Source organism: Neovison vison, chromosome 11 (assembly GCF_020171115.1).
Source record: "Neovison vison isolate M4711 chromosome 11, ASM_NN_V1, whole genome shotgun sequence".
Lineage (NCBI taxonomy): Eukaryota > Metazoa > Chordata > Mammalia > Carnivora > Mustelidae > Neogale > Neogale vison.
This window is the reverse complement of record NC_058101.1, coordinates 148,943,318-149,010,101: the sequence shown is the minus strand read 5'-3', so window position 1 is coordinate 149,010,101 and position 66,784 is coordinate 148,943,318. Positions and strand designations below refer to the sequence as shown.

The 66,784-nt window shown below is 36.1% G+C and overlaps 1 protein-coding gene across 2 annotated transcripts; it reads left to right on the top strand.

Annotated features, from left to right (window-relative positions):
• The first annotated feature begins 21,694 nt into the window (after positions 1-21,694).
• Positions 21,695-62,349, top strand: SMARCA5 (SWI/SNF related, matrix associated, actin dependent regulator of chromatin, subfamily a, member 5). 2 transcript variants are annotated; one of them, XM_044224953.1, is made up of 25 exons: positions 21,744-21,761; positions 21,896-22,161; positions 25,668-25,742; positions 30,534-30,700; positions 35,670-35,770; positions 37,482-37,582; positions 38,287-38,466; positions 39,573-39,728; positions 39,823-39,954; positions 41,561-41,629; positions 45,210-45,319; positions 47,565-47,791; positions 49,400-49,521; positions 49,604-49,756; positions 51,202-51,334; positions 53,965-54,113; positions 54,303-54,422; positions 55,122-55,232; positions 55,726-55,839; positions 56,026-56,148; positions 56,539-56,671; positions 57,481-57,599; positions 58,102-58,314; positions 60,245-60,352; positions 61,092-62,349. In XM_044224953.1, the coding sequence occupies exons 2-25, from the start codon at positions 21,985-21,987 to the stop codon at positions 61,155-61,157; spliced, it is 3,159 nt and encodes a 1,052-aa protein (XP_044080888.1). In that variant the 5' UTR covers positions 21,744-21,761; positions 21,896-21,984; the 3' UTR covers positions 61,158-62,349. The 2 variants fall into 2 exon arrangements, with proteins under 2 accessions (XP_044080887.1, XP_044080888.1); XM_044224952.1 differs by having other exon boundaries at positions 21,695-22,161.
• The last annotated feature ends 4,435 nt before the right edge of the window (positions 62,350-66,784 follow it).

Below are 66,784 nucleotides of genomic sequence, written 5' to 3'. Positions count from 1 at the left end.
GCCCCCATGCCCCGACCTATACTGCTCACTTGGGATTTCCCCACGGGAGCCCCAGGAAAAACTGGCGGTGGGTTACAGAATGACTTAGGGGGCGCGGTGCAGCATTTTCAGTACCGAAGCGAACCTGAGGTTGTTTGTTCAATTAAAACAGACATGTTTCTAAAAAAATAAAATAGACATGTCTTTGGACTTACCCTCATTAAATGTAGAACTTTTATACTACCAACGTTTATTCAAGCCAAAGAAGCTTGTGTTATCTCCATTGTAATTTGTCAAGAAAAAATGACTTAAAAGGATGGTTGATTTTTGTCTGTCTCAGTAAGTTTTCATGAGTAATTGTTAAGAGCCAATAGGTTAAATAAATAAAAAGCTTTACTGATAAACTTTAAAATAGCTTTCAAAATCTTTAGTAACCACAAATTTTGAAGTTTTGCTAAATTAAATGATAAATTGGGTTGAATTCATTGAATATCTAAGTCTTTTTGAAATAAGATTAAACACTGAAACATTAATTACTAAACCCTAAGATTTTTCTATCTTGCATCAGAAAAACTAAAGATATTTGGGTCTGTTAGTAAACATATTTTATGCTTTCTTAAAAATTGCACTATTAAAAAAACAGGCTTCTAAAAAATGATGGAATATATTCATAAATTTGCCAATGTAAGGAATTCTGGTCCAAAATGGTACTTTTGGTTACTATCACTTTTCACTGGAGACAGGTTTGTAAGAGTTAAAATTCCGCTAAATGTAATTAAGACTGCTGGAAAATGATAAGGAAAACAACTCTGTATGTAGGAAAGTAGACATGTAAGAAAGGTGTAAAGAATGGGAATACATTTTTTGTTAAGAGAGAAGAAAGTAATTTTGTCCTGAAATAAGACTGTTTATTTAGGAAGTGAAAACTTAGAACAAAGTCAGTACTTTAAAAAAAAAAAAAAAGGTTGTAGAAAGTTTGTGAAGGGGAAACTTTGGAAAAGAATTTTATGCACAGTCAGGACTAAGATTGGAATAAAAGAGTTTTAAAAGTACGCTGACATCGGGGCACCTGGCTGGCTCAGATTGGTGGAGCATACGACTGGATCTCAGGATTGAGTTTGAGCCCCACTGGTAAAGATTACTTAAAAATAAAATCTTTAAAAAAATAAAAGTACACAGGTTTGAGATTTGGCTTTTTTACCCGTTAGAAAGATAATATTTTTTTGGATTGTTCATCTGCTCTTGAAAAGAAATTATTGGGGCACCTGGGTGGCTCAGTGGATTAAAGCCTCTGCCTTCAGCTCAGGTCATGATCCCAGGGTCCTGGGATTGAGCCCCACATCCGGCTCTCTGCTCAGCGGTGAGCCTGCTTCCCCCCTCTCACTCTGCCTGCCTCTCTGCCTACTTGTGATCTCTTTCTGTCAAATAAATAAATAAAATCTTAAAAAAAAAAAAAAAAAGAAATTACAAACAAAGTTTTTTTCCCCATCTGCCCAGAAAAACAAAATTTCTATATTTGTTTCTATCAGGTCTCTAATTACATAAGAAAGCTAAAACTCCTAATATTAAAGGAGCGAAGTTTTGTTAACAACTGTATATCCTTTTATAGAATCTCTTATGGCTACCTTGGTTAAACAGATAATTAATTCTTAAGTTTTATAATGATCTGTGGTCCTATTTAGGCATGTGCCATGAAATATATATTGAGGAAGAGAGAGGGAATGAGAGAGGGAGAGAGGGGAGAGGGGCCGAGGGAGAGAGAGAATGTTAAGTAGGCTCCACAGCCAGCGCAGAACCCAACACAGGGCTCCATCTCACGATCTTGAGATCATAACCTGAGCCCAAATCAAGAGTTGGAGGCTTAACCAACTTGGCCACGGGCCCCTATATATAAGGGTGCTTATATATTTATGTTTATATTTATAATTTGATTTAATTTTTATTTTTATATTTTAATAGACTTCCCAGAAATTCAGATTCTAAATACAGTCTTCTTTTTAACTAATTTGGCATATAGGCACATTACAGATAAGATTTACAAAAAATGTTCTTCACTCAAAACTTGCTTATCTGAGGAGATAAAGTAGTAGCCAGAGAGGTCATCATTCCGATTCTTCAAGACTGAAAAATGACCATAACTCGGGGGGTCGGGGGAAGGGTTGAAACGGTGCCCTATAGGGTTAATGAGATTAAATTAGCAGAAAGTCTAGAGCTTGTTTTTCAGAGAACTGTCTCTCCCAATCAGCTATTGTGTCTTTTCAGACTCCACTAACAAACTCATTAGCTGTCTCTGCAGAAGCCTAGACTCCAGGTTCCAACCTAGCAACAAGCAAGGCCCTCAATTCCTTTCCAGAGACAAGCCTAAGACCCCATCCTGGTCATATTAGCTTTTGGAGTATGACCATAGCCCCTTCTCCTTGTCCTAAGGTAACCTCCTGACGTCAGGACTGAATTTTCTCCTGCTCTGGTGTAAAGTCTCAACCCCAAGGTAAACATGGGGATATATTTTACATATGTGTTTGCTCGGTGCATATGTTCCATCTTTCCTCATAAATAATCATAAATTTTCCTACCACTTTATCAAGATGTATATAAAGGATTCTTTAGATTTTTTTTTCTCCTGTCTGTTCAAGTCTATTCCAATGTTGCATTGGTTCCTTCAAATTGTACTTATTTGAATTCTTTTGCTATCCATGTGTTTTGTTAAAAATGCTTTGCCAGGGGAGCCTGCCTTCTGCTCAGGTCATGATCTCAGGGTCCTGGGATCGAGCCCTGCATGGGGCTCTCTGCTCGGCAGAACATATATCACCTTTAAGCTTCCCACCATTTATGTTATGATAAGAGAACCCTTAGATAAAATATACATATATATGCATATCTAGCAAAGAGAGCTTGATGGACCCAGGGCAGACAAGCAGGTCACCTTGGCATGAAGCATAAAGTTGACCATTCATGCTTTCTGAGGAAAGATTATTGATCAAAAGGGGAAAATGCCAAAGGAAATTTTCAACTTTTAATATATGTGGGCCCTGCTCCTGGGCTCCCAGGGAAGCTATGCTTTAACATTTACCGAAGTCAAAATGACTCAGCAAAACCTCAAAACGTCGGCTCTATTTCTGCCCCAAGCACACATTGTTTATCTGCCTTGTTAAAAAAATAAATATATAATAACCAAAAAAGAGCATTCTGAATATAAAGATCTGTTTCCCATGGTTCCCACCAGATTAAAGTCATACTGCCTTGTATAATTAAAAACATAAGAGAAAGTCTGTAACTTTCTGGAATGTCCTTCATCATGATAATTTGTAACTCTTTATATGGAAAAACATATAAGCCTGAACCAAATGTCCCTTCCTTGAAGTGCTCTCTCCTTTGTGATGATTGCGTAACCCGGACAGCTATCCTGACTTGGGCTTGAATAAAACTTTCCCTTTTTCTTTAAAATTTTTCAAAAGGTTTGTTCATTTTTGTCGACAATCCTGACTTATGAAAATTGTGAGACAAAAAATACATGCTGTTTTAAGCCCATAAATTTGTGGTAATTTTTTTATGCAGCGATAGAAAACAAGTATATATTTACTCTCTACCCTCATTCTCTTTTATGTCTCCAAATGCTTTTGTCCCTCTCTCTTCCTCTACTTCAATACAGTGCCAGGTGTCCCTGGCTTTTCTGGCTATCTAGGGCTATTCGGCCCTTCCTGGAAAGAACTCTAGGCTGTTCCTGTCCTAAGAATTCTATGCCTATCCAAACCCTGGTCTAGAGGCTGGGATTTAGACGACATAGAGAAACAGAAGAAATGCCCCCAAATATGCATCTGAGGCAGCCAGAGAATTCCAGGATACAATTCTCAGGCAAACTATGGAAAGAGCCCAGATGTCCATTGACAGATGAATGGATAAAGAAGATATAGTATAAATATACAGTAGAATATTACTCGGCCATCAAAAAAGAATGAAATCTTGCCATTTGCAATGACATGGATGGAGCTAGAGTGTACTAGGCTAAGTGAAATAAATCAGTCAGAGAAAGATAAATACCATATGATTTCACTCATATGTGGAATTTAAGAAACAGCATAGATGACCGTAGGGGAAGGGAAGGAAAAGTAAAATAGGGTGAAAATAGAGAGAGAAGCAAACCACAGAGGCTCTTAACTATAGGAAACAAACTGAAGGTCACTGGAGTGGAGGTGGGGAACGAGGATGTGATAATTAGGTGATGGGCATGAAGGAGAACACCTGACGTAATGGGCACTGGGTGTTATCTGCAACTGATGAATTACTAAATTTTACCCCAAAACTAATAATACAGGATATGTTAACTAAACTGAGTTTAAATAAAGAATTTTTTAAAAAAGAAAGCAGACAATCTCCAAGGGATTAGAACACATGACAGTCAATGTATCTCCTCAGCAGAACAGCAGAACACTCCATGTCATCATCGCTACTGCAAGACTTTCAAGTGAGCCTGGGTGTTTGGTTATTGTTATGGTTATAAGGGCTTTCAGATTATGAGACAATTATATCAAATAAAAACTGTGTTTTCTAAAATTTACCACTTTGAAAATGTATATGGAGTATTATTTTTTTTCTAAAGATTTTATTTATTTATTTGACAGAGAGTGAGAGAGATCACAAGTAGGCAGAGCAGCTGACAGAGAGAGAGGGGGAAGCAGGCTCCCAGCTGAGCAGAGAGCCTGATGTGGGACTTGATCCCAGGACCCTGAGACCATGACCTGAGTTGAAGACAGAGGCTTAACCCACTGAGCCACCCAGACGCCCTGTATATGGAGTATTATAAACCTACTGTCACCAAGGGGATTCCATTGCTGTTGTGCACCTCCACTTCTGACGTGATCTCAATTTAATCTAAATGACTTTTCAACACTGCTTTTCAGACTTACATGAAACAGAAGTTAAAAATGGTATCGTTAAATCACTGCTGTGTGATTCCTTCAAGTATGATACCTATTGATAATTGTCACTGCTCCTACAATGTCAAAATAATTAGGAGAGTTCTTAGCAATAAAGAGCAAATTACTACCAAACTGTAGTACTCAAAACAGTGTGGCATTGGTACAAATGTAGACACACAGATTAACAGGACAGAATAGAGAGCCCAAAAATTAACCTAGGCTTAAATGATCAATTAATGTATGACAAAGGAAGCAAGAATATACAATGGGGAAAAGATGGTCTCTTCAAAAACGACGCTGGGAAAAACAGGACCACTTTCTTACGCCATACACAAAAATAAACTCAAAAGGGATTAAAGACCTAAATGTGAGACATGAAACCATAAAAATCCTAGAAGAGAACATAAGGGCAGTAATTTCTTTGACATCAGTTGTAGAAACATTTTTCTAGATATGTCGCCTCAGGCAAGGGAAACAAAAGCAAAATTAAACTACTGGAACTATAACAAAATGAAAACCTTTTGCATAGCAAAGGAAACCATCAGTAAAATAGAAAGACAATTGACTGGATGGGAGCATGTATTTGCAAATGATATATCAGACAAAGGGTTAATACCCAAAATATATAGAGAACTTATACAACTCAAAACCAAAAAACCCCCTAATAATCTGATTAAAAATGGACAGAGGACTTGACCAGACTTTTTTTTTTTAAAGATTTTATTTATTTATTTGACACAGAGAGAGAGATCACAAATCAGCAGAGAGGCAGGCAGAGAGAGGGGGAAGCAGGTTCCCCGCTGAGCAGAGAGCCCAATGCGGGACTTGATCCTAGGACCCTGAGATCATGACCCAAGCTGAAGGTAGAGGCTTCAACCCACTGAGCCACCCAGGTGCCACTGACCAGACATTTTTTTAATACAGGTAGCCAATGGACTGATAGAAAGATGCTCAATGTCATTATCAGGGAAATGTAACTTGAAACCACATTGAGATATCACCTCACACCCATCAGAATGGTGAAGATCAAAAACCTAAGAAACAAGTGTTGGTGAGGATGTGGAGAGAAAAAAAAACCTCATGCACTTTTGGTGGGAATGTAAACTGGTACAGACACTGCAGAAAACACTATGGAGTTTCCTGAAGGACTTAAAGATAGAACTACCCTATGATCTAGTCATTCCATTACTGGATATTTACCCTAAGAAAACAAACAAACAAAAAGCAAATTATTGGTACATATAATAACCTGGATGAATCTCCAGAGAATAACACTGAGTGAAATAACTCAGCCCCAAATACTGTATGATTCCATTTAATACAACATTCTTAAAATAACAAAGTACAGAAATGAAGAGATTCATGGTTGCCAGAGCATCAGTAAGGTTGGGGGTGTGGGTAGGACAGAGTGGGTGTGGATATAAAAAGACACCAGATGACTCTGTGGTGATGGAAACCTTCTATACCCTGACTAAATCAATGTCAAGATCCTAGCTGTGATATTGTACTATCGTTACCCTTGTTCTATAGTTATGCAATGAGATTTTCCTTGTGATTCCCAAACCGCATAAAGTCAGACCTGATACTTAGTAGAACATGAATCATTTTGACTGTGCTAAATAACATCAAAAAATAAACACAACTCATGTTGGTGACACTATAGGAGAATTTTAGTGATTTGCCAATGATGTTTTAAAAAATCTATATTAATATATTTGAGGAGGGAAATAATAATGCACTTGAGAAGAGCACTAGACATGGAATCCAAAAGGTTGAAAGGATGAGTGGATCAGTAACTTCCCATATAACTTTAGAAAATGAATCTTAATTTGCTCAGGTGAAAAATGACTATGCTATATCAGGGAGCTTTTATAGCTTCAGTAGAACTCATGAAGTGCTAGGCATAAGGGCCCGTGGCTGGCTCAGCTGATAGAACATGGGACTCTTAATCTTGTGATTTTGAGTTTGAGCCCCACGTTGGGACTTAATTACTTAAAAATGAAATCTTAAAAAAAAAAAAAGAAGTGCTTACTGTAAAACAAAAGACTAAAGGATAAAATTGTTAACATGAGCCCATGTTTGCATGCTGATAGCAATGGTCCAGCAAACAAGGGGAAATATATCTATGATATTGGAAAAAGGAATTATAACTAGGAACAGAACAACCTCCTTGAAATGGCTATAGTTGGAATCCAGGGCCCAAGTAGACTTCAGTAGGAGTGGGGAGACTTCACATAGACATAAACTTATTCAACATTTCTACTTCTATTTCTCCTTTTGTTGGTTTTGGATTTCATATTTTTTCAAGAATTTGTCCATTTCAAATAAAATTTCAGATTTATTGTCAAATGTTCATAATATGCTTTAATCATTTTAATGCCATGTGGCTCTGTAGTGATGTTCTTTTTTCATTCCTGACATTCTATTGTGCTTCTTTTCTTTTCTAGACTGACCTTTTCAAGGATGCAACTATTTTTTTAAAAGATTTTACTTATTCATTTGTCAGAGAGAGAGAGAGCATAAGTGGAGAGGCAGGGGGAAAAGACGTCCCGCTGAGCAGGGAGTCTGATAAAGGCTTGAACCCAGGACTCCGGGATCATGACCTGAACTGAAGGCAGACTTAACTGACTGAGCCACCCAGGCATCCTGAGGATTGATCTATTTTATTAATCTTCAAAGAACCAACTTCTAGTAGTGCTGACATGTACTGAACAACTCTTTTCTCTTTCATTAATTCCTAATATTATCTTCATAATACCCTTCCTTTTAGTTGAGTTCGTTGTTCCTTTCATAACTTATAGAGGTGAATGCTTAGGTTTTTGATTTTAGCTTTAGCTATATCTCACAATTCTGAAATGTCATATTTTTATTATCATTTAGTTTGAAATATTTTCTAATTTCCATTTTGATTTCTTCACAGTTGTATTGATTAATTTCCAAACATGAGAAATATATAGTAACTTCTTAGCTACTGATTTCTAGCTCAATTTCCTATGATTAGAAAAAATGGCCTTGTTTCAATTAGTTGAAAAAAGAAAAAGATTTGTTAACATTTGCTTAATGACTCAGCATAGTTTTAAATTTGGTAAATGTTCATGGCTCTCGAAAAGAATGCGTATCTGCAGTTGGTAGATGCCATTTTCTTCATATATTAATTAGGTCAAGTTTGTTAATCATATTCACTTACATATCTGTACTGATTTTTTTTAAAGATTTTATTTATTTATTTGAGAGAGACAGAGAGTGAGAGAAAGAGAGAGCATGAGAAGGGGGAGGGCCAAAGGGAGATGCAGACTCCCTGCCAAGCATGGAGCCCGATACGGGACTTTCTCCCAGGACTCCAGGATCATGACCTGAGCCAGAAGGCAGTCACTCAACCAACTGAGCCACCCAGGTGCTCCATACTGATATTTTTCTAATTGCTTGTTCTATCAGTTTCTAAGAAAATAATGTGAAATATCCCACTTGATTGCATATTTTCCTAGTTCTCCTTATAATTCTGTAAATTTTTGGTCCTTATATTTTGAGGCTTTGTTATTAGATATGTATCAACTTAGAATTTTTATATTTTCCTGGTAAATTGACCCTCTTATCATTATGAAGTGTTCCTTTTTATTTCTAGTAATGCTTCTTGTTATTATAATGATACCAATTTTCTTTTGGTCAATATTTGCAAGAACTATCTTTTTCTCTTCATTTTCAACTTTTGAGTACCCTTATATTTAAGGTTTATCTCTTACAAGTAACATATAGCCTAGTTTTGTTGTTTTATCCAGACTGATGCTCTTTTTTTTTTTCTAACTGGAATATTTAGTCTCTTTCTTAATATCTTCCTTGGAGCAGAGTCAACATGTCCTTTGGCATATGCTTGGTTTTGAGAATTTCTCTTTTGAACCTATATTTTTCCCCTCCTTATTCTTGTGCTTGAATTTTTTCCTTATCACAGTACTAAGAACACAGATTCTCCTTCATCAGTTATTTTTTTTAAAGATTTATTTATTAATTTATTTCAGAGAGAGCACGAGCAGGAGGGGCAGAGGGAGAGGGAGAGAGAATCTCAAGCAAATTCTACACTGAGCAGAGCCTAATGCAGGACTTGATCTCATGACCCTGACTTCATGACCTGAGCTAAAACCAAGAACTGGATGTTTAACTGACCGAGCCACTCGGGCACTCCTCATCAGTTCTTTCTAAATCTGTGGAGCTAGGGCCGTGGACTATTCAGCCTTATTAGACCTCTGCTTCCCAGTGGGGCAGCATGTGCTTGCTCCAGAGGCCCATTCTTCTGTCAATAAGAGAGCTCCTAACAGCTTGTTGAGGAACTGAGAAAAGGTTTTTCATCTTCAGTAGTAGTCATTTAATATCCTTCTGGCTTTCACTGAAGAGGTTTCAGGGGACAGCCCCACATTCTAATCCATCAGTCTTCCCCATCCCTGCAACCACAGAAGCCACAGACTCAGGGCAAGCTCACAGGCTTTTTTTTTTCCCTTTTCTTTTATTTATTTTTAAAGATTTTATTTATTTACTTGACAGACAGATATCACAAGTAGGCAGAGAGGCAGGGAGGCAGGCAGAGAGAGAGAGAGGAGGAAGCAAACTCTGTATGGAGCAGAGAGCCTGACGTGGGGTTTGATCCCAGGACCCTGGGATCATGACCTGAGCTGAAGGCAGAGGCTTAACCCAGTGAGCCACCCAGGTGCCCCTTTTTCTTTTTCTTTTTTTAAAGCGATATTTAAAAATTTGGTGGTTGGAGGTTTCCAGCTGTGTGCTTAGCTCCTGTTTCTCTCTGCCTACGAAAGTAATCCTTACTTACACAAAATAATATCTGATATAGAAAGTAAATAATGTAATATTTTGATATAGCATCTTAATAAAATTTTATTTCAATATACTTAAGATCTCTGGCTCACCCTGGGAATGTGTGAAACTTATAATTCTGAAGTATTTTCACCATTTACCCTTTTCTCTGGACAGGTGACATGCACATATTTATATACAAATTTTTAAAAGAATTTTGGACACTTGAAAAGTACCTTTTGTTTTCCATTAAAGGGTACCAGCTCCATGGAGAAAACTCATTTTTTTAGTATTTATCTCTAAGTAACATTTTTCTGCTTGATCTCAATTAGTTTAAAAAAAAATCACAGTTTCAAAAAAACCCACAGTTTCAAGGCCAGAATTCTACACAAGAGAAAAATTAAACATTGTATTATTGAGTAGAGATTAGTGGAGTGTAACATGGTCTCAAAATAACAGTGGCTTACACAAGACAGAAGTTTACTTCTCTCTTATGTAAGAGAAGCATGAAAAACTGCACACATTGCTCACTTACATGGCCACCCCTGGCTGCAAGAGAGGATGGGAAATACTGTCTTCACTTAGCATGACTGTATAAGCAGCTAAAATGAGAGTACTGGAGAATGGTTTTTAGAGAAAATTCTGAGTCTATCTCAACTACTCATTTTGAAATGAACTTTCTCAGGTGAAAATAATATAGGAACTAGTAGAGGTACTAACCTTTTCATTTCTCTTAGAATTAAACTTCCCTTGTGAAAAAAAAATATATCTTTCATACGATTTATTTCACTTTTTACTACAAGAAACCTCATGCTGTACATATATGGAATGATAACCTAAATAACATTTTGTCAGCATTACCATTAAACAGAAGCACACTACTATTAGCAGAACTAAGATAAATTGGGTGACATCTTTTTCCTCTTAAGAGACTAAGTATGCAAACTGATAAAATACGACATTGGGATTCTGACCCATAAGCTCTATAACAACCAGCTGGAGAAGCTAAACCACAACTTCTACAGCAATCTGCCCAGAATGGTCAGGACTTGGTCCATGACTGATAACTTCCCTATTTTTTTTGCCTCAAACTCAGGACCAACCAGAGAAAGCCCAAATATTCTCTCCAAACCAATTTTATAAGATGTCCTGCTTCTAGTTAGTCCACCTCCAACTTTGCCACACCAACAGTTTCTGATCAAAACATACCACTGTAAAGCTTTCCCACTCCCCACTCTGCCAATTTTCCACCATGCCAAGAGCAAGTGATGGTACCTAACTCCCTTGGTAGAGTGAGCTCTGAATAGATAGCCTCCGGCTGTTCTCATCTGGGCAGCCTTCATTTATGTCCCCATTCATAATAAGCTACCAGCCCTGAGCAACAGGTTTCATCTTTTTCTCTTATAAAATTTGTTCCAATTAATGTACCATATCACACATTGTACCACTGGTGGTAATAATGCTCTGCAAGCCACTCTACCTTCTGTCTCTTTCTCTTTCCGCAATATGGTGACAAATATTACCCATTTCACAAGGATTAATGTGAGGGCCAAATAAGCCAGTGCATGTAAAACACCCAGAGCACTATGTTTGTTATCGTCATCATCCCGTCATCATCATCAAAGTCCAAGTCTTGTTTCATTTAATTTTTTCTTACTCTGAGTACGTTGGGTCTTTATGAATCCAAATACAGATTCAATGATAAGTTTATGTTTTACTTTTGGGCCCTGAAGGTTGTGTAGTGTGTGTGTAGTGTGTATGTAGTATGTGTGTGTACGAAATCAGTTGAAAGAGGTCCACTAAATTGGGAGACAAATTTACTAAAAGTACATACTGTTTCCTTTCCAAAACATGTCATATATATTTGTTGGTGACTGTAGGGAGGAAGAAGTTATTTCTATTCTTCTTTCTCCCACATTCTCTGGATGGAACGTTGCAAAAGAGAGATTGACAAGAGAAAACCAAATAATTTATCAACACGCATGGTGCACGTAGTTCAGGAGAAACCCCAATGAAGAGTAACTTGAAGGGGTAGCTAGAACTTGGGCTTATATAGCATCTTAACAAAAGAACAATGTGTTTGTAGAAAGTGACAAGACAAAGAAAAAGGTTTTTAGGCCCTTAAGGGTGATAAGTTGTGAGAAGGTTAATATACAGGGGAAATCAGTGGAGGAAGGTTTTGTGCAGATGCATCTGGACGCTGACTTTCAGTTTTATTTATATTCATAAAACTTTCCTGGGAGAGGAGATTTGGGGCACTCCTCATTTTTCAGAAGTTTCTGCTTTAGTCAGACAAAAGAAGCCCCAGAGTGGCTTTTTTCTGCATCTCTTGAGTCATATTTACCTTTAGCTCAAAATAATCCTCAGAGCAAAGTGGCATATTTCAGAGTGACAGATTCTGGCCCCCTAAACCACCATGAATCTGTGACCTCAGCTCTGCCAGCCTCTGCCCCTTGGGTCCATCTGCAACCCCTCCATCCTCTGCTCACCATCAGCTCCCCTCCATAAAAAAGAACATCACTCCTGTGTTCCCCTGTGTTCTTCTTAGGGCACACTTCTTCTGGGGTGTCCCAGCAGACAGTGGTACCAGAACAGGAACATTGCCATAGGACATGGGACTTATCTGGAGGAGACAATGGCTGGAGGTCTCCACATAGGTACATAGCTTTTTTAGAGCTCTGCTATAAATTGGGATTCCTCCTTCCCAGCCCTTCATCTTTTCTTTTTTTTTTAAATTTTATTTTTATTTACTTATTTTACAGAGAGAGAGAGAGAGCGAGCACAGGAGTAGGGGGAGGGGAAGAAGGGGAAGGAGAGGGAGAGAGAATCTGAAGCAGTCTCTATGCTGAGCACAGAGCCCAAGGTGGGGCTCAATCCCAAGACCCTGAGATCATGACCTGAGCCAATACCAAGAGTCGGAGGCATAACCAACTAAGTCCCACAGGACCCCCCAGCCCTCCGTCTTTACCCTCTTTATCCTCCTCTTCAGGAGGAGCTCTAATCTCCTCTTGAAGGAGCTCTCCGCCTGCTCCCAGTTCCTCCTGTTATCCTTAGCAGGCTTTTCCTCACCAAAATCTTTTGCTTTTTTGACCTGTCCTGGTATCTGCTTCTGTGAGGACATGGACACAATATGTAAACAAAATGCCAACCAGCTATAAGATACCATTGCTATCACACTTTCCACCTTAAGATTCTGATTTGGAATCTAAATGCCGCCTAGGATTTACTGGTTTAGAGTAGGAAATTACAGCATCATAAATAACTACTTTCTTGTGAGTTTAACTCAAATCCAAAATTAAACTTCAGTCTATTTCCAAATATACTGACTCATCAGTTCAGAGTACTGAATATGGGAGAAGAAAAGTCAATGGTAAAAGAACTTAGATTTTAAATGGTCATCAAAAGGAGTGACTAAAGTAACAAGCAGGAGCATCCTACAAAGATTACAGAGTTACAAAGTTCTTACTGCCAAGGTCCCTGTTCCATAATTCCCGACTCTCTTGCAAAACAGTCAGTGGAAGCCTCCTTTGACTTCCCTCCTTCTCTTTTATTTCTGAATGTGGGACTTACACAATCTGCACTTTCTTCCACTAGCTAGACTCTGAGGTGGCCCTATCTTCTTAGGGTAAAGTTGTGCTATTTTCTTAAGAGTGCAACTCAGTGGGTCTCCTGGCTGATAACAGAGACTTACAGAATATTTCCACTTACATGCGTTCTGGAACATTTACTGTAGACAGAAGATGAAGTTCAACACTTACGAAGAGCTACTATTTTTTTTTTTTTGGTAAAGATTTTATTTATTTATTTATTTATCAAAGAGAGAGATAAACTGGGGGAGCAGGAGGCAGAGGGGAAAAAAGGCTCCCTGCTGAGCAAGGAGCCTGAGATGTGGGACTTGATCCCAGGTCTCTGGGGTCATGACCAGAGCCAAAGGCAGATGCTTTAACTGATTGAGCCACCTAGGCATTCCGAAGACCTTTTATTTTGAGACGTGTCAAAAACCAGACAGATTTTTTTTAGAATTTACAATATACTCAGTTCTTATCTTCTTTCATAATGAGTTATTATAGAATAATAACTTTATACCTAAAAAGGTAAGAATCAAATTTTCAAATGAGTTAAATTATCCTCTCTAGCTCTCACAAAAATGTATTTCAAGTACAATTTAGCTGAATATATTTCAAGTATAATTGAGCTTAGAATTGATACCTTTGATGAAATTTAAACTGTGAATAAAAATTAAAAAGTGCTATGTAGTGTACACACACACACACACACACACAGAAATATTACTAAGCCATTAAAAAAAAAAATAAGATCTTGCCATTTGCAGCAACGTGGGTGGACCTAGAGGATATTATGCCAAGTGAAATAAGTCAGTCAGAGAAAGACAAATTACATATGATTTCACTCATATGTGGAATTTAAGAAACAAAACAAAAGAACAAACAGAAAAAAAAAGAAAAACAGGAAAACATTCTTAAATACAGAGAGCGAACTGGTGTTTGCTACAGGGAAGTTGAGTCGGTGGGGGGCAGGTGGGCGATGGAGATTAAGAGTACACTTATGGGGGCGCCTGGGTGGCTCAGTGGGTTAAAGTCTCTGCCTTCATCTCAGGTCATGATCCCTGGGTCCCGGGATTGAGCCCTGCATCTGGCTCTCTGCTCAGCCGGGAGCCTGCTTCCTCCTCTCTCTCTGCCAGCTTCTCTGCCTACTTGTGACCTCTGTCTGTCAAATAAATTAAAAAAAAAAAAAAAAAAAAGAGTACACTTATCATGATGAGCACTGAGAACTGTATAGAATTGTTGAAACGTTATATTGTACCCCTGAAACTGATACAACACTGTGTGTTAATTAAACTTCAACTAAAAACATGAAAAATAAATAAATAAGAGTTTATGTAAAAAAAAAGATTACAAGGCTGGGAACATTAATAGATATTTCTATAAAAAATAATTTACTTTCTGTGGCATTGACCATAAACATATGTTTAGTCAATGCTTTGTGTCCACCGGTCTTCTTTTTAAGAGAAACTGCTTCCCATCCTGGCTCCTGGTCAAGAGGTTTGTACCCAGTGGTCCTGCCCCATCTTAACGCCTGTGAATCTAAGATGGGCCCTTGTTCTGAACTCCACTAATCTGTATCCTAACACTAGGAATTTGAAATTCAAATAGGGATAGTAATTTATGAGGTGCTATAATGCATAACCATTTGGAATTGGGGTTGACCAAACACAATGCACTTTAACTGGGGACAGCGAAATCAAGAGAAAGTAGAGAAAGCTATTCTAGACAGTCATGAAGAATGAAAAAAAAACATACACTAGAGTGGTTACCAGCATGGATTTGGATTTCAGTTCTTCCATTTAGCGCAAAATAAAGAAGAATTAACCAGTAAGGAGGCTACTTAATAGTCCAAGTGAAAATTGTTTGTAATAATCTAGGGCAATGGTGTGTAGGGAAAATGTGCTTCAGTGCAAATTAGAAATTATCTAGAGCATAGAGCACACCACTCTGGAATACTGATTTGCAATTCTAAATTACAAATAACTGATACAAGTACAAAATAATTCTTGTCTATAGGAATGCAAATGTTGTCCTATTCAGTAGAGAGTAAACGGACTTCCCTTCCCTACTGTGGAAACTCCATTTGCACGTTCCTTTCAAGATTCTTTTACTCCATATAAATTAGTGCTTTCTTGACTTCTCCTTTGAACTGGTTCAAACACCTTACTAATTTGTTCACTGGTGAGTTAAACAAAGCATGCATCTAACATAAATTATTTTCCATGAGAGTTCATGATTTTATTTATTTTTAAATGTTTTTAACAGTTTCAGAAGTTTTTCACCCAGATGTCTAATGGAACAGAATAGAACCAGAGATGCATGTTGAAGCCCACATATCTTTTCTTGGCCCTTAGAGGTGAATCCAAAGCAGCAAATTTGTGATGTTGTTTTTTTCTATTTTAAATTTTTCTCTCTACTAATTTTGTGCTTTGTTTTTGGTTCTTCTATACCGATCGGTTATTTTCGTCTATAAAACAGTGTATTTTATCTGTAGTGTTCATTTATCTATTTTGAGCTCAAATCAATTAAGAATTTACTGTAGGAAAAGTAGCTCTTTGATATCTGGACCAGAGACTTACTTTTATGTTGTGTTTACTCTTGCTTTCCTTGTGGCTGAAATTTTAGAATTGAAACTGTAAGGGCTCTCTATTTACATTTGTAATTCAGAAAGATCTTTACTTTTCATTGTGTGAGTATGTAATGCTCTTTCCCATCTCAGGATGTTATTGTCAGATTAGATTATAAACGCTTAAGCGGTCCTGTTCTGACTGCCTGATAGGGTAAATAAGCACTAACCTGGATTGAATATTCCTAAAATTCCCAGAAAACAATGAACTAATACTTTCAATGTGCTAGAATCTAAAAGGAAAGAAAAATATTCTTAGCAAAACTAAAAGGTAACTTTTGAAGACAAATTCAGAACATTTAAGTGAATCTTTAGCAAACAAGACTAGTTCAATATTATTGGTTTAATACGACTAGCTACGTCTTCTCTGTTTTATCAGTGTTAAGTAGTAATGGAAGCTTATATCTTATTCTGGTTGGGAATGTTCTTCCTAAATTTACACTAGTTTATTAATCAAATAAATTAGCATTACCTCCAGTTAATGTTTAAAATTATTAAAAATATTAATTTGTCTTTACCCACATTGACTCAGTTTCATTTTCAATAGTAGTTACATTTTACAGTATGTTGGCTTGAAGATAATTTCTTTAGGTGACATTGAACTTACATTAAATTAATATCCAGATATTCGTTGGATGTTGAAATCTTTTCCAAGTATGATATGGTGCTGCATCACTGATTACTAAGTATAATTTTCAGATTGTAGGCTTTTATTTTGTATTTTAAATGCTACAAAGAGGCTATCACTGTGGGCCTATTAATAAACATGCTTATTTTCACTATTTTGAGAAATCATATAAAGGATGTGTTCGGCTATAAAACACTGTGTTTAGTGTATTGATGAGTTTTGCTAGTCTGCTAAAATGGCAGTGTATGACATGTAGTTTACAATTACTTGCCCTCTAGTTTTGTGTGACATAAAAGTTACTTTGGTTAAAAGTTACAATTAATACAAATGACTGAGACTATACTTGGGAGCAATAGTTTCAAGATATAAAATTGTGCACATGCTTTTGCTTTTTGAGGAAAAGTGTAGTCTTTTTTGAAAATAGCCATTCTCAGTGTTTTTTAATCTATAAATTCTGTAATACATTTCCACCAGTGATGTCTGATTCAGTGTCTCTCTATCCTCACCAGCATTTGGCGTTGTCATTATTTTTTATTTTAGCCATTCTGTTGGGTGTGAAGTGATACCTCACTGTGGTTTTAATTTACATTTTTCTAGTGCCCAATGATGTTGAATATCTTCTCATGTGCTGATTTGCCAACTGTATATCTTCAGTGAAGTGTCTCTTCATTTTTTTCCCTTGTGTTCTAAATAGACTCTTTGCATTTTTTACTTGTTGAATTTTGAGAGTTCTTTATATATTGTAGATACTCATCCTTTGTCTCATATGTGTTTTGCAAATACGTTCTTCTACTATGTGGCCTGTCTTCTCATCTTCTTCACAGTTTTTCACAAGAGCAGATTTTTTTTTAAGGATTTTATTTATTAATTTGACAGATGGAGAACACAAGTAGGCAGAGAGGCAGGCAGAGAGAGACGGAGAAGCAGGCTCCCCAGAGCAGATATTTTTAATTTTGTGATTCAGTTGGTCAGTTTTTCCTTTCACTGATCATGGTTTGGTTTCAAAGGTCAGGAACTCTATGCTTCATTCTATATCCTTAACATTCTATATCCTTTTCACCTATTTTTTCCCCTAAAAGTTTAATAGTTTTCTGTTTTACATTGGATTTATTATCCATTTTAGGCTGGTCTTTGTACAAATTTTAAAACCTCCTTCAAGGTTTTTTGTTTTTCTTGTTTGTTTTTGTTTTTTGCCTATACATGTTTCTCCAGAACCATTTGTTGAAAAGCCTATTTGCATTGAGTCCACAAATGCATTCCTAATTTATAGAAATACAGTTGATTTTTGAATGTTTATTTTGTATCTTAAACCTTGCATAATTCACTTATTAAGCATCAAGATGTTTTATGTAGATTTCTTGGGATTTTCTATGTAAATAATCACGTTACCTGTAAATAGGGACAGTTTTATTTTTCCTTTCCAGCTCCATATTGAATATCAGTGATGTGAGAATTCTTGCCTATTTCTGATCTTAGAGGGAAAACATTGTTTCGTTAAGTGTAATGTTAGCTGTAGTACTGTCAATGTTCTTTACCAAGTAAGTGGTTGTTCTTGGTAGATTGACATTTCTTGGTAAATTGACATGCTCTCTTTTTAATTTTCTTTACTCTGAAGTCTACTTCCCCTGATAATGACAAAGCCACCCCTGCTTTCTTTTGAATTATGTTCAAGGCATTTATTTTTCCATCTTCTTACTTTCAATCTCTTAAGCAAAGGAACCCCAAATTTCTTCACCATAGTTTTGGCCATAACTAAATCTTTTGAAAGTATTCCAGGAGTGGTGGTAGTTAAAATTTAAATTTGGATTATAATGTTTGGTTTCCTAGGAGTATTTTACCTAGAACCAATTCAATAAAGAAGAAAATGTTTTTCAGGACTGGGAAGGAAAGGCACAGAGAATTTGAATTTTTGACTTGTATATATTAAAGAAAAGGCAACTTTAAATGATTACATAAAAACCCGTATAAACACCCAATAGATACAAAGTCACGTGCTGATCTGAGTTGGTGACCAAATATAAGGGGGAATATTTTTAAGCCTCTTTTTTATTAAGAGTTTGGTTAATGATTTTGTTTACTTGCAATGCTCTTATATGGCAAATGACTCACGTCATTTGCTAGGAGAATTTTGAAAATGATGCATACAAGATGTGATCACTGGTATCTACTGTTGGAAATCTCCATTCACAGATACTCACGAACTCTATACTCTTGTATTATTGTCATGCAGTTACAGACTATTTTCCTAGGCTTTCACAAAATAAAATAAATATGTGATGAAGAGAGACTCCGTATTCCTCCTATGTTCTTGATAAACTTAATTAACTCCCTTCTCTGATCATTACAGGCCAAAATGCTATGAGTTCTTGCTCTTGGGCATCTTTTGTCCTCTGGCAACCTCTGGCAAAGTCTGTTCTGTCTACTCTCTAGCACAGCATATGCTGTTCTGGCACACTACACCTAACAGGAGATTTTAAGTGTAAACAATACGTATTTGCATATTTGAGATAGAATACTAATATGTTTTTACTTTGTAACGTTCTGTTTCTGGGAACATGGTTAATGCAGGAATTTTTTTCCAGCATTTTCTTGACATGATTCTCCTTACTTTCCTCCTTATTAAAACAACAACAACAACAACATTAGATTATCCTTCCTCCAACTGGACTGATTATCCTTCCTCCAACTGGTTTATGATTCTTTAGGATTAGAATACCTAATACTTGAACCCAGAGCTCACTCCATGTCAGACACTATACTAAACACACTACATGCATTATCTCCTTGATTTTTTTGATGTCATTGTAAGAATATTAGCCCAAAATAAAATTGAGATAATAAAAAGACAAGAAAATGGATTTCAAAGAAGTTCTTGAGCCTGCCCTGGAATCTATGTTTGCCTGAATCTCGTGTTACTTTCCTACCACTACACTAATCCTAATTATACTATCAATTCCAGAACTAGTTATTATTATAACCTATTAGTCTTTGAAGAAAAATAGGTCTTTGTGATCTGGCCACCACGTAAGTATTTATATGCCTAACTTAGCTACTATCCCTATAGTTCAGTTGCCAGGCACCCTGTGTTTTCTGTAGTTTCTCCTCTTTCTCTCTGTTTCTAGACCCTGCTCAAAATTTTTCTATCCTTAATGTCAATGAGAGGATTCAAACATTCTGTCTTCTTTTCCTAATTTCTTCTAATTATCTTCCCTCTACAATTTTTAAGATTCTCATACAGGTTTCATATGCTCATATGAGAAACTCACAGTATAAATGCACATGTTAAGACAATTGCTATTTTAAAGACAATTTTATTTCTTGCTTCTTTTGTTATTTATTGCTCTCCTTAAACAGTTCTCAGACTTAAGACCTTTCCATTTATATACTTATATATATATTTAGGGTTTCCAAACCAGGACCCATCACTATAAAGTGGTGAATTATTCTGAATATTAAATAAATGTTATATTTTATTTAGCAATGCCAATATTAAATAAATTTTTATCAAATAACTATTGGAGTGTCTATATGTCAGACACCACTCTAGACACTACCTTTTACCCTTCCACCCAAACATTTTTTAGGTAAAAGAATATTTTTTATTATTAAAAATAAGTTTTATCATATAATAATATACAAATTCATTTTAGAAAAATTAAAAATACAAACAAAAAGAATTAGGAAACAAACACTAGCAAGAGTTTCAATATTTTTATGAATCCTTCCAATTTTTTTCTTAAGATTTCTGAGATTTTATTTATTTATTTGACAGAGAGATAGAGAGCACAAGCACGCAGAGCGACAGGCAAAGAAAGAGGAATCCGGGACTTGATCCCAGGATTGAGAAGAAGGCAGTTGCTTAACCGACCGAGCTACCCAGACACCCCAATACCATTCCAAATTTTATGTATATTTTTGAACTGTTACATTTTTTTCAATTAACACTATGTAATAAACATTCTTCTACATTAATGGTTGTTAAAGGGTTAATAAGAGTTCATTTTGTGGCTGTATAATAATTTTAAAATCACAGTTCAATGTTGGCTTCAGCCCATTGGTAGCTTTTTGAGTTACATGTGAAGACTATGTTGAATGTCATTGCAGGTAATTAACCAGTTAGCTCAAACCTTAGCTCTTGAAAAGTGTGTCTCCTTTATTGAATAAACATTGATAGAATACCTGACATTGGATACAAAGATGAGTAAGAGCTTGTGCAGTGCAGATAACAATATTGTACTGTACAATACTGTAATATTCAGATTTGTTATCAAATAGAAAACAATATGCTTAAATTATACAGTTAAACGGATGCGCGTGACCCTTAGGCTGCGTTGAAGAAAGCCCAAGGCAATGTACAAGACAGTGATTGCTTGCCACATATCTTACGGAGAAAAGTACTTTTTATTTAATATTTGGTGGTTGAGGAAAGATACAGCCCACCGTGTCTCTTCCTTGATTACTCATGTTTCTCACTCCCATGGCCGGGGGCAGTTTGCTTACTTTTTAGTGTATAAATCTGAAAGAAATACAGTCTAGCTTTGTGTCGAAGTAGAAAAATTTAGAAACGACTAATACAGCTAACATGGGAAGACGAAAGAAAAAAAAATCACACTAACGGAAACTTGTCCTGAGACGACCAAAAAAAGACGTCACTTGGGCTAACCACAACGTCAAAGCTTAATGGCATCACCCCTGTAAGCGGAGGAGGTAAAGTGTTAAGGTCAGCATAGGCCTCCATATTTCAGTAGACGGCGCAAAACATGGGCGAGTTTCCAGGTGGTGCCACCGACACCCTCCGGGCCCAGAAGACAGGACCAACAACCACAGCCGTTAGGAACCGCGGTCGCGTCACGCGTAAGAGCGGACGCGCAAACCTACGTCCTCAAGCACTCCCCGCAGGCCCCGCCCACTCCTCGCCCCAGAGCTCGCTGGGGGCCCGGGGGGCGTGGCCAAGGGCGAGGCGAGGAGAACGCGCAAGCGCACCAGAACCCAGTCAATTAGCCAACTATTAATCTCGCGAGGGTTGAAAGTCGGTGGCGTAGGTGGTTGTCCTGGATGCTGGCGAGATAGGTGATTTCTCCCAGAGGAAGAAAAGGAGGCGGCGAAGCTGGTTCCCGGCGTCGGTCTCTCTTTCGCTTTCCTTTCCCCTAACTCCAACTCTCCGCCCTCCCGCAAATCAACCCGCCTTCCCTGACCTCAGTGACCCAGGTGGCCCCGCCCACTCTCGTAGACGTGATTCCCGCCGTGAGGTAAGCGCCGCTCGAATCCCGAGGCCAGCGGAAGAGGAGGCGGACGAAAGGGGAGGCTGCTGGGCCCGGCTTAGGCTCGTAGCGGAGCCGCAGCGCAGGGGGGCATTCGGGTGGTCCTCTCGCTCCTCCGTCAGCTCGTGGCGACGTAACTACCGAGGCCTAGGCCTCTTCATCTCTGCCGAGCCGGGCCTCAGGCAGCAGCGGGTGACGCAGACGGAACATCATGTCGTCCGCGGCCGAGCCTCCGCCACCCCCGCCTCCCGAGAGCGCGCCTTCCAAGCCCGCAGCCTCGGCCGCCAGCAGCGTGAGCAACAGCAGCAACAAAGGCGGCCCGGAGGGCGTCGCGGCCCAGGCGGCTTCCTCTGCGGCTGGCTCCGGCCCCGCGGACTCCGAGATGGAGGTGAGGGTGGCTTATGGCGCGGGCAGAGGGCGCAGTGGGGAGGAGGAGCTGGTTCCGTCGCCGGGATTTTAGTGCTCAGACGCGGAGCCGCACTCTACCCCTCCAGCATCCAAACTCGGCCTCAGACCCTTAGGATCCGGAATGATTCACTCTTGCGCCCTTGTGCTTATCCCTACCCACGCCGACTCCCATGGATTTCTGGCACTTCACATTTACATTATTTGTCTCTTCGGCGAATCTTGCCAAATCTTCCAGCGCTATTATTAAACAGATGTTACTGATTACTGAGGCCGAGCGGGACCGGCCCGGTTGTGTGTGTGTGTGTGTCTGGTAGACTCCCATAATTCCCTCACCCGTCTCTGATTCTAGCTTTTAGTTTCCACTAAACTTGCGGGAAGGGAGAAGGAGATGCCCCTTAGTAGGGAGGGAAGGATGCGCGGGGTGAGGAGGGTGTTTAAAAGCTGCGCGTCAGAGGACTCAGGCCTCTTTTTCTTCATCCAGGTCCTTGCGGGGGCGGTATCTGTTCTGGGCAGAAACAATGGCTAGAGCTGGATGGCCGAATGCGCAGTGGGGATAAGCGGGGCGCAGCTGCTCCTGTGAAGGGAGAGGAGGCTCCTCCCAGGCACTGTTCCTTAGGGAGGAAAGCGACCAACGCAGCAGCGGCTGTCTTGTCTTGGGCCCCCATCTAATTTGGGTAGGGGGATGGATGAGTGTGAATAGATGAATTAGTGAGTCTGGGGCGGTTGACTTTCAGTCTGGCGCAATTCCTCTTTTTGGGCCTTGGCCTTTTTTTTTTTGAAAATTGGTACTGCTCGCTTGCCGAGCCTGCCTTCAAGGGCTGGGGTTGGCCAGAGGATGGTGACAGTGATGCGGGGGTGGAAAGTTTGGGGAGCTGCCAGGCGGGTCTCTTGGGTGTGCTCCAAGACTTTGCGAGGTCTGGGAACAAAGTGATTGCTTGCTCCTTCCAAATTTTATTCTTGGCCTTCGATCTGTTTTGAGATATTTTATAGTCGCAGCCCAAAGACTTCTGGGATTTTTTCCATCCTTAGCTAGAAGGGATGAAGGTAATACTGCTCTAAAAAAGGATCCTTGATGCAGAATTAACACAATAAGTAAATGGAAGTGCAGTTTAACATTGAAGCGTTTGTCGCACCAAAGTTTTACTTGGGCACCAGAGGTCTAACCTAGCGTGACCTAACATTATGCTAATAGTTTATAAGAGAATTTTTTGGTGATGGTAGGTTTTAGTGCAATAGGACATTGGTATTCTGTACTGTTACACTTAGCAGTACTGATTTTTGTTTCACATTCTTCTCTAGTGTTGCCTGTTTTTCTTAAGGTTTTAAATGGTTCTTTTGGATTACCAGGGCTGTTTAACTTAGATTCCTGCTCCCTGGTTAAAGGGGGTTTGAAAATCTTTGGCACTGAAAGCAGTTGTGCGTAAATGGACAATTCTCTGCGCAATGCCGTCCATAGTTTTTATCAGTTTCTTAAAAGGGTCTGTCATTCAAATTTTGGAATAATAACCACTGTCTCAGTAGAGATGTTATTTAAATATCAAAGAGTAAAGCCTAAGCTGGCTTTCAGTTGCTATTTTTAAATATAAGTGGAATTAAAGTTTAAGTATGGATGTTGATGTAATAACCAGTACCAAATGAAGTCCAGGCCATATTTATTTGCCAGATGAAGAAATTGAGTCTTTTGGTGAGTAGAATCTGTGATAGGACCCAGGTCTGTTTCTGAAACTGACCCATTTCCCACATTTCTACCGTGTCATATACTTAGGAGAAGGATGTTTGACAGTTTTATTTCTTGAAGAATGACTTAGTTATATACCTTTTTGGTATAGGAACATGAGTAATTTCATCTTTTATCCGTTTCTTCACTGACCAGTTTTAGTTTCGATTGTTTTTTCTTCATGTTATAGTTGATCTAAAAATTTTTTTAAGGTAAATGTACATTTAGTCTTTTTTTATAACTGAATTGGGAAATCATTGAGGTTCACTGATAAATACTAGGTTTAAGAGTGTATATGTAATATATCTGGCAATCTTAAATGCGTTTTTCTTGTTTGAAAGTTGACTTTGAGTTAGATATTTTGAAAATTAGAAAATAAATGAAAGCTTGCATTCACAAATTGTTTTTGACAGGACAGACCTTCCCAGAGGTATTAGTTAGTTTTCCTATTTGTTCAGCTAAATTTTCATTTTCTTGTTTGAAAGTAGAATTTAAGTTGGGTATTTTGAAAATCAGAAAATAAATGAAAGCTGCTTTCACAAATTGTTTCTGACAGGGCGGACCGTCCCAGAGATACTAGCTAGCTTTCCTATGTGTTTGGTTAAATTTTCATTTTTGCTTGGTACTGATTAGGGAGTAATTTCATTTTTTGTTTATTACGATTTTTTTAGCAACGTGGATGGAACCTGAATTTTTGTCTTTCACTGTTGATTAGACTAATAGGTGACTATGTGCCAACAGAGTAGACAGGCACACTGTATACCAGATAATCATAGGACCTCTGTCCTGGAGTCCAAATCCTTTTTTTTTTTTAAACTATGAAAGAAATAATGACTACTGTTGTTTATTATGGCATATTTTGACCTTTTATGATATCTGGTACCATTTTGTGAAGTAGGCTAGTAGGTGGCTTTTTCATTTTTATTTGTGAATGCCAGAGATTTGCAATGAGCTTGAAGGTGACACAGGTGCCTAAAGATCTTAGCAATGAAGTTAGATTAGAATTTAGGTAATTTGACCTCTCAGTTCTGGTACTGTACCAACTCCAGTCCCCCAATTTTTAAATCACAGATAACTTTATAATAGTACATATTGCCCAAGCACGGATTTGTACATTGTTAATGAAAATTATAATTTTACCAACTGTTCTTTAGTTGTTTTTTTGACAGATGAGTAGAAATTAGTGGAGTAGTTGTTGCTGTTTTTGTTTGTGACATTTTGAATGTCAGAATGAATAAATTTTTGCAAGAAAGGGTATTTGTTACTAATTTGTAGTTAAGAAATACTAGATTTAGGATGCATGATAAATTTTTTGTATTGTTCCAGAAGATGGAAATCAGGGTCACTAATATGGTAATTTCTAGGTGTATATTTATGTAGAAGCACAGCAGATACTGAAGTTTTATGATTAAAAGGAAACATGATTTCTTCACATTATATACTGTTTAATTTGGTTTCATAATATTTATTGAATAGAAAAAGAAACAGATTTGTTGAAAGTTATTCTATTCTAGGATGATGTAGATAATAGTCTTGTGTTTTATTCTTGGCCAAAGCCATGCAGTTTATATATTTGGGTTAAATAGGTCGTTATTGTGGCATTTTAGTTTTATCAGAATACTCTGTCAGATTAGATTACAGCCATTTAAGTATCTAGCAAGTTTGGGATAGAAATATATTACTTAGAATGTGGTTTGAGCAGAAACTAGTTTAATAATGGTGTGTTAACTATTTTTGAAGAACAATCCATGATTTTTCCCTCCTACCAGGAAGTATTTGATGACGCATCTCCTGGAAAGCAAAAAGAAATTCAAGAACCAGATCCTACCTATGAAGAAAAAATGGTATGCTCTAGGTATATAAATAGAGTTTGTAATAACTTTTATTTAGGTGATTGAATGGACCAAACTTTTGCATTTTGTTTTTATAGTTGAGTCACAGATATCCAATGGAAATATGTGTAACATGGGATACTATAATTTTTGTTACTTGCCTGTGTAAAGCAAATGGAGAAATATTACATGAACATACCTAATAGTATTATATAAATGTATGAGATATGTTCCTCCTCTCTATTTTAAGATTTAGTGTCAGGGAGTGAGGAGAGTAAGACCACAGAGGTAGTTATTCAAGTTGTATTCTGCCTCTGTCCTTCTATTCCACTGGGTACAAAGATGGTAATATATGCTCCTTGCCCTCAGCTTTTGTACAGTATGGGTGAGTTCTTTTCGAAAAAAGCACATGATCGTGTTATATTATACTTAAATCCTCAAAGACCCAGCTCACATTTCATACCTTAGGAAACTTTTTTTTAGCATGACTTAACCATAACCTACAAAGAGCTTTAAACTTAAATTTAAACTTAAATTCAGATTCAGTAATCATAATGGCTAGTAGCAAATGCTTTCTATGTACTAGGCCCTTTTGTGAGTGCTTTATGTGCATTAAACTAATTTAATTTTACTGAAATCTTAAAAAGTTAGAATAATATGTTAAATAATAATATCACTATGCAATATAACTGGTGTGCTCTTTAAGAGTAAAAAGTGTCTTTATGTATCTTTATCTAGATCAATATCTGATATGTAATATATTTTATCCAGTATTTTTTGAAACTTGCTTTCTCTTCAACCTTTGATCTTCTCTTCAAGATCAGTAGATATTTTTGAATCTCTTACATAGTTTCAAAATCCTAAAAATATATGCATTTTTGAACATATGATATGTATATGCATACGTAATGTGCCTGATAAACATAGTAATATATAAAATATAAATGTCACTATTTTTATTTTTTATTTTAATTCCAGTGTAATTTCTGTATAGTGTTATATTAGCTTCAGGTGTACAATACAGTTACTCACTAATTCTGTACATTACTTAGTTCTTATCACTTATTTCACTCCCTCTGGTAACCACCAGTTCTGTATATTTAAGAGTCTGTTTTTTTCTCTTGTTTTGTTTCTTAAATTCACATACAAATGAAATCATAGGGTATTTGTCTTTCTCTGACGGATTTATTTCACTTAGCATTACACTTTCTAGGTCCCATCCATGTTGTAAATGGCAAGATTTCATTAAATGACATTATATAGGATTTCTGTTATATTTTATATATGTGTGTATCTGTAATTGTCCTATATCTTTTGTTTGCTCTCAGACTTACTTAAGAAAAAAGATATATTTGCCAGCTCCACTTTCCCATCATTTCCTCATACCCTTCACAATTTATGTTCTGTTGTTAACTGTATTAGTGGATCTAATTTCCAATTTATAGCTTAATTTTACTTTCATTCTTCATCTCACTTGTGTCTAATATTGTCGACGACTCCTCAGAATTTTCACTTTCCTTGAAAGATCTTTTTTTCCTTGATGATGGTACCTTATTTACTTGACTATTCTTTTGTTCTCCTTCATCATATCCTAAACATTTCTTCTCAGACAGTTCAATCCTTGTCATTGCTTTGTTTTTCCTTTTTTTTAAAAGAATTTATTTATTTTTAAAAAGATTTTATTTATTTATTTGACACAGAGAGAGATCACAAGTAGGCAGAGAGAGAGAGGGAAGCAGGCTCCCCACTGAGCAGAGAGCCCAGATGTGGGGCTTGATCCCAGGACACTGAGATCGTGACCTGAGCTGAAGGCAGAGGCTTAACCCACTGAGCCACCCAGGCGCCCCTTTAAGATTTTATTTTTAAGTATCATGGGGCTCAGATTCAACCCCAAGATCAAGAGTCACACGCTCCACTGGCTGAACCAGCCAGGTGACTCTGTGATTGGTTTTCTTTAAACTGAAGCCTTCTCAGTATTTATTCTCTAGCCCAGATGTTTCCAGCTATTCTATTATTAACATTTGTTTGTTGGACAGTTAAGTCCTTTGGGTATTTCTTAGGAATATCCAAAATTGAATTTATTTTCTCTGTTTCACATATGTACTTAGTGTTATCTCAGTCAATGTTAATATATACCCAAGCTGTCCATGATGGCACTTCATAATATTAGTAGTCTTGCAAGTTCAACCTCATGAATACTTCCTTCCCCCCACTGCCCCCCCCCACTGCCCTATTCAGTATTCTTTAATTGCATGGGTTATTTTGTTGGCTTCTATATTTGTTTCCTTTTTAATGATCTGGCCTCTTCCAAATCTCTTCATATATCTCTTCCAAGTTTTTCAGTTTCCTGGTTATGATCTTTTCACTTTTTCACCAGTCATGATCTTGATTTCTTTTAAGCAAGTTCCCTTATCATCTGCTAGTTTCAAACCATAGGTAAGTCTCAGTATCCACTCTTCATTCTTAAACCAAGGATGCTGAGTACTACTTGAGAAAACTAAATAATAGTGCTGATCGGTACCAGAATAAATTTATGGTTTTTATACTCTTATGCTTTCAGTATTTATTTTGCAACAATCCATTTAGCTATCTAAAACGTTACTGCTCTGGATAAACTTGTTATTCCATTTCTACCACCCTTATTTTCAGGCTTCTTCCACAACTAATTATAGGCCTATCTTCAGTTTATTTCTTATTTCCGAATATGTATGGCCTATACCTGGTCTGTGTCATTTTCTCTTGTCTCAGAGAAGGAAGCTGGTTTTAAGCTATTGATTTTAATCTTTCATTTGATTTTATGACTTATGTCAGGTTCGTAATCTTATTCCGTTGTTTTTACTTTCAAGGATCTGTTAGTTTTCTCCTTTCTCTTTAAGATCTCACATCATTTTTATTTTAATATTCTTATTCTAAACCAGGTCTTTGCCTGTTTTTCCTTCAACCTTTGCTACAATTCTGCTGAAAGCTTATTCTTTAAATGTTCGGAACTCCTTGGTTCTTTGCAACTAGTTTATAATCCCACTACCACTTGGATGAACCATTGATGAGAATTTTGAAATCATTGACAATTGTGTAGAACTGTGGTGAAATTATACTTAATTCCTTAAGGCAGTAGTTCAAAACTTGATCATGTAGAAGGTCTTGGATATTTTGTTCTGATGGGTCATGAAGCGCAGTTTGAAAATCCTAGAACATCAAGAGCCATTAAAGGTTTTTGAAAATTAGAGACATGTGATAAGATCTAACAATAGGGGCAGGGGGGGCACCCCTTCTCTGTTGAAACATCATGTCTTGGGATTTTCTTGGTCATCTCTATTAAAATTTTAGTGCCATTCCAGTTCCTTTTACCCTGCTTTATCTTCTGAGCATTTATTATCTTTGACACAATCTCAAATAATTCCTAAGGTTTATTTTTGATATTGGACTATAATAGAAAAAATGTGCCTTTCTGGTAGGTACAAAAAAGTAGTTGTTGAATTACAACAGCTATTTAAGAAGATATTTATTGAAACTTTTGAAAGAAGTGAAGAATACTTAGTGACTTTTGATACTGCAGAATAGGTTTTGCCTTTAAAAAAAAACCTAGCTCTGGAAAAAAAAAATATCTAGCTCTGACCTTTCTGAGTTAATTTCTAGAGCTTACTTATTTTGATTCCAAACATAATTATAATAATTGAATAGACTTTTTCAGCCCCAATATTTTATAGTTGTATGTTCTTGGCTTTTTTATTATATGTGCATTAAGAAACGAAATACTGCAAAATACACATAGGTAATCTTAGTACTTTAAAAAAGTTTGTAATTTTCAAAAACAAAAAAAACCTGAAGCATGTCTTGAGGAAATTATCATGGAGAAGCATGCTGATTTCAAGGATCTTAAGTTTTTTTTTGATTCATATTCCATTCTTTTAGTTTGATAATAGGAAACATTTCAAAGTGGCAGATGTTAGACTTGAAAGGAAGGAATAGTATTAACTGTATTGGGTTAATGAATATTTCATGAACTTAATAGATTTTTTAAAAGATTTTATTATTAGAGAAAGCATGAGGGGAGGGAGAGGTAGAAGCAGACTCTGATGTGGGGCTCAGTCCCAGGATCATGACCCTAGCCGAAGGCAGTTGCTTAACCAACTGAGCCACCCAGGTGCCCCCCACCCGACCCTTTTTTTTTTTTTTAAGTAATCCCAGTGCCTGATGTGGATCTTGAACTCCTCAGCTTTGAGATTGAGAGTCATGTGCTGTACCACTGAGCCATCCAGGTACCCCTTAATAAATGTTTTTTAACTTACTACCTTTTTAATATTTGGCACAGCTGAACTGATAAATGATCAGTGCAATTTCCCCATTTCTGAATAACTTCACTTGTATTGAACAATGTCTTAATTTTTTGATATTTTATGGCCCACTATATTGATGTATAATTGACATATGACAGTTTCAACTTTAAATCAGTGAGTTTTGGCAGATTCATGCCGTCAGCCACCTTATAGTCATGACGTAGGACAGTTCTGTTATTCCCTAAAAAGTTTGCTCTTGTTTTTATCCCATTGACACTTCAGATCTGCTTTCTATCACTAGCTATAATTTTGTGTAAGTGGAATCATAGTATGTAGTCTTTCTTTGGCTTCTTTAACTTAGTATGATGCTGTGTTGTTGTTTTTGTATAATGCTATTGCAACTCAACTGTGTTGTTGCATGTCTCAGTAATTTGTTCCTTTTTATTGCTGAGAGGCATGTTGAAACTTTGATTTCTGAAGTTATATTAATCTTCTGATAAAACATGTCTTAAAACTTTTTTTGCAGCAAACTGACCGAGCAAATAGATTTGAATATTTATTAAAGCAGACAGAGCTGTTTGCACATTTCATCCAGCCTGCTGCTCAGAAGACTCCAACCTCACCTTTGAAGATGAAACCAGGGCGCCCACGAATAAAAAAGGATGAAAAACAAAACTTGTTATCGGTTGGCGAGTGAGTAATAGTTTATATTTCATAGTTGAAATATTTATTTTTGATAAACTTCATTAAAGGCATAAAATCAGTTCATTAAAAAAATCGTTTTAGGGGCGCCTGGGTGGCTCAGTGGGTTAAAGCCTCTGCCTTCAGCTCAGGTCATGATCCTAAGATCTTGGATTGAGCCCCGATTCAGGCTCTCTGCTCAGCAGGGAGCCTGCTTCCCTTTTCTCTCTGCCTGCTTCTCTGCCTACTTGTGACCTCTGTCCGTCAAATAAATAAATAAAATCTTTAAAAAAAAATCGTTTTAGGGGTGTTACTTATTTGGCCCCAGTTAGCTTAACAGGATGTAGCCATACGTGTATAAATAAGAATAATGTGTAATGCTTTAGCTTTATGGCATTATCCTGTTTATGGAATTCAGGTGTTATCTATTCCTTGGAGAGGGAACAAATGTAGAGGTGAAGCAGCCTATTTAAAATCACACAGAAGTAATCAGAATAATCCAAGCTTGACTTTAGGTCTGATTTGGGGTATTCTGTAGGCATAAACCACACATACAGGCATCAAGGGGATTGCTTTTATCTGAAGTCTGCTTGGGTATGGATTGTTGTAATGATTTATGCCATGGCATTTTGTTTAAAATTTTTTTAAAAGATTTTGTTTCTTTGACACAGAGAGACACAGTGAGGGAAGGAACACAAGGAGGGGGAGTGGGAGAAGGAGAAGCAGGCTTCCAGCTGAGCAGGGAGTTCGAAGTGGGGTGTGATCCCCGGACCCTGGGATCATGACCTGAGCTGAAGGCAGCTGCTTAACAACTGAGGCACCCAGGCGTCCCTAAAATTTTTATTACTTAATTGACCTTCTGCAAATTGAAGTGTCAAGTTGTATGCTGCCCTTAGGTGATTGTTTAAAACATGTAAAATAACGTTTACATGTTCAGTTTATAAATAATTTCTTGGAATTTTTGTGCCTGTTGGGTAATTAAGATGTTTAGTTATAACTGAAAGATTTGATATTAATAGCTGTAGGGTAATTTCAATTCCCTGGAATGACCATGTAATTCCCAAAGCGAAAAATGGAAAATAATCAGTAATTAAATCCACTAGATTATCTAAAAGAGGTTATTACAAACTGCTCTCAGGAGCGTTAAATTTACTAGACAGTTTATGGAAACACAGAAGCACGAGCTGTACCTTGAAGGGATTTTCATCAGAAAGCATGAGCATACCTTTATCTTTTTTTTTTTTAAGATTTTATTTACTTGTTAGAGCACAAATGGGGATCATCAGGCAGAGAGAGAAGCAGACTCTCTGCTGAGCATGGAGCCCCATGTGGACTCTGTCGCAGGACCCTGGGATCCTGACCGGAGCTGAAGGCAGACACTTAACTGACTGAGCTACTCAGGCGTCCCATAATACCTTAATCTTATATGGGGTATTCCACTCATATATTTTATGCCTTATCCATTGTGTATAACCAGAGTGCTTTTGTTTTAATACTTAAGAGAATTCCTAAAAGGGACATTTGCACTTCAGATTTAAATAGTTCAGACTATTTAAATAGTTCAGACTTGAGAAGTTTGGCGCTATTTATTTGTATTTTTATTTTTTACTTAAAAATTTAAAAAATTTTTTTGAGAGAGAGTGGAAGCAGAGGGAAGGAGAGAGAGAGAGAATCTTAGTCAGGTTCCAAGCCCAGTAGGGAGCTGGATGCAAGGTTTTATCTCAAGACCCCGAGATCATGGCCTGAACCAAAATTGAGTCAGCTGAGCCACCAGGCACCCCTTGCAGCTATTTAAATGGCATTTGGTTTCCTGTTCCAGAAATGCCAAGTACTGTAGTGGGTATTTTTATGATACAGGTGGTTAATAGGATTCCATGAGGAGAAACAGCTTTAAGATTATGTAAGATAAAGGTATTCTGTAGTAAATAGATAATAAATTGTTCAGCTTGTTCTTACTGGTATTACTGGGGGAAAAGGAGTCTTGGGTAACAGATTTTTTTCTCTATCCTTGAAGCCATCTGAAGTGGAAAGTTAGCTTATGCAGAGTAATTAGGGTGATGGTATGGTCCTTAAGTATAAGAACTATATGTTTTTCTGTTCCTTCGATCATTCATTGAACTCTCAATTTGAAACAATAAGCTCACTCCAGCCTTTATCTTCAGTTTTATAACCATAATAATACCATCTTGATAATAGATTGTGAGATTTTATTTTTAAAAAAAGTTAAAGTTCTTTCCTAGTTTGGGGAAAATAAATTAGAATTGAGGGTCATCTTTATACTAAGTTTCATATGGTTAGAATGTAGAGAAGTATGAGAAATAACATACTAAGACATTCTAATTTGAAGCATATAAAAGAAGCAATAGGGGCGCCTGGGTGGCTCAGTGGGTTAGGCCGCTGCCTTCGGCTCAGGTCATGATCTCAGAGTCCTGGGATTGAGCCCCGCGTTGGGCTCTCTGCTCAGCAGGGAGCCTGCTCCCTCCTCTCTCTCTGCCTGCCTCTGCCTGCTTGTGATCTCCATCTGTCAAATAAATAAATAAAATCTTAAAAAAAGAAAAAAAAAGGGCGCCTGGGTGGCTCAGTGGGTTAAGCCACTGCCTTCGGCTCAGGTCATGATCTCAGGGTCCTGGGATCGAGTCCCGCATCGGGCTCTCTGCTCAGCAGGGAGCCTGCTTTCCTCTCTCTCTGCCTGCCTCTCCATCTACTTGTGATTTCTCTCTGTCAAATAAATAAATAAAATCTCTAAAAAAAAAAAAAAGCAAAAATATTCTTGCATTTATTTACTGTCTTGGTCTGAGTTTCTGAAGATTGCTTTTTTTTTTTTTTTTTAAAGATTTTATTTATTTATTTGACAGACAGAGATCACAAGTAGGCAGAGAGGCAGGCAGAGAGAGGAGGAGGAAGCAGGCTCCCTGCTGAGCAGAGAGCCCGATGTGGGGCTCTATCCCAGGACCCTGGGATCATGACCTGAGCTGAAAGCAGAGGCTTTAACCCACTGAGCCACCCAGACGCCCCTGAAGATTGCTTTTTTTGAGAAGACTGATTATCCTCTTCCATCAAGCATGTAGTTTTGGTAGAAATCAAGCTATAAATTAAATGTAGTCTTTTCTAATTTAAATGAAAATATTTGTTGAAAGTAATGAAGATACAAAATTGGAAGCTTCAGAATTAAGAGAATAAGTACTTTTTACTAACCTTAGCCTGTTAGAGATTAAGAAATTTGGCAATATTAGAACTGCAGAAAATTAGTTTTTTTTTTTTTTTTTTTTAAGATTTTATTTATTTATTTGACAGAGAGAGATCACAGTAGGCAGAGAGGCAGGCAGAGAGAGAGAGGAAGGGAAGCAGGCCCCCTGCTGAGCAGAGAGCCGGATGCGGGACTTGATCCCAGGACCCTGAGATCATGACCTGAGCCGAAGGCAGTGGCTTAATCCACTGAGCCACCCAGGTGCCCAGAAAATTAGTTTTTAAGGGGGAATGTCCCAACTCTCTTGGGATGAAGAATCTGAGCATTTCCAAAAAGCTTTGAGTAATTCTGATAAATCTCTAGCTTAAGAGTCATTGCTCGAAGATGACAGTCCTGCCATTCTGTAGGAAGAGCAGTTCAGAGGACATCTGAGGTAGGGGAGTTGGGCAGGATGTTTAAGCACCTGGATCTAGCCATGCCTGAAGCTATGAATTCCTAGACTTTCCAGTAACATGCAACAGTGATTCCACAGCTCTATACATTATGCTATATGTTTATCATAGTGAAAGTTTTTTTTCTTTTTTTTAATTTTTGAGTATAGTTGACGTGAAGTGTTACATTAGTTTTAGGTGTACAGCTTAGTGTGATTTTACAAGTTTATACATTCTGCTATGTTCATCACAAGTGTAGCTACCATCTGTTCTATTACATTGCTATTACAACATTATTGATTGTATTCCTGTGTTCTGCTTTTTATTCCTGTGACTTCCTCATTCCATAACTGGAAGGTTGTACCTCTCTCTCCCCATTTGCTCAGTGCACCACCCGTCTTCCCCTGGGTAGCCATCAGCTGTCCGTGTTTATAGTTCTGATTTTGCTTTTTGTTAATTCCTTTTTTACTTTACATTTCATATATGAGTGAAGTCATATATTTGTCATTCTCATTCTGACTTACTTCACTTAGCATAATACCCTCTAAGTACATCCATGTTGTCTCCAGTGCCACAGTGTCATCCTTCTTTTTTTTTTTTTTTTTTTAAAGATTTTATTTATTTATTTGAGAGAGAGAGAGACAGTGAGAGAGAGCATGAGCGAGGAGAAGGTCAGAGAGCGAAGCAGACTCCCCATGGAGCTGGGAGCCTGATGTGGGACTCCATCCCGGGACTCCAGGATCACGCCCTGAGCCGAAGGCAGTCGTCCAACCAACTGCGCCACCCAGGCGTCCCAGTCTTATCCTTCTTAAAGTTGTAGTTCTTAAGAGTTGCCTAGGAGGCGCAGTGGGTTGAGTGTCCTGTTCCTGGGTTTCAGTTCAGGTGTGATCTCAGGGTTTTTAGATGGAGCCCTACATTGGATTCTGAGCTCAGTGTGGAGTCTGCTTTTTTTCCTCTCTCTCCTTTTGCCCCTACACTCTGCACTCACTCGCTCTCAAATAAAAAAAAGTTTTGGTTTTTAAAATGTGATTTCTGGAGCTATTTTCTGGCAGAAATACTTAAAAAGGTAACTTTAAATTAGAAATTATGAGATTTTTCTAACTGTAGTTCCTTGAAATGAGATTATTCCATTACCTCAGGTGTTAGTCTGTTTTAACAATAGTATGTATATCTTAGCGATGTAAAATGTTTCAGGTTTAAGTTTACTAATAATTCATACTGTTCCACTTTTCTAGCCTTAATTTAAATGCCTCTTAAAAATTACTGTGGAATCTTGGTCAGCCACTTAACTATTTTGTTGAAATAGTAACTATAGTTAAAAGTTTAAAGTGCTAATCAATTGATTTCATTTTGAACTTCACAGTTACCGACATCGTAGAACAGAGCAAGAGGAAGATGAAGAACTATTAACAGAAAGCTCTAAAGCAACCAATGTTTGCACTCGATTTGAAGATTCTCCATCATGTATGTTGTATACATATTTATGACTATTTGATTTTTAAAAATTCCCCTTTTGAGACATCCTTTGGTTAAAGTTTTATTTGTCCTGGCTGTAATTTATAAAGGGAGTTTTTAGTAATCTTTTGAAATTGATTGTGAGCCAGATTTTTTTTTATGGAAGTGGTAGTATAGTATATTTGTATGCTAGCGGTGCTGTATTTCAAAGGGGGCATAAAATGCCTTGTGTTTTTATTGTTGCCTGAATATATATGTGAAACTAGTAATAGTTTCTGCTTTATATTTGCCCCTGATTAAAAAAATGTAATGTTTAAAAAAAGCATTTCATGAAGACTTCTGTTAACTGATGTCAAGATTTTGTATTAGTTTGTTTTAAATTTTTTTCTGAAATATTTGTTATTAATGGTTTTCCAAAGGAAAACTTGGGTAACCAGGTTTCTGAGTTTTACTTCTGTATAATCTTGATAGTCTGGTGGCACATTTGTCTTTACTGCAGCCTAGCATTTTTTTCCTGATCTTCCTCTTTCTTACTTGGTAATTGATTTGTGTGATCGAAGTGGTTGTGAACAACAGAAATTTAGAGAGGTCAATATAGGACATATAATTTTGACTTGTTTAATTAACTATAACTTTAACTCTTTAACAAGTTGAACTTCAGGCAAGACAGTATCTTGGTTAGAAATTCAGCAGTCTGTTTAAAGTATTTATCTTCAGATGTTTTTTGGTTATGAAATACCCAGTTTCCATTTCCTTCATGAAGTTAGAAACTAAAGCCAGGTATATGGTACAAGGGAGGAAGGAAGTTTGAATTGTTTGTATTACCTCTTTCTCACATTCCTACATTGTAACTAGTTTTCCCAGTATTGGTTACCTTTTCATTTTAAAGCAGTGTTTTTTGAAAGGTGATGGGGTACAGGCATGCATGTTAAAAAAATCTGGTGATCGTGATATATATACTTAGTAATTATTCTGAGGCGGGAAGTGTGTAGTAAACCCCAAAAGAGATACTGTTTCTCTTTACAGGACCTGTTGAACTTAGAAAAGTAAGTAAGTTCTAGTTCTTCCAAATTCTTAGTACCTTAGAGAAGGTAATGAGAAAACAGTCTCTATATATCCTGTCGTATTTCCCCTTTGTTAGGAGGAAGACTAAATTCCCAGAGAATGTCTGTTTGGATTATCATGGAAGGTGGAAACACTTGGTTTAGAACCACTTGTGGGGTGCTGGGTGGCTCAGTCAGTTAAGCGTTTGCCTTTGACTCTGGTCATTCTCCCAGGGTCCTGGGATGAAGCCCCATGTTGGGCTCTCTGCTCAGTGGCGAGTCTACTCCCTCTCCCTCTGCCCTGCTCCTGCTCTTATTCTCTCTCTCAGTAAATTACAGTCTTAAAAAGAAACGTGTGATAACATTAAAAAAGGATATAAAAGGTGAGTCTCTAGGACCAGTGTATGGGTAACATAGGAACTGAATGATTGGGGTGGGTAGTCTGATGCTTTATAATTGTGGGTTTCCCCTGCCCCTCCACTTGGTTATTGTCCCTGTCTGTTCACTCCTTGCCTGCTCCAGATCACAGCAGTTGCCTCTGATGACTTGGAAATTGAAGACAGAAAAGTCAGAGTAAAGGTCCAAGTTAAAACTCCAATTATCAAACGAAGGGGACTGCCTTTCTGTATTTCTTATGTCTTTAAAATGTGCATTGTGTTTTTTCTTTTTATTCTTAGATGTTAAATGGGGTAAACTGAGAGATTATCAGGTCCGAGGATTAAATTGGCTCATTTCTTTATATGAGAATGGCATCAATGGTATCCTTGCAGATGAAATGGTATGTTTGGTAGTTTTTTAGAAGGCCATATTTTGTAGTTTAAAGTATTTTGTACCATGAAATTTATAAAAGTTAAGATTTGATTATAATCCAGAACTGTTAGCAAACGAATCCTCTGTCAAACCTGGTTTAGTTATAGAAGCAGAATTTGTACTTCAGTTGTGAGGAATTATTATTTATAAAAGTGTGATAAATTTAAAAGTAAATACATTTTGAGAAACATACTTTTGGTAGACTTTCATAATACACTGTTTTGGCCATTTCCCTTCATTTTTATAAAAGACAGGGGAGGTTAGTTTTTTCATTAGTGATTATAGTTCTGTCTCAAAATACTTATCTTTGTTTAGTATTGAGTAGATATGTAGTCAGTGTTCCAGATTTCGATATAGCTAAGTGCTAAAATACTTAGTTGCTTGAAAAAAGTACGGAGTCAAAAGAAATGGGTTTTCATTGTAGCTCTGCTGCATGACTTTGGGAAATTCAAACTTCTGAGCCTTATGGGTATGGTTAGTAGTACCTGTTTGTAGACATGGAAAGATTAAAAAGCATAACAGCTAAACTTGAAACTTCAAGTTTTTGTCATTTGTTAGCTATCATAAACCATGTAGGTTTTTTTTTTTTAATATTTTTATGTATCAGGAGGAAACAGAAATACGGGTGTCTATTTTGTTTTGATTTTCATTGCTTTGTGATTCTTCTTTCAGGGCCTGGGAAAAACTCTTCAAACAATTTCTCTTCTTGGGTACATGAAACACTATAGAAACATTCCTGGTCCTCATATGGTTTTGGTTCCTAAGTCTACATTACACAACTGGATGAGTGAATTCAAGAGATGGGTACCAACACTTAGATCTGTTTGTTTGATAGGAGATAAAGAACAAAGAGTAAGCTTTTTGTGTTTTGTTACATTTTTGATATTAAAGAATTTGAATTTAGGTTTGGGGGGGGACAGCTGAGGAGGGATAAAAGAAGAGTTCAGTAATAAACTTTGTCTTCACAAATATTAGTAATTTACAAATGTAATACTGTCTTAGTGGTGAAGAATCCTTGTGGAGAAAGGAGTTGTAGACTGTAGCATGCCAAATGAATGTATAGTTTGTTTCTTTTACTTTGGAATTGGTTGTATAAACTCAAAGGCTATATTCTTATTCTAGAAGCAGCATTTTTGTTCTTAAAAGAAGTTTTGAATGTGTGAATTGGTTGGAAAATTGAGGAGCCAGATTTTTTTAGATTGATGTTGCATAATGCTTAATTAATAGCGTAATTTTTAAAGATGGACTGGGTCAGTTAACAATATATTGGTGAGTTGGTATGGTATTTATTGAAATAAATTAAAATGATGGTCATGACATTTTTGGGAAGGAAATAATGAAAATAATAATACTATTGAAAATACAAAGCTCAGATTTTAAAATGTACTATATTGAAGAATAATGTATTTAGTTTTGTTTTTTTATTTAGCTATCATTGCTTTTCTCCTTTTATAGATAACGTGTATCTTAAGTTACTAAGTTGTTTTTTATGTTTTTGAGCCAAATTTAAACCACTTTTTGCTTTAGTTTCTTAACTTGTAAAGTAAGAGTAATAATAACAAAGTTTTATTAGATATGTAAACATGAAAGGAAAGAAAATGCTTAACTGCAAACCATCTTTAAGTTTTCACTCTATGGCAGAAACCACCCTCTCTTTCTAAATCTGTTTCCTAAGAATTTCAGCACCTGGTAGAAATGAAGAGAAGACATTTAAGAATTAGTGTATTAACTGTACACTGATCAGTTTTGTCGGTTATTTTTTATTAAATGGCTTTGACACTTAGAAATGATTGATGAAATTAGTTTGAGTTGGTTCTAGAGGCTTACGTAGTATAAAAGAGTATCCCTTTTTAATATTTTCCATCCCTTTTTTTTGTGTTAGATTACTTGTCATCAATACCTTTAATGTGTAGTTTTTTTCTGCATGATGTAATTTTTTTCTCTTGCTACCTACACAGGCTGCTTTTGTCAGAGATGTTTTATTACCAGGAGAATGGGATGTATGTGTAACATCTTATGAAATGCTTATAAAAGAGAAGTCTGTTTTCAAAAAATTTAATTGGAGATACTTAGTTATAGATGAAGCTCACAGGATCAAAAATGAAAAATCAAAGGTAATTTGGTATTTGGAAGTAAGAATCATTTGTGCCTCCATTTAGAATTTGATCATTGTGTAGAATATTCTAATGATGAATTTGGTTCTTTTAGTTGTCAGAAATAGTGAGGGAATTCAAGACTACAAATCGACTATTATTAACTGGAACACCTCTTCAAAACAACTTGCATGAGCTCTGGTCACTTCTTAATTTTTTGTTGCCAGATGTCTTTAATTCAGCAGATGTAAGTATGTCTTACTGTTTTCTGGTTGGAATATTAATGTTTTTGTTTAATGCTATACATTTTTGTAATAAAATTGGTCTTTCAGCAGTGCTTAAGATAATTGTAATTTTGGGACGCCTGGGTGGCTCAGTTGGTTGGACGACTGCCTTCGGCTCAGGGCGTGATCCTGGAGTCCCGGGATCGAGTCCCACATCAGGCTCCCAGCTCCATGGGGAGTCTCCTTCGCTCTCTGACCTTCTCCTCGCTCATGCTCTCTCTCACTGTCTCTCTCTCTCAAATAAATAAAATCTTTAAAAAAAAAAAAAGATAATTGTAATTTTAGCACCACTTGAGATAATTGTTAATTTTTTACTTTAAGTATTCTGGTGTAATGTGCCAAGTTTTTTATGTATCCTGAGAGTTTACTTTTTTGCCTTTTGATTTCAATATCATTTTATGAATCAGTTGTTTTTTGTCTCTGGAATGTCATAGATTCACATACCAAATAGGTAGTCACATTGCCCTGAATTTCAGCAGTTGTACGTGGATTGCTGGTGTCCTTAAGGTATTGCTCAAGTTATTTCCCAAGTTGACTTGTTGTGAACTTCACATAGCCTGTGTTTCCCCAGGATGTTCTTCAAATTTGCTAAAGTCTGTCTAGCCATCTTTTTTTTATGGCCTAACAAACATAGAATCTAATCTTTACCTTTTAATAGATTATTGGCCCTGATAAAAATGGTTGAGTAGATGTTCAAACTATTGGTTATACCTAAGCACGTAATATATATATTAAAGTCTGTTATCAGTAATGACAATTTTTTGCTGAACCAGAGTTCATTTTTGAACTTTGTTTCCATGGGTGGAGAGAGAGAGATGGAAGAGCCTGTGCGTGTGTGTGGCTTTTGAAGAGCTCAGTTAAGTTCCAAAAGGGTTAATTTTGGGTTGTTGTGTTAAGGATCATTGTAAAAGAATAGTGAAATTTGCCTTCTTGGAAGACATTCAGTCAATCTCAGGAAAATACTTTAGTTCTGCTTTTGTGTATTTTAATGTTTTTGTTTTAGAGATTTTTTTTTTTACTGGATTATCACTCTAATTTGTTTAGTGATCTGTGAAAGCATTGTTGTAGTTAACATAATTCTAAGATTATGTTTACTAACAAAGCACAAATACAAACCAGATGTCCTGAGGAGGTAAGAATATGGAAGTTATCCTTGTTCAGATCCTACCAAATACTAATGAAATGCTGGTAATTTAATTAAAATTGACACTGCTCTGAAAATTTCATGTTTGAGTAATCTGAGTAGCCTTGGAGAAACTAAAGTGATTTTAACTTTGCAGCTCTTCTAAAATAAGATTTTTCAAGAATATTAATTTTCAAATTCTATAGAATAACTTTCCAACTATTCATTATGAAACTTGTCATCTTGATGTTTTTAATCTAATTCTCAAGGTAGTTCTAATGAATTGTTAACAATGACACATGAAAAATACAGAATTGAACCAAATGATTTTTGAAGTTCACAGCTCAAATACTATTTCTAGAATTCATTGTTACATCTAACATAAATAGGGTTTTTATGTTTAATGTCTGTAGTTAATATTTATGATCTTTTTCTTTTTTAACTAGGACTTTGATTCATGGTTTGATACAAACAATTGCCTTGGGGATCAAAAACTAGTTGAGAGGCTTCATATGGTAAGTGTTTTTGAATAAGGTTAAAGCAGGGAACCCTGGGTGGCTCAGTCAGTTTAGCATCTGCCTTTGGCTTGGGTCATGATCCCAGGGTCGTGGGATCAAGTCCCACATCAGGCTCCTTGCTCAGTGGGGAGCCTGCTTCTCCCTCTGCCTGACACTCCCCCTGTTTGTGCTGTCTCTCTGACAAATAAATAAAATCTTTTAAAATAAAAGATTAAAGCATATTTCTAATGGGAAAAATGATAGAGGGTTAAATTAGTGAATTATTTTTCTATTAAAAAACATTGACTAGAATTAGATCTATTTGAATCCTGTTACTTAATTATTAATCTTACACTGGAGGCTGAGGGGTTGTGGAGTGTGCTTTTAGTATTAGAACCTAGGATGAAATCCTAACTTAGTGAGTGGAAAAAGTAATCTAAACCTAAGAGGTTTGGTTCTCAAAGGCTAAAGGGGTCCATCTTTTGTTTTTAAATCCTGCAGCTGTGTATAAGCAACTGGTAGTAGAGCATCATGAGCAGAGTTGCTAAGTTCTTGCTGTGATACATAGCTTTTTTACTTCTTAATGAAGATTCACAAGTGAAAGTTGGTTGGTAGATAATGCCCAAACAGAATCCAGAATATGATAGTCTGACTAGTAGAATAAATCCAGATCTTGTAAGCATGGCATATAAGGCTTTTCATGACCTAACGCAAAGGTTCTTAACTTTTGACATTTCGGTTAGGTAATTTTGAAGGGCACAGGGAAGGTGGTTTTCCTGTTTGGCAGCATTCTTGACACCTCTACCCACTACATGCCAGTAATATGTCCCATTTGTGACAACCAGATATGTTGCTGGCCATTCCAGTTGTCCACTGGGGTGTCAGTCTCTTCCCTAAACCCCATGATTTAACTTTTCTGACATTCTCAAACTTCTGTTTCACTTTTTATATCAATATAATTTATTAGAATTTCTGACCCTAATTAATTTTATGTAAACATTGAACTAATTTCAGTCTCTTTGTCTGTGCTGATCCTTTCTGCCACATCTGGTACCCCCTTTCCTACTTTTCACTGATGCCTAGTCCAACACTAGGTATAGGTATAGGTAATGTCATCTTTTCCACTGAATATACTGGGTGAATCCAGCTTAGAAGCTTCTTTGTATCCCATTTTTAATTATCAAGGCAGTCTAACATAGGACTTTGCACTGGGTGTTGAAATGTTTAATTTACAGATTTTGTCCTGCTGTATTGCAAACACAAAGGCAGGAAACCGGTCTTAGACATTTGTATCTCTAGCACAATGCCTGGTTCATAGTGGGTCTTTGAACAGGGGAAAAGTTAAGCCTGAATGTTTAAATACTGGTTTCTGTATAAATTAATTATAACCCACTTCAAAATTCTCATGTACTGAAATTTTATTATTTTAAATTTTTGAAGCTGATAATCTCTTAGACATCTTTGTTTCAAATTAGGTGGCATTTAGGCACGTAAGCATTCAATTTAGAGTATGGAGTGTGTATGTAGACTTTGCTTTATTAAATAGGTACATGTATGTAAAGCAAACTAAAACAATCCACATAAGAGAATCAGCCACTCTGGCATCGCCCTTTATTTTGTTCAGAGTAGTATGAAAATGATTATCAAATCGGGGAGAAGAGGTTTGGTAGTTACCTTTCTGTATCTGTCTGGAAATTCCCACCTTAGCTCCCTGTGGTCTCCTGATGAAAAGGGTATTCAGAATTAGCATCGGTATACTTAGGAATGAAATCATTTTTACTTAATGTGTCAGTTATCTGTTACTGCAAAGTACTCCCCTCTCCCACCAAAAACCCTTAATAGTATCTATTTTTAGTAATCCTAGAATTTACGGATTGGCTGGGTGGTTCCTTTGCTGGTTTTACCTGGATTTATCCAGCTTTATTTACCTGGACAATTTTGGAAGAGGGCCCAGTAGACCTGAAGGTCTCTGGTAACATATCTGGCAGTGGGTGCTGGCTGTCAGCTAAGATTATCCATGCTAGCTTCCTTATGTGATGACATTAGAGAAGTGTTGCTGATTGTTTTTCTCACCAGTTTTTAATTTCTTTGTGATCGTATTTTTATAAGCTAGTGTAAATAAAACATAGGAGGATACAAATAGAGAATCTTTAGTTTTGTAGATACTCTGAAATTTAATGAGAACGAACTACATACTACATGGGTAGGTTTTGCAAACATGTTGAATAAAAGAAATGAGATAAAATGGGTGTATATTATATAATTCTATGTATGTAAAGTTAAAAATAATAGGCCTAACTAATTTATGATGTTAAAATTTAAGGGCGGATGGTGGCTGGGAAGGTTCCAAGATGGGTTTCTGCAGTATTCTGTTTTTATCTAGGTGATAGTTGATTACGTGGGCATGTTTACTTGATTGAAATTTATTGAACTGTATAGTCATGATTTGTTCTACTTTCATAAGAAAAGGGTAGTAAAATTTTCATTGTTTTTATTTTCATTAAGTTTTCTTTTTCTTTTATTAATTTCAATACAGTGTTGTATCAGTGATTGAACAGTTCCATTTACCACCCTGTGCTCATCACAAGTACACCCCTTAATCCCCATCACCCATTTCATTCATCCCCCCCAACCCACCAAAAGAGTAGTAAATTTAAAAATTAACCATAAAAACATTTTAATGTGGACCTAGCTTTAAGTACTGTTGGACAATGTACATGAAAGCACAGTAGTACCAGTCCCCTGGCCCCTTCTCTGCAGATGAAACATTCCAAGATCGCCAGTGGGTACCAGAAACCACGGATAATACTGAACTCTGTATACACTTTTTTTCTTATACATACATATATATGGTAGTTTAATTTATAAATTAGGCAGGGTAAGAGATTAACAGCAGTAATTATAAAATAGAATGATTGTAAAGTTTTATAACATAAGTTATATAAATATCGTCTTTCAGCATACCTTATTATACTATACTCCCCCTTATGATTATGTGAGATCATAAAATGCCTACACAATGAGATGAAGCGAAGTCAGTAACGTAGGTATTATGATGTAATGTTAGTTTGCTATTGACCTTATGATATGTTAGGAGGAGGATCATCTGCTTCGAGACTGTGGTTGATGCAGGTCACTGAATCCATAGATAAGGAAGGGTGATAGCTAGTTGTAAATGGAAGACAGTGAATGTCGAAAGCATCAAAACTTACTGTTTTTAGGGGCACCTGGGTGGCTCAGTCAGTTAAGTGGCTGCCTTCAGCTCAAGTCCTGATCCTAGAGTCCTGGTATTGAACTCCCAATCAGGCTCCCCACTCAGTGGGGAATCTGCTGCTGTTTCTGACCACCCTCGACTCTTTCAAATAAATAAAACCTTTAAAAAAAAAAAACTTCTAGTATCTTATAACAGTATAGCAAGTGTATATTCATTACATGTGTTGAATAAGCAATGATCTTGTATTACCCTTCAGGATTCAGTAATAATAAGTTATATTTGGAAGGGTGAAATTCTAAAAACAGATAAATTTCAATGTATTTATTAAACAGTTTGAGATCCTGATATAATAAAGATCATTTCTGTTTCTTTTTGATCATTCAGGTTTTGCGTCCATTTCTCCTTCGTCGAATTAAAGCTGATGTTGAAAAGAGTTTGCCTCCAAAGAAGGAAGTTAAAATCTATGTGGGTCTCAGCAAAATGCAAAGGGAATGGTATGTGTTCTTGGACGTTTTAAAATCACTATTGATTCCTAATCAACTTTCATTTATATTTTCCTTAATTGTGTCTGCAAGGAATTGTCATTTGCTTTGTGAATTCAACCTTAAGAGTTTTCTGTGGCGCCTGGGTGGCTCAGTGGGTTAAGCCTCTGCTTTCGGCTCAGGTCATGATCTCAGTCAGGGTCCTGGGATCAAGCCCCGCATCGGGCTCTCTGCTCAGCGGGGAGCCTGCTTCCCCTTCTCTCTGCCTGCCTCTCTGCCTACTTGTGATCTGTCAAATAAATAAATAAATAAGCTTTAAAAAAATGGTTTTCTGATCATGTAATTTAGGACTTGCTAATCCAGTTTATCATACAGAGTCATAAAACTTACAGCTTATAATCAGGATGGGAAGTGTATGAATCCAAGGTTTAAAGTTGGCATTTAATTAAACAGGGATATATATATATGATATATATATAAACCTCTCTACTTGGGTTTTTTGAAAAGGAACTGGTGGCACAGATGCAGACATACAGTTAACTTAGTGGTTCATAAATACAGGATTGTGGATTAGGATTAATCTGATGAAGTTGGAGATAGTAGAGATATGAGAAAATTTAGGTGTTTTCTTTTAGCCCATAAAGCTATTGCATATATTTAATTTTAAAGACTCCATTCTGAGTGAATGTTTTATTTTAGACAGGATTTCATTTGTGAATTTATGGTGGTAATACAAGATAGCTATTTTTAAATACCTCTCTAGGGCATAATAAAAATGTGGAAAACATTGTAAGTTTCTTCTTTTTTTTCTTAAGGTTTTCTGAGTATATGAAATCCAAAAGGCTAGAAACCACTAACTTAGTATTAAATTTTTTTTTATAGATAGAAAGGTCATCATGAATCAACAATGTGAATTGTCTGTAGAAAATTATATTGTTACCTTAGCATATATTAACATTAAGTGTAGTGTTTGAAAAAGAGAATAAATAGTCATACTTACTCTTCCCTGGTTATACTGCATTTCAGTGTATTTAATTCCGTACTTGATAAGTATATGCAAGGGGCTGGAATTGTTGGTGAAAAGACAGAAAAGATAGAATGTAAAGAAATGGGCACATTATCTAGGAAAGAGATGACCTCTGTAGATGGTGGTCCATCCTAAGTGTCCTTAAAACTTTTGGAAGGCTCTAAGTTAACAGCTGTGTCATGAGTCAGTGTTAAGGGAAGAGAAATCTCTTTTAGGTTAACATTGGCGAACTTTTGTCAGAATTGTATGGAAAGGTCTGCCTTGAATAATACTTTATGCCTTATTACTGGAGTTATGTATATATCGCTTAGGTTATTGAAGTTATTTTGTTCAGAGGATTCAAGGTCTTGAAACTTTGGTATTTAGATAGATTACACTTTCCTGTAGGATGTTTACATTCTTGATAGCGCATTTAAGGCTTTTCACAATCCATCTTTAGCCTGTGGCTAAAGTTTTACTACATATAATTATTTTATATATATATATATATATATATATACACACACACATATACACACACAGACACACACACGTGTGCCTGTATGTGTGTGTGTGCGCGTGTCTGTATATAGACACACATGTATGCATAGTTTTACTGCCCTCATATCTCCCCCTATCCCCATGTACTATTTATATTTAAATTACATTGATTGCATTTTATTTTCATCATCATGCCTTATCCTATCAGGATTCTTCCTTCTTAGATCTTCCTGTTCTCACCCAAATGCTGTACTAGCTACATTGAATAGTAACACTCTTCCATTGAAAAAGACTACAAATTAAAATTATGTTTAAAACTTAACGTTTTGGGGTGCCTGGCTGGCTCAGTCAGTAGAGCATGTGGGTCTTGATCTTGAGGTTGTAAGTTCAAGTCCTTTGTTGGGTGTAGGGATTACTTAAAAATAAAAAAGTAAAAAATAAAACTTTGCTTAATTATTTAAAAATGTTACGTTATCCTGCTTTGTTTTAATTCAACCCAAGGAGACATACCGTTTTGGACCTTGAGGCCCAAAGTATAATTGTGAACATTAGAACAGTGGGGCCAGTAAAGAAAAACGAGGAAAGAGAAAGATGTTACAATACATGGTAAACTCCTAACCACATCTTAGAAGTTGGTGGGTTCTTTACAGGTATTTTTGGGTTGAGGTAGGGGAGGAAATTAAGGATGGAAAGTAACAGGGATTTGTCAGGGCACAATGAACCCTTTTAAAATATTTTTCTTCTCAATAGGTATACTCGGATATTAATGAAGGATATAGATATACTAAACTCTGCAGGGAAGATGGACAAAATGAGGTTATTGAACATCCTGATGCAGTTGAGGAAATGCTGTAATCATCCATATCTCTTTGATGGAGCTGAACCTGGTCCACCTTATACAACAGATATGCATCTAGTTACCAACAGTGGCAAAATGGTGGTGTTAGACAAGCTGCTCCCGAAATTAAAAGAACAAGGTAATTATGTTACTGGTAACAAATTGAGAAGTGATGAAAACTTGTAAAATTCTGATGTAAAATAAGGGACCACTACAATTTGAAATTACTAATCATGGCACTTTTATAAAGTTGAAGTGTGGGACATTTAAAAACTTCTATCCATTATCTGAGCTTCATTTCTCCCCCCAATTTTAGGCTCATAAATCTTAGGGATCAGTAGTTAGGGCTGATACACTCCTGGATTTTGGGGTAGAGTTCTCATTTTATATATGCTTTCTCAGAATATGTCAGCTTTTTGTTATAAAGTGCCAAGAATGCTCTTTCCACACATACACAGTTCCCAGATGCTTTGGTAGACAGTGTTGTGTTCATAGTATTGTTTTTAGTTATTTATGTGGACTTACTTAAATGACAAAATACTTAAATTTAAGCAATAAAATTAAGCAATAATTTAATTATTAAATATGTACCTGGACCCAAAGCAGTTTTGTTTATAACATGCTGATTTCTTATGTGAAAATGAGTATGTAGTATGTGTAGAGACGTGTTTAAAATACATGAATGCAGAATGTATTTAGTGTGATCCAGCTTCAGTAATTAAAGACTCATGGCAAAACTTGACATCTATACGTACCTGCTTTCCTTCTCCCAGATTAATTTGAAGCAAGTCCCAGACATCAAAGCTTTTCATACACAAATTATTAATTATGTAATGTGAAATAATACAGTCAGATTTTACATTTTTCCATTTGTGTTTCTCTTGTGTGTTTTGGTAAGAATGACTTGTACCTTTAGGATATTGAAGATCAGCCTTCTAAGAGAAGGTTTTTACACCTTTTTGTGGAAATACATTTTCTAAAATGCTTTTCTTGAAAGTTAAGTAGTAAAGGGAATAGCAAGAACTTGGTAGAAATACTCAGATATTAATGAAAGCTATATTAAACTCTGCAAGGAAAATGGGGACTGTTGAGCATCCTTAGGCATCTTGGTTACAAGAAGATAAGACACAGCAGATTATCAGCCTCAGCTTCCGAGAAGAGATAATTTCATAATTTTTATTTTTTTATAATGACTCCTTGGTCTTCATACATTCTACTGTGAAGACATTGTGCAGCTGGCTGAAGAAATGGAAGGCAGTTGAATAACTTGGATCATGGCATCAGTGAAAGATGACCATGTAGATGTGAGGCCACATCTATGTTGTTATATTTCAGTCTGGAATGAGATGGGTATTGGGTATATGTTAGGGGATGTTCAGGGCCATGCACATGGGAGAATTGTGCTGGAGGTGGAGGAAGGTTATTTTTAAATGCATTTGTAATAAAAAGACTGATTCTCTCAGCCTTGGGACAGACCTAGACCAGAACAAATACTTTTTCCATTTATCTTAGTGTGTTGTACAGATACTACCCTTTTTTGTTTGTGCCATGATGAGAAAAATGGGGAGAATAACTGACTAGGATAAATAAATAATGTGTAGTTTTTTTCTTAAAACCAACTAGGTAACTTGGAATTAAGGGGTAACTGGTTATTCTTAGTTTTGATTAGCCTTAAATTTTTAAATACTTTTTTTTTTTTTTTTTACTTTTGAAGCTTCTGAAAATGAGCTGTTCTATTTGTTAACAGGTTCACGAGTCCTAATCTTCAGTCAAATGACAAGGGTATTGGATATTTTGGAAGATTATTGCATGTGGAGAAATTATGAATACTGTAGATTGGATGGGCAGACACCCCACGATGAGAGACAAGTAAGTAAAATCCAAGGAGGGAAGGTAAAAAAATTACCAGATAAAATAATTTCCTGACATTTGTTTTATTTTATATCTGTAGGAGTCCATCAATGCATACAATGAACCAAACAGCACAAAGTTTGTTTTCATGTTAAGTACACGTGCTGGTGGTCTTGGCATTAATCTTGCTACTGCTGATGTAGTAATTTTGTATGATTCAGATTGGAATCCCCAAGTAGATCTCCAGGCTATGGTAAGAGATAACAATAAATACATTCTTAATATTTTCTTAGAGCTTGATATTTTCATTAGAGCAAGCTAGTGGTCTGCAAATATCAGTGACTTAACCCAGTAGAATTTTTTCTCCGAATGTAATAATTCAGAGAAGGTATTTTGTAGGTGATCTCTCATTCAAAGCAGGATATCTGTATCTCACAGCTTTGCCATATCTTAGGAGTCTAGCTATATCCTGTGTATTCTGATGGCAGAAGGGGGATAGAGTTGAGGATTATCTAGGAAATTTTTAATGGGTCAGATCTGAAAGTGTCCCCACAGTCATCGGCCAGCACTCAAATCACATAGCATAACTGGGTGCAAGGCAATTGGTAAATTACAGCATAGTTGTACCTTAGGAAAGGGAGATAGGTTGGCGAGCTACCAACCTGCCTATCATGTTGGATGCTTAAAATGTATGCCCTTGTGTGGGAGTTCTTTGGCTAGAAGAGGAAGATCATTCTTAGGTTGAGAAAATGTATGATCTGCAGATTAATATGAAAACTTACAGATTCTTAAGTTTGATACTATTAATGACTTGATCCATGGTATTGGTGATTATAACTCTGGTGTTGTTGTTTCTATCCTATATTGAAAGTGTGGTTGAGGAAAATTGATCAGTTAGAAATGGGGATGTTTTGTAAGAATATGTTTTGTGAACTTAACAGAAATTAAACAGAAATGGAATTCAGATTAATTTGACTACTTGTATGTAGTTATGTGGGTGACATTTAAAGACTAGAATTTTTATATATGTGGAGTTATTTTATTTTTATCACTTTTTTCCCCTGATAGCAGTGAAAATTTATATATGATTTAGGTAGAAAAACATTTTGAATTTAAACCTAAGTAAAACAGATTTAGGAAAAAAAATTTTATCATCCAACTTAATCATAATTTTGTCTGTCTTATTTGGAGATGTGAAATTCAGGTAAGATTTTACCTGAAGGAGAATGGGGGGCAGGGGAGAAGCAGCAGGCAGAGGGACAGGCAGACTCCACATGTGGAGTCTGACTCAAGATTTGGTCTCAGGACCCTGAGATCATCACCTGAGTGGAAATCAAGAGTTAAGATGCTCAATGGACCCACTCAGGTGCCCCTGGAGACATGGAATTTTGTATCAGTATTACCTAGTAAAAGTAACAGGATAGTTTCTCACAGATTCAGCCATCTGTTGTGTTCCATACCTCCTGAAAGTTTTACTTGTGAGATAATCAATTAATTTGATTGACATGGAGAAACTTTGAGAATCTAAGAAATACTAATCTAATAACATTTATTTTTTTTAACAAATTCATTTTTAGAATAGTTTTGTTATATTAAAAACTTTTACACTTGAGTATTTTAATTTTGCTTTTCAGTATACAGTCAAATGCTATTTATGTAATTTTTAACTGTATCAAAATGACATGGTTATTTGCCTAGGACCGAGCACATAGAATTGGACAAACCAAGACTGTTAGAGTGTTCCGCTTTATAACTGATAACACTGTGGAAGAAAGAATAGTGGAACGTGCTGAGATGAAACTCAGATTGGATTCAATAGTCATTCAGCAAGGTGAGCCTTAGAACTTTAAGAAATTTACCAGGTTGGATAAACAAATGTTTTTTTCTTAGATTTATTAGGTTCTTGTTATTGAGGATCTATGGAATCAAGCTGGCAGCCTGAACAATATTTATATTCCAGAAAATAGTAAGCTTTAGTTTTAATAAGAGGATAGGTATGGGCTCATGAAGGTTGAAGTTTGCATATTTGCTTTGCCAATTAGCAGTTCTTTTATACTATCTAAGCCTGTTCCCTCATCTGTTAAATGGGGATAAAGAGAATTAAAGTTTATTTTTAAGGATTAAAGGGGAAAATACATATAAAATACCCAGCATTCATTGTGGTAGATACTAAATAGAACTGTGGTGAGTATAATTTACCTGTTAAAAAGAACTCTGTTAATTAATTATGCTGGGGTAAAATGAAGAAGTAAAAATGAAACTCAGAGAATCTGATGTTGGTTTTTTTCCTAGTCTGCAACTGTTTACTGAACAGCTACCAGATGCCAGGTATTGTTCTTGTGCTGAGAATACAGTGTTGAAAGAAAGCAACAAATATTCTTACTCTCATGAAGTTATAATTTAGCAAGGGAGAATCAAAATAAACATTTATGTAAATAGGACTAGAGGGTGAGGGTAGGAATCCTCAGTAACCTCAGGCTCATAGTGGTTTCTTTCATTCTCAGATTTGCATTATGAGCATGTACTTTTTATCTGTTATATAGAGATAGAGAGATAACACTGTTAATATTGTTCACGGATGATTCCATATTGTATGACTTCATTTTGTTAACCGGCTTTTAATTTCCAAGTAAAGGAGTGTTAAATTTCTTTCATATTCTATTAATGCCAACTGTAGTGTTAGCCACATCTCTGAATATTGAAAACAGTAAATGAAGGCTTATTAGTTTTTGTTATTATTATCAAGTGCTTACTTCACACCAAGCAATGTGCTACATACTTTGCATCCATTATTTCCTTTAGCCAGCCTAAGGTTGGCGTGGGAAGTAGAGGCAGGTCACTTGTTTACCATTCATATAGGTAGGAAGTGACTCATCTAACACCAAGAGCTATATTAACTATTAGAGTGAAGTATTTACTTATGAAAGTCTCTGGAGCCTGCCAAAACAGTAAGGTTTCTCATGGTAATGTAATGGCTACTTCTTTTCCCCCTCACATTCTTCATCCATGTTTTTAGAAAAACATCTGCCTTGTAGTATTTTTAATTATTCTCATCTGTGAAACGCTTTTTAAAAAAAGAAGGAAAATTAATTTATAACCAACTTAGAAAAGCTGTTTGAGTTTTTTTACTTAGTTTTTTGGTTTTGGAGGGGTAATTTTAGAGCAAAGTTTTGTGATAGTAGCTTTGTATTAGCTACATAGCAAGGTGTATACCTTTTGTATTAGTGTCTTTGGAGTGTAAGGGATGTAATTAAAAATAATGAGAAATCGTAGAACTGCTTTATGTCTGAATAGCTTCCCTTCTGTCCAATGGGGAAGTGGTTTCAGTAAGACTGAGAACATTTTGATAGCAGTGAGATGGCTTTCAAACCAAAGAAATGTGTTCTAAAGATAAATCCTAACTTTGAAAGTCACAGGTGTTAGTGGATTCTGTTAGGGATCCAAAGCCATGATACAAAAGCATTGAAGATCCAAGAGAACAACTTGGGTCCGTATCCACTCATTTGTTACAAGCTGGTTGGAATAGAAAAATTGAAGCTTTATGTAAGTGTATGTGAATGGCCCTTTAGGGTAGAAATAATTCTTTATGGTATGGTATTTTGGTCTGTTTTGATTCCTGTATTTTTGAAAACACAAATTATAGGGTTGGCCAAATTCCTACCAATTGAAGATCATGATCTTAGTTTTCTTAGGTTGAATGTCTTCTTTGATCAAAATTAGCTTTGGAAATTTTCAGAAATTGATGTATATTTTAGTCTTTAGCTAAAGCTTGGTAATATGAAGGGTTTTTTGTACTTCCTTTTTTTTTGTACTTTCTAAGAAAAAGCTTGATGGAGTATTAGTATTAATGTCTTTCTGCTTATTAGAAATTTCTTGTCTTTATGATCTCATCATAATCTTTTTAGCAAGATTAAAAAATCTCATCATAATTTTTAAAAAATCTTGCTAATAATTTTTATTTTCAAATATCCCAAATCTATTATTCAGCCTATATAAGAATACATTTTTTTAAGATGGTATACATTAGGCTTCATTATGTAATAGATTAACTTTAGAATACTTCGAAGATTACAGCTAACATTCTGGCATTGTTTTATGTGTAAATGAAGATTCTCAGAAGTAAATAAAAAAATAATTGAAGTTTGAGGCAAAATACATATCACACCTAACATTTAAAATTCCAAGTTTTGGGGCGCCTGTGTGGCTCAGTGGGTTAAGCCGCTGCCTTCGACTCAGGTCATGGTCTCAGGTTCCTGGGATTGAGCCCCGCATCAGGCTCTCTGCTCAGCGGGGAGCCTGCTTCCCCCCCCCCTCTCTGCCTGCCTCTCTGCCTACTTGTGATCTCTCTCTCTCTGTCAAATAAATAAATAAAATCTTTAAAAAAAAAAAAAAATTCCAAGTTTTCAGTAAAACAAACTTTGTTCAATTAATAGTATGCAACACATTTTTTTTTTTTTCCAGGAAGGCTTGTGGATCAGAATCTGAACAAAATTGGGAAAGATGAAATGCTTCAAATGATTAGACATGGGGCAACACATGTATTTGCTTCAAAAGAAAGTGAGATTACTGATGAGGATATTGATGGTATTTTGGAAAGAGGTGCAAAGAAGGTAAGGAATAGGTTAAATGATAATGTTTTCAATATATAAAATGTTTTAAATCAGAACTGAGGAAACACTTGTTACGTGAACCAGAAAAAGAAGCTTTTGTGTACTGTAAAGCCTAACTTATTTTTATCTATAGTGCTGAAAAATTTTTTTTTTATTCTCAATCTGATAAGCTGTTTTTTTCCCCTGCAGACTGCAGAGATGAATGAAAAGCTCTCCAAGATGGGTGAAAGCTCACTTAGAAACTTTACAATGGATACAGAGTCAAGTGTTTATAACTTTGAAGGAGAGGATTATAGAGAAAAACAAAAGGTAATTTTTGAAAGACATTTTTGTTACTTGAAGACTTCATTTTACTTGAAACTTGGAATTTTAAGTGTTAGGTGTAATGCTTTGTAAATTTGTTTCAAAGCAGTCATTTCTGTATATTCACATCTAAATTATTTTCATTTTTATGTTTTTATACATTTTTACATTTTTATATGTAATATGAAATTGTTACACCTTTACTAGATTTTTGAAGGGAAAAAAGTCCTAATTTCTTAAGTAATACTTGTTAGTTTGTAGAGAAATTAGAAAATACCTACAAGTTGGAAGAAAAAAAATAGTTCTACTCTGTGTTTTTTCTGTTAACATTTAGGCTTGTGTATCTTCTGAATTTTTTCTAGGCTAAATACATATCTATGTTTTTCTTCTAGTTTGAGTTATAGCATACATTTTGTAGGTTCCCTCCCTACCCTCTCACTGATTAGAATGTTCTCCATTTGGGCAAGAAATTACTTACTGTATATCCATACTCTTCACCAGACCCTGTTCTTTGTATTAGTTAATTACATAGTTTTGAGCAAAGTAGCATAGTCCTCTTCTCCTAAAGCTTATTGTTCAGGATTTTACGACTGTCTTACTATTTATAAACAATAGTTGTAATGGTGTACACAGTATGTGTTGTGTTCAACTGAGATTTGCAACTGTAAGTAAAGTTGGTGATACGAATTGTTTCCCATATGCTAGATTGCATTCACAGAGTGGATTGAACCACCTAAACGAGAAAGAAAAGCCAACTATGCTGTCGATGCCTATTTTAGGGAAGCTCTTCGTGTCAGTGAACCTAAAGCACCCAAGGTGAGTTGATAGAGCAGTAAAATATCCAAAAATATTGGAAGTGTAATCTTTACAATTTTTTCTAAAGTATTTTATGTTTTTAACGTATTTGTCAGTGGTGGGGAGAGCAAGTGCGCAAGTAGCGGGGAGAAGCAGGCTCCCTCCTGAGCAAGAAGCCTGATACGGGACTCAATGCCAGGACCCTGGGATCATGACCTGTGTTGAAGGCAGACACTTAACCAACTGAGCCACCCAGGCGTCCCCTTTTTTCTTATATTCTTACAGTTAAATCAGATTGAGAATTAGAATCTTTTGTGGCTTTTTATAGTATATTTCCTTAACTCTTTTAAAAATTAGTTGTGAATGTATGCATTTAAAGTTTTTAAAAGTTCATTATTAATGATAGATTCAGTTGCTTAGAGAATTGGCCATCATAACTTAAGGAAAAAGGAAGATTACAATTCATTTAAAGCAAAATAATTTTTTTAATGGATGATAACTCTTTTTTCTCTAGGCTCCTCGGCCTCCAAAACAGCCTAACGTTCAGGATTTCCAGTTTTTTCCTCCGCGTTTATTTGAGTTACTGGAAAAAGAGATTTTGTATTACAGAAAAACTATTGGGTACAAGGTAATGGAAATAACACTATTCATAAACTAATCCGGTTTGTTTTTAATTTAATAAATGGAGGACATGTCAGTATTTTTTTTCATGGTTGGGTTAAAACATACAAAATACTTGGTTGGTTAAGAATTTAGTTTATCACATACTTTCTAAAATCTACTGATGGATGACCTAAAAAAGTTTTTTTTTTAGGTGCCTCGAAATCCTGACCTACCAAATGCAGCACAGGCACAAAAAGAAGAACAGCTTAAAATTGATGAAGCTGAACCCCTTAATGATGAAGAGTTAGAGGAAAAGGAGAAGCTTCTAACACAGGTGTGTGTGTGTATATATATATATATATATAGTCTTTATTCAACATAAAATTTAGTAATCATCACTTTTCATCACTTTGTATGGTACCATGCTTAGGTCATGTTGGGGGGTATACAGAGAAGTACAAGTATACAGCAAAAATGTTACTTTTTCATGTAGCATTCCTTACTTTCTTTCACTGAGATTTAATTCCTTGGTTATGTAAGCAGTATGTGATGTATTGCTGAAAATGCATGTCTAAGTGTATGAAAAGTTAACCACTTTAAAAGAACTTAAAACCTAGGAGTAATTGAAAATATTTTAGTACTTTAGAAATGTTGGTACTTGTAGTAGTATCTTGTCCATGTTCAGTGTGCTCTTGTTAAACGTTTTGTTTCCATTGCCTTGAAGGGCTTTACCAATTGGAATAAGAGAGATTTTAACCAGTTTATCAAAGCTAATGAGAAGTGGGGTCGTGATGATATTGAAAATATTGCAAGAGAAGTAGAAGGAAAAACTCCGGAAGAAGTTATTGAGTACTCAGGTAATTTAAATATTTTAATATAAGAATGTTCTCAGATTTCTGGATAGCTATTGAGGAGTTCAGATTTTGTAATTCTGAATTATGTTTTGATAAGCTAAATTTTGCCACCACTTTTAGGGCCTTATTTTTTTGTGTTTTTAAAAAACTGAGTTGGAAAATGTCCTCTTTTTAAAAATGGCATAGTTACTTTTTTACCCTCGCTAACTGGGTATTGCTGAGAAAATAAGAATAGATTACTGAGTAATGTGCTTTCATTTTATGCTTCTCAAGCACTATGTGCCTGTGTTTCCTTAAATCACTTGGATTCTGAGGGCTCCTGGGTGGCTCAGTGGGTTAAACCTCTGCCTTCAGCTCAGGTCTTGGTCTCCGTTCAGGTCTTGGTCTCGAGGTCCTGGAATCAAGCCCCGCATCAGGCAGTCTGCTCAGCGGGGAGCCTGCTTCACCCCCACCCCTACCCTGCTTGCCTGCCTCTCTGCCTGCTTGTGATCTCTGTCAAATAAATAACATTAAAAAAAAAAAATCACTTGGATTCTCAAGCGGGGAGGTACAGTTGTGGTGCTGTGTGTATGCTTAGAATTCAAGAACAGAAATTTTAAGAGTTGGGAGATACTTGTATCGCCTATTTCATCTCATTTTTTTTTTTAAACAGTTAAGAAACAAATTAAAATAATTGACTTATTTATAGTACTTGATATGAGAAAAATGGAAACACATTTCTTAATCCTTAGCAAATTATTCATGATAAATTACTTCTATTTTCCCTCTTCCTGCACCTGTCCCATCTTTCCCAACTTTTACTGTTTTACCAGCTGTATTCTGGGAAAGATGCAATGAACTCCAGGACATAGAGAAGATTATGGCTCAGATCGAAAGGGGAGAGGCAAGAATTCAAAGAAGAATTAGTATCAAAAAAGCACTTGATACGAAGGTACTTTTTGTATTAATAAATATGGTACTTAGTGATATAACTCTTACCTGAGAATAATGCGAGGTAAAGTAACTTTTTAAAAGGAAATGAGCGTTGTGTATTGTGTAAGACTGATGAATCAGAGCTGTACCCCCGAGATAAATAATATGTTATATGTTAATAATGAAATTAAATGGTGGTTTAAAATGAAGATTTTCTTCAAAGAACAATATTCACATGCTATAGATATTCTTAAAGGAGTTTATCTTAGTACTTTAGTTGATATATCTGGGTTAATTTCCCTGTGATTAGCTTTTTCCTACAAAGTCTGATCCTGTATTTCTCTTTAGAATAATGAAGACTCTGAAGTTGTTTTATAGCAGAGGTTGTATAATGCAGTTGAGGTGCTTTGGGTAGAAAATTCTGATTTGGAATGGAACATTTTTAGCTAATCTTACTAAAGCTGAGTTTGAAATACAGATTATGTAGGATTTATATTTTATATAAAATTTGACTTTGGTAGATTGGACGGTACAAAGCACCTTTTCATCAGCTGAGAATATCATATGGTACTAACAAAGGAAAAAACTACACTGAAGAAGAGGATCGCTTCCTAATCTGTATGCTTCACAAACTTGGATTTGACAAAGAAAACGTTTATGACGAATTACGACAGTGTATTCGCAACTCTCCTCAGTTCAGATTTGACTGGTTTCTTAAGTCCAGAACTGCCATGGTGAGTCCCTGGGCCTTTCTCTGTAATGTAGCAAACAGTTCAGAATAAGTATTGATTAATAGTCTTTAAGGTAAGGTAACTAAGAGAAAATTGTGGTTTCACCCCATCTTTGGAGTACATTTTTGTTACAATACTGTAAGTACCATGGGTTAAATCAGTTCCTTAGAAAATAGTTCTCATCTACAGTTAACAATCTAATATCATGGATAACTTAAAAAATTTCTTGGTTCCATCCTCTTAATATCACATATCTTTTAACATCACTACATAGGATAGGGAGTTTTTTATATTTTAGTCAGGTTCTAAATAGAAGGAAATACCACCATCAATTTCACCTTCTGAATTTGAAGATCCTAATTTAAAACTTGTATTTTTCAGATAATTTTGGTTTTATAAGTGAACACATTTCTGTGAGGAAGGAACTCTCATTCAGGCATCTGCCTGTCTGGATTATTTTAATATAGCTTAAGGTAGTAAAACACTTTTATTTTCAATACTAGGGTATTTCTCATAAGCAAGTTCCATTCCTAATGACCTAAAGTTATAATTCAGGGAAGTTTAGCTTCAGTAAATTCCCCTTTTTATTATGCATTTAGCCATTTTGAAGCTTGAAACTTTCATCTTGTGTTCTTTAGGATGATAATGCCCAAAATGCTCTGTAGTCTTAAGTTTGGGATATACTGTGTAAGCAAAGTTTAATCATTTTAGTGAGATTTCTCTCAGTGTATTTAAAGTATATTACCAGTCTTTAAGACAGGAGACAGTGCACAGTCTTTTCATGTTTTACCACAGGAGGATTATTTTTCACTAAACATCAACTGGCTACTATTTGTGTATCCTTGTTTGGGAAATGTTGCACTATAAAATGCGTAAATAAAATTTGGGGAAAGACTGATTCAGTTGCTTACAGCTCTGTCTTCTGTCTTTAAGTGGGAACAATTTATGTAGTTAATAATGATTTTTTAAGTGAGTGAAACAAAATACGTATCATGTTGATTTATCAGTATAATACCATGGTTTTAAACTTATTTCCAAGCATGTTTTATGTTAGAGCACACATAAGAAATGATTCTATGTGTATGGACCCTTCTGATAAATACTCTTGCCTTAGAGCCAAGAGTATTCAGACCTTAGCTCATCTGTACCACATTCTGGCATGTGTGCCACAGTTCACCTGTTAAATACAGAACTTTAATGTAGTTTATTACCTTCTGTCTCTAGATTATATTGCAAAGATTTCTAAAAATTGTATATTCTATAAGCTAGTATTTTTAAATGATTTTGTTGCAGTTTATGTAGTATCACTTTTTACAGGAAAACCATTTTGCTTACTAAGTAGTCAGCAGTAATGAAAATAGACTTCCATTTTCTTCAGGGTTATATAGTACTGTTACACTACACTTTATACAACCTCCACAAAGGATTTTAGATTGCTAGAGAGAGATGTAGATATCATAGACTTCTATGGCTAATTTTCCAAAATTGGGAAAGCTGGCATTTGATACACTGATTGCCATAATTCTAGTAACTGTACCTTTAAGGGAAAGGAGATGTACACTTAAGTTCTGGTTGATTTTGACCCTGAAATAGGTGCACTTAAAGTTTTAGATATGTAGTCTAGTTCTCAGGCATAGATATTAAGTAGCAATATAGCATATATTATTTTTACTGCTTGAATTTCTAAGGGAAGGAAGGATTTAAGAGAAATAACAGTATGACTTTAAATATTGAAGTAAAAACATTGATATCTTTATCTTCATAGCATGGATTATATATGAAAATCAGTTCTTTTGGCTGTTTTAGATTTTATCTGGGGGAATGTTTAATTATGTAGTATGCTGTTAAAATGTTACAGTTTTAAAAACTAGGTATCATGAAAACTTGTCGATGGAAAATACGTTTACCATATAAATTTATGTTTACAATTCAGGAGCTCCAGAGGAGGTGTAACACCTTAATTACCTTGATTGAAAGAGAAAACATGGAACTAGAAGAAAAGGAGAAGGCAGAGAAAAAGAAGAGAGGACCAAAACCTTCAGTAAGTATTCATGAAAGTGTAAATGTTTTCTTGGAAGACTTTTCTTTGTAAGAATTTGAACATTACTTGGCTATCATTGACATGTTAGTCTTTTTTGTAAATATAGCCTTAGAGTTGCTTTTAAAAAGTATAAATTATATTTGACAGCATTATGTGGGGATTATCACATAATGGGATGGTATTCCATAATTTGGGGATTCATGAAAATCTGGGAAGGTATGTCTTGTGAATGCCAGGACCCTACACTTTACCTTGGGAGTGCAAGTATAATTTTAGAATATGTAAAGAAATATTAGGAAAGCGGTAGCTTTACAACCTTTACTAACTTCTAAAATTTAGTTTATTGTCCCAGTGGTATCTTAGGAATGTGAGAACAGTTATCTTAAGAGGAAGAAGAAGTCATCTTTTTATTTAGTAATAATTTAGAAAGTCATGAATAAATGAATACCTGAGTAATGTTTTTTATGTAAAACGTCAGAATAATTAATACTGGGTTTTTTTTGGTATCAGGGTATGTTATACTTGTTTGGTGTGTTGCTTTACTATTGCAGATTATTTCATTGGTATTAAAATTTTTTGTGTTTGTAAAAGGAGTAGATAAGAACTTGGAGAATTAAGATTATTCTGGGTAGGAAGGTCTAATATTTGTCACTGTGTAGCAGTTACTAGTAAAGAGCTGATGTATTTTACCTTTAATATTAGTCTTGTGATGAAAAGGAATCCTTCTGTTCATTTGTAGACACAGAAACGTAAAATGGATGGAGCACCTGATGGTCGAGGAAGAAAAAAGAAGCTGAAACTATGAATATATATATGTTTCATAATCACTAACTTTAAACCAGTAGTTCTTTAATTTACGGGTCTTCATAAGATGTACTGTACAATGCTCAATTGTTATGTCATTCAAAGACATCAGGTTCATCTGTTTACTGAGCTTAGAAACATAGTACGTAGTTCCACTTTTTTAAATGCAGCAGCTGTGTTGAAATTTTTTTTTATCATTAACACTTGAAGTAATAAAACAGGCTTCATTTATTAATAAATGTTTCATTTGATTTATTTTTCTATTATAGTTCCATTTGTGAAGATTGTGACTTTATCAGCTATAATTTCTACACTCAAAGCTTAAAAAACAAGCAAACAGCTAAAAAAAAATTGCAAATAACATTTGTCCCTTTGGTCTTCACTTAGTTGTGTAATTGTTTTAATTCACTTTGCCTTTGCAGAAATTTGGGTATCTGTAGTGCTATATAGAGTCTCATCTGGGAAGATTATGTAAATTGCATTCTCCTTGATTATTATATGGGTAGAATGGAACAAAAGGCAAGACAAATTATCATTAAATTCTATGCATATTTCTGTTAATGCTTTGTTTCTATAGTTGGTTCTGAGGTGTGAATATGCCCTTTTCTGTTGGAAGACTGGCCTTTTAGTTACATAGCCAAAGACATGTAGTATTTTCTGGTTCCGTAAAGTGTTACTGTACTATTTTGTAAAAGGAATATTATTTTTAATTGTTTGGTAAATGTTTTGACAAATTACCTTCTTGAAGCAGCCACAGCTTAGAAAGATAATGTCAAAACTAAGATGGTTTTTGTTTTTTAAAAAGACTCAGCCAAAATAAGGTATGGATTTGTCATACTGTTAAACTGAAATTGGTAACAGAATGTGTGTCCCCTTCCAGTTCACCTTTTTTGAGTTTTTAGAGTAATTGAAATTTTTATATTTTAAAATAATTTCTAAGTGTGAACGGCAAGATTGAGTATAATAACCAGTTTTTATTTTCTATGAACAGACTTGATAAACTGGAGACCTTGAAGCAGGATTACCCAAATTGTAGTGTCAGGATTTTAGCTGTACCAGAGGCCTTTATGTGCTACACATAATTTGTATAAAGTTTTATATGTGCAAATTGGGTACATAAACAGTTCTCCATTTTTCTAAGGGAATGCAATAAATGTAGCATCGTGAATAAATATAACTTTTATAATCCTTAAGTGGTCTTTTCTTTCCATTTATTTGATTTCCCCCCCTTAGGACATTCTCTCTTTCCCTTAGATTTCTTCTAAAATTTCTGTCATTTGTCATCTGCCCACATATAATTGAGATTTTTATTTATAATGGTGATTTCTAAAGTATTACTTATACTGCTTACTTTTCCAAAATGTGGAGTTGTTGCTGTGTCAAGCATAGCCCAGTGTTTATGATAAGTTGATATGATAATCTGAGTTTCTGTTCTACTCCCCCCAAATTGACCTCATTTTAACCTGGGATTCTGGAAGCAGTTATGGGTGGTTACTTTTTCATGAAAAGTGCTATCATTCTTAAGAGTTAGTGGCCTAATTGTGGAAGAACTACTTGGAAAAACACAAGGCCGAAGAAAACCATGGAAGTCACCAAAGAAATGCTTTCAAGAGGAAAGGAAACAGCCTAATACCATCTGGTTGGGGTGGGGGTGGGAGATTCGGAGTAGGAATAGGAAAACAGAGAGAGTGGACATGTGTTAAAGGAATCAAGTATAGTCCGTAGCCCCTGAGGGCTCGGAGTAAAACAGAAACATGTAATGGGAAACAGTTGAGAAAAGCGTGAAAGAAAAATATCCAAATTCAGCATTGTAATTAGTCAATGTATGAAACATGCCTTTTTCACAGGTCAGTTAGTTGTTACTGCATATTTAAGAATAAAGCCATAATTCTGATTATATTGCTAATTAAGAGAAGGAAAAATAGCTAAAAGTAACTTTTAGGAAAATGGTAGAGAAGATAGACTCAAAATTGGAAACTAATTTCCAGTTGATAACCCTAAATTTTCAATTGAAGAGGTAGATATCCAAAAATAGGTACAATGGCGCCTAAAGCCAACCTAGAAGAGACTAGGTAGTTTATGTAGGTGACCAAGGTTACAGTAATCTGTTACTCAGAATATTTCATTTAATAATTAAGGTTTTATATTATTTGTTGGAAAGGTTCTATTCTGTTGGGAAGATACCAGGTAAAATTAATAAAATATAATCATTACTTTCAACTTCAATATTTTAAATCCTAATTAGAATCTTGGATTCCAGTGGCAAGCCTTTTAAAAATTTAGGACATCTCAAATTTATATAGAGACTTAAAATGTGGTTAATTTTATAGCTATGCTTGCATATGCTCATTACAGTGTTAGTTTTATTTACTTAGAAAATCTGAACCAAACAGCCCTAATTTGGGATAGTTGCATTTATGGACCTCTAAATGTCTGTACAGGATGCTCTGTGTTAAGTATGAGTGATAAATGACAAGTAGCAATATATTGACCAGTTTTTGGTATGTAACACTTAACCAGTTAACCTACCATTTTGGTGGTTTTAATTTTTTAACAAATAGAATTAAAATATTTAAATACTATAAGAAGAAAATATAGAATTTTTTTTTTTTTTTTTAAAGATCTGCATGTCCTTAGAGTGATAGATGGGTTTAATTCTAGTACATTTTAAGGAATATTTATAAATTCCTTTTCTGAGGAGCTGCCAGTCCTCAACACCTTTGTTAAGTCTTTGTGGGCAATTCATTGGGCAGTCTGAAGAGGTTGAATCAAGTGGACTTGCTCTAGGTCAATCAGTCTATGACCTGATTCCTAGGACCGTTTTCAAGAAAGGAGCAGAGCTTATAAAAATAGTGTAACCTATTTCAGTATAAAGGCATACCTTAGAGATAATGGGGGTTCAGTTCCAGACCCCTGTAATAAAGTAAATATTGCAATAAAGTGAGTCAAATGGCTATGTTGGTTTCCCAGTGCATATAGAAGTTAACATTTACGCTGTAGTGTAATAGCATTATGTTTTAAAAAGCAGTGTACATACCTTAATACTTTATTGCTAAAAATGCTAATAACCATCATCTTGAGCTTTCAGCAAATTGTACTCTTTTTGCTGATGGAGAGTCTTGCCCAATGTTGATAACTGCTCAGAGTGGTGGTTGCTGAAGGTGGGGATGGCTGTGGCAGTTTCTTAAAAGAATGAAGTTTGCCACATGAAAGATTTCCTTCCGTGAAAGTTTCCTCTGTTGCAGGTGACAGTATTGGATAGCATTTTACCCACAGTGGAACTTCCTTTAAAATTGGAGTCTGTCTACTCAAACTCTCCTGCTCCTTTATCAACTAAGTTGATGGGGATAGCCCAAGTTTTTTTGTCATTTCAAGTCCACAGCATCCTCATGAGAAGATTCCATCGTAAGAAGTCATTTTCTTTGCTCATGTGAGCAACTCCTTATTCAGTAAAGTTTTATTATGAGATTGTAGCAGCTCAGTCATATCTTCAGACTCCACTTCTAGATTTTTCCCACCTCCCATGCAGTTACTTTGTCCACTGAAGTGGTGAACCCTTCAAATTGGTCCCAAAGGGTGGTACTCAACTTCTTCCAAACTCCTGATAGTTTGACCTCATTAATCACAGATGTTTTCAGCGGCATCTAAAATGGTGAACCCTGGGGCACCTGGGTGACTGAGTCAGTTAAGCATCTGCCTTCTTCTCAGGTCATGATCCCAGGGTCCTGGGATGGAGCCCCACAACGGGCTATTTGTTCAGCAGGGAGCCTGCTTCTCTCTCTCCCTCTGCCCCTCTTCACCATTCGTGCTCTAGCTCGCTTGCTCTCACCTAAAATAAATAAATAAATAAATAAATAGATGATAGATAGATAGATAGATAGATGATAGATAGATAGATAGATAGATAGGTGACCCCTTTCCAGAAAGTTTTCAATGTACTTTGCCCAGATCCATCAGAGGAATCATTATGCCAACTATAGCCTTATGAGTTGTATTTCTGAAATTCTAAAACTTGAAAGTCGAAATGACTCCTGGACCCATGGGCTACAAAATCAATGCTGTTAGCAGGCATGAAAGCAACATTCATCTCCTCCATCTCCATCAGAAATCTTTGGGTGGACCAGATGTATTGTCAATGAGCAGTAATTTGAAAGAACTTTTTTCTGAGCTGGTCTCAAGAGTAGGCTTAAAATACTCAGTAAAGCATGTTACTCAGTAAACAGATGTGCTGTCATCCAGGCTTTGGTCTTATTTACGGAGCACAGAGTACATTTAGCATAATTCTGAAGGGCCCGTGGATTTTCAGAATGGTCAATGAACATTGGTATCAGCTGAAAGTCACCAGCTGCATTAGCCCCTAACAAGAAAGTCTGGGGAAAAGCGGGGAACAACCAGTTAGGGAAGCAGAACACACATAACCTTTATCCAGTAACTTTGCCCTCTAAGATGGGGCTTGGTTCATGGCACCCTAAAACAAAGTAACATCAAAGATCACAGATCACCATAACAAATATAATGAAGTTTGAAATACTGCGAGAATTACCAAATGTGAATCAGAGACATGAAATGAGCAAATGCTCTTGGGAAAATGGCACTGATAGGCTTGCTCCATAGGGTTTGCCACAGACCTTCAATTTGTCAAAACAAAAACAAAAACCAGTATCTGCAAAGTACAGTTAAAGGAGTTAGGGCTGTATTTAGATCCAAAATACTGGTACACAGGCCCCTCATTTAGATTTGGGGCAATCGGGTTTTAGAATTACTGCCTAAGATAGGTGGTCGCTGATGGCTGGTCAACTTGCCAGGGGCAGGAGCGCACTAATGACCTCACACCTTTTCTGCTTCGGTTTCCGCATCACTCAGGATTGTAAGTTCCATTTGACAAGTAATTATCACCCTGAGTCTGATGTATTTTGAAAACTGAGATCACAGTAATCTTCAGACTTAACAGTGATTAGGTGAGGGTTTTGAACCTTTAGAACCATTTTGTTAGAAATGTAGACTCGAAAGCCTCACGCCAGGGGCGCCTGTCTGGCTCAGTTGGAGGAGCATGCGACTCTTGATCTTGGGGTAGGGAGTTTGAGCCCCACTTTGGGTGTGGAGATTACTAAAAAAATACTTTAAATAAAAAAGAAAGTTCATGCCAGATGGGCTGAATGAGACTTTGCATTTTAGTAAGATCCTCAATCGTGATTCATAGGCACAGAAAAATTTGCAAAGCACTGTTTTAAAACTTTCTGCCAGAGCAAAATGAAATCTTAATAGCTGTTCAATAGATACCTTTTAACATGACATCAAAGTAACATCAGTATTGAATGATTTTCCTCACCTAAACCCAGTCAGAGAAAATGCTTTTATTTTATATTTCGGAGAGGCAGATAGTTTTACCAGGAATTTCTCTGGTGAGTTTCAATATACTAGCATTTAAGTCATTACATACATCCCAAATATATTAGAGCAGTGTTGCTCTACTGTGTGGTCTGAGGACCAGCAGCAGCTTGTTAAAAATACAGATTCTCAGATCCCACTCTAACCTACTGAATCAAAATCTCTGCAGGTGGGGCCTTGATATTTAAGCTTTAAACTCTTCAGGTAATTCTTCAGGCATATTGAAGTTTGACATGCACT

Excerpts from the sequence above, each read along its gene's own strand:
- SMARCA5 (XM_044224952.1), top strand. The coding sequence starts at position 21,985 with ATGTCGTCCGCGGCCGAGCCTCCGCCACCCCCGCCTCCCGAGAGCGCG. Across the intron at positions 39,729-39,822 it reads TCAAAAATGAAAAATCAAAG|TTGTCAGAAATAGTGAGGGA; the intron begins GTAATTTGGTAT and ends TGGTTCTTTTAG. Across the intron at positions 49,757-51,201 it reads AAGTAGATCTCCAGGCTATG|GACCGAGCACATAGAATTGG; the intron begins GTAAGAGATAAC and ends TTATTTGCCTAG.